The 56,184-nt window shown below is 45.7% G+C and overlaps 2 protein-coding genes, 2 long non-coding RNA genes and 2 other non-coding genes across 9 annotated transcripts; 1 reads left to right on the top strand and 5 right to left on the bottom strand.

Moving 5' to 3' along the window:
• Positions 1-500: 500 nt before the first annotated feature.
• On the top strand, positions 501-11,324 carry KLHL35 (kelch like family member 35). 3 transcript variants are annotated; one of them, XM_032356675.1, is made up of 8 exons: positions 501-741; positions 3,279-4,163; positions 5,320-5,504; positions 7,128-7,246; positions 7,852-8,040; positions 9,415-9,603; positions 9,778-9,826; positions 10,570-10,690. In XM_032356675.1, the coding sequence occupies exons 1-8, from the start codon at positions 734-736 to the stop codon at positions 10,593-10,595; spliced, it is 1,650 nt and encodes a 549-aa protein (XP_032212566.1). In that variant the 5' UTR covers positions 501-733; the 3' UTR covers positions 10,596-10,690. The 3 variants fall into 3 exon arrangements, with proteins under 3 accessions (XP_032212566.1, XP_032212567.1, XP_032212565.1); XM_032356676.1 differs by having other exon boundaries at positions 9,778-10,663; XM_032356674.1 differs by lacking the exon at positions 9,778-9,826 and having other exon boundaries at positions 504-741; positions 10,570-11,324.
• Positions 11,325-21,221: 9,897 nt separating this feature from the next.
• On the bottom strand, positions 21,222-31,948 carry LOC116599112. Its single transcript, XR_004289248.1, has 3 exons — positions 31,897-31,948; positions 28,523-28,524; positions 21,222-21,244 (listed from the first exon to the last, which is right to left on the bottom strand). It is a non-coding gene; the product is annotated as an uncharacterized LOC116599112 (long non-coding RNA).
• RPS3 (ribosomal protein S3) lies at positions 21,824-27,338 on the bottom strand. Its single transcript, XM_032358794.1, has 7 exons — positions 27,236-27,338; positions 25,917-26,047; positions 25,365-25,458; positions 24,876-24,970; positions 23,010-23,197; positions 22,359-22,555; positions 21,824-21,898 (listed from the first exon to the last, which is right to left on the bottom strand). Exons 1-6 carry the CDS (start codon positions 27,263-27,265, stop codon positions 22,362-22,364), a joined length of 732 nt encoding a protein of 243 aa, XP_032214685.1. The 5' UTR covers positions 27,266-27,338; the 3' UTR covers positions 21,824-21,898; positions 22,359-22,361.
• LOC116600452 lies at positions 22,657-22,801 on the bottom strand. Its single transcript, XR_004289655.1, has one exon. It is a non-coding gene; the product is annotated as a small nucleolar RNA SNORD15 (small nucleolar RNA).
• On the bottom strand, positions 26,202-26,349 carry LOC116600453. Its single transcript, XR_004289656.1, has one exon. It is a non-coding gene; the product is annotated as a small nucleolar RNA SNORD15 (small nucleolar RNA).
• A 964-nt stretch (positions 31,949-32,912) lies between the features above and the next one.
• Positions 32,913-46,248, bottom strand: LOC116599111. 2 transcript variants are annotated; one of them, XR_004289246.1, is made up of 3 exons: positions 45,917-46,248; positions 34,740-34,795; positions 32,913-33,433 (listed from the first exon to the last, which is right to left on the bottom strand). It is a non-coding gene; the product is annotated as an uncharacterized LOC116599111 (long non-coding RNA). The 2 variants fall into 2 exon arrangements; XR_004289247.1 differs by lacking the exon at positions 45,917-46,248 and adding an exon at positions 36,648-36,714.
• Between the last annotated feature and the right edge of the window lie 9,936 nt (positions 46,249-56,184).

The raw sequence follows: 56,184 nt of genomic DNA on the forward strand, positions 1-56,184 counted from the left end.
CTGAAAACCACCTCAACTCATACCATGCCACGGACATAGGACACGCACGGGCCACAAGACACAGCCCCCTTTCCTGCACAGACACACAGGATCACACAGACACAAAGATGGACACACCGGACAGACAACCAGACACATGAAGTCCTACTATGACAATGTCTGCTGTCAAACAGGAACACAGGCAGAGTCTCACAGAGGCAGGAGGGAATCTGAGACCCCTAAGCTACCCAGCCATGGTGTGAGTCACACCTGCAACCACAAAGTCACACCCGCCACGTCCCTGTGTGCTCCCACACTCACATACAGGGGCCCTGGAACACCGCCACCCTCACAGAAACACTCCGACTGCTTAGGGCAGGCCCCACACACACCTTCACATCCATGCTTTTATTCAGGGACAGGGCCAGGGCCAGATCACCTCCAAACAGGTACAAGAATCCCCGAGATGCATGCACAGTCAATGCCATGCTTACTTTCCTCCTCCTTCCTTCCCTCCCTCCCTCCCTCCTGGGGCTGGCCCAAGAATGGAACAAAAGCCCAGCGTCCCCTCCTCCCCCTCCTCTTCTCCCTCCTCCCCCCTGGCGTCCAGCCCCTTTGTCCTCCTGCAGCTGAGCTGGAGCAGGAGTCCAGGCAGAGCGGCAAGGACACCAGAGCCCAGACTGCCAGGGTGCAGCAGCGGGACGTACAGGAGTGGTCAGGAGGAGCAGCAGCTGCAGAGCACCTGGGTGAGGCCATGGCCAGGTAAGTGCCAGGTACATCCGGGGACTTGGCCTCTGAACAGGCAGGGCTGTGCGGTGTCTACAAGGCTGAGTATGTGTGTGTTTGTGTGCGTGTGACTGGGTGTGGGTGTGAACAAGTAACAAGGGGGCATGCCAACTTCTAGGGGCAGAACCTCTTAGTTTGCATCAGGACTCTTGGCTGGAGGTACCTAGATTCTTAGCTAGGACGGGAGAATGTGCAGTGGAGCCCGGGCTGGGAATCCCTACTATCCACATTGCAACTGGGTCCTCCAGCCCCCAGACTGGGAATCCCCAGGATTGGAAACTGTCCGAGGTCCCAGTGTGACCACAGTGCCTGGCACAGTAGATAGCAGTAGAAAGAATGAAAAAGTACTGGTGCACTTCCCAGACGACTCCCTGTCCCCCCGCAGCCAGCCCCTTGTGCTTCAGGAAGAGGGCCCTCTTCACCCCCAAAGAAACCTACCCTCCTGGATCTCAGCTCAGGGGCTGGCTGCTTTCTTGGCAAGCAGCCAGCACAGAATGGACTGGGGGAAGCATGCTCTAGGTGACCTCTCTCACCTCCCTCAGCTGGTCCTGGGCTGCTGCTTAGGAGATGCCCTCACCCTAGCAAGTATGGCTGAGTACCTAGGCATGCAGAGTCTGGTGCCAGGTGGGTTCAGGGCCCAGCCCCTCTACTTGGGCATAGTTAGCTTCCCGGGACCCTGCCCACCAGGGAGCTCATTTCTATAGTCCTGACATGGGGATACACCACCCAGGATGACTGGGGCATGAGCAGTGAAAGCCAGATCTGACCTCCAGGGCAAAGCAGTCTCAGAGGCGGCAGAACACTTGGGATCAGGAGATGGAGGGAAAGGCAAGAGGTAGAGGGCCAAGCTCTGCTCCCCTAGAGTAAGTTGCCACATAAAGAAGTGAGCTCCCTGCCCAGGGAGGTGTGCAAGCAGAGACTGCGTATTCATAATTATCAAATAATAACCAGCCCAGTACCGTGTCCCAGTCTGTAGAGTGCTTTCACAAACACCCCTCCTTTGATCTTCAGAGCAACCTCTGAAGGGCCAGTTTCCTGTGTGCTTCTTTCCTTAGGACAAACTTAACAAAGGACGGGGGCATCTAAAGGTTGTGAGGATCAAACGAAATTATGTACATAAAAGCCAGCACACCTGATGTGCTCCCTTCCTCTTGTGTTAGCTGAGTCTGTGCTATGTACCTAGCACTTTTCTTATTCCACTTCATAAGCAAGTGTTGCAACAATGCTGTGAGGTGGGCGTCACGATCCCATTTCAGATGAGAAAACTGATGGAGAGTGACTTGCCCAGTGAGTCAGTGACAGAGGCAGGTATAGAACCCGGATTAGTCCTTAGAGCCAGCTCCTTCTATCCCCCTGGCCCAGTGCTTCCTTGAGAACACAGAGAGAACTCACTAGAGAGAGGGCTAACTTCGCTCTCAGACTGGGTTCTAGTCTCCCGCCCTCCTTCCCTCTGGGCCTTAGCAAAGATTGTTCTCTAAATGGAGACGTCCTCCCTGCACTCACTTCCCTTCTCTAGGCTTATTCTCCCTATGCTTCTCAGTCTGAAGATTCCTCCTCAGGGGTACCTTCCCTGACCCCTCCAACAGGGACTAGTGCCCCTTCTATCGGCTCCCACAGTACCCCATGAGACCCACACCAAGCTGTGAGATCCAGGAGAGCAGGGTCTATGCCTGTCCTGCTCATTACCTGGCACAGAAAAGGCTCTAAATATATGTCAGATATTCACTCTGCTTAAACAGTTATTAACTGAGCACTCGCTGTAGGAGAAGCTGATATTAAATAGCACTTAAGTGGCTTGGTCGTCATATATATATATATATATATATATATATATATATATATATATAATTTTTTTAAAAATCAGGGTTTGGTCAGTGCGGAACACCTAAGGGGATCAGGAGACAGAACAGGGTGACAAGGAGGAGCACAGTTATTCCTCCCCACACCACACTAGGTCTCTGTGGGGTAGCCTGAATCCCTTCTGCAGCTCCTGTCAGGGGACCCTTCCTATACAGGTATTTTGTGCAGGTTCCTGTAAGCTCCCAGTCCTCCCGTTCCGGACCTTAGAGAGCTAAAGTGTCCCTGCTGTTGGTGGCCACGGGCACTGCTTTACCCCTTGTGGGAGGTCCTAAACACTGTCTACATGTTTGTAAATCGTTCCCTTATTAGACTACCCTCAAATTATCCCATTTGAGAGCTTGCCATCTGTCTCCTGCTGATAGTGACGACAATTTAACGAGTCTGAAGAAAAGAAGGAGTAATATGGCTGAAGTGTGTGAGGAAGAAGGTGATATAGCTTAGGCAGGGACTAGATCACTGCAGCCATTAGGACTCAGATCAAGGGATGGAAGGAAGAGCAGATGCGTAAATGAAAGCACGTGCATCACATTCACACGTGCCGGCTTGGGTAAACCAGGGAACAAACGACGGAACCAACGGATGAAGGGCCTCCTGCTCTCTCTCCCAACCCACCAGGCGGATTTCCGACGCTGTTTGTGTTCTTTACCTGGCAGGATGCTGGAGGGCCCATTGCTGGAGGAGTCGGAGCCCGGCTCCCTGGCGCCGTGCGCGGGGTCCTGCCACGCACAGCGCGTTCTACAGACTCTCAACGCGTACCGGCGGAGCGGCACCCTCACAGACGTGGTGCTGCGCGCCGGTGGCCGCGATTTCCCGTGCCACCGCGCGGCGCTCAGCGCGGGCAGCGCCTACTTTCGCAGCCTGTTCGCAGCCGGGCAACCGGAGCGCGGGCAACCGGAGCGCGGCCTGCCCGTGGTGCCCCTGGCGCCAGTAGCCTCGGAGGCCGGGCCGGACGCGGCGGCGGCGCTGGCAGTGGTGCTCGACTACGTGTATGGCGCGGGTGTGCGGCTGCGCGCTGAGGACGAGGCGGCGGCTGTGCTGGCGCTGGCCGAGCGGCTGGGCGTGGCGGGCCTGCGCGAGGCCTGCGCCAGCTTCCTGGAGGGCCGTCTGCGCGTCACCAATAGTCTGGCGCTACGTCGCGTGGCCGCCGCCTTCTCGCTTGCCTCGCTGGCCGAGCGCTGTGGCCGCGTGCTGCGCCAGGCTTTTGTCGAAGTGGCGCGCCACGCCGACTTCTTGGAGCTGGCGCCTGACGAAGTGGCGGCGCTGCTGGCCGACCCGGCCCTGGGCGTGGCGCGGGAGGAGGCAGTGTTCGAGGCGGCCATGCGCTGGGTGCGCCACGACGCGCCGGCCCGCCGTGGGCAGCTGCGGCGCCTGCTGGAGCACGTGCGTCTGCCCCTGCTGGCGCCCGCCTACTTCCTGGAGAAGGTGGAGGCGGACGAGCTGCTGCAGGCCAGCCGCGAGTGCCGCCCGCTGCTGCTCGAGGCCCGCACCTGCTTCATCCTGGGCCACGACGCCGGGACGCTGCGGGCCCGGCCGCGGAGGTACGGCTCCTTGCCCCCTTGCCTTCCACCCGCCCTCATCCCCAATTCTGCAACCATTCATCCTTGTGGCATCCTTTAATTCAATCACTTAATCGTGCTTCTGGAATGGGCTTTGCTCATTCATTCAGTACAAATTTCATGGGCTTGGTATTAGGAATTCTGCTCTTGGAGAATTCACAGCCCAGTGAGGGAGAGGCAGGGATCTCACACCTTGCACACATCTCTCCTTTTTCCCATACATCCATAATTCTGAGCGCTGCTCCTGTGCAGATCTTGTGCTGGGTGTCCCGTAATCGGAAATACCCTTTATCCTAAAAATAGGGCCTGGTAAAAAATGAAAGAGACTTACTCTCCCACCCCTGGAATGCCAGGCCAGACTTTGGTTGAAGTAGTCCAAGACAAGCTGTCATCTTCCAGGGGATAGAAGACAGGATGCCTCTGTCTTAACACACTGTCTCCAACACTTAAGCTCAGGGCCTGCTACAAAGAAGGTGCTCAATATTTGTCAAAGGAATAAGATAGGAAGCTGGTGGCTTGGTTTGGAAATTATGGTGGAGTCAGAAGCCTGAGAGGTTGGTTAGTGGGAGGGAAGAATGTTTTACTGAAGGGGTGTGTATGCTAGTCCAATGGAATTAGTGATTAGGGAATGGGTTTAGGAAATGGTTATAGTAGGAGGGAGGCAGCAGAATTAGCAGCCTGGGATGAAGGGCAGAAAAGGGTAAAGAGAATGGGTTAGTGGCAGCCAACCTGGGCTTGAATTCCAGCTCTCTCACTTATTGGCTCCATGATTCATGACAAGCCAAAGTCTATGAGCATCAGTTTCCCATTCTGCAAAAGGAGGAAAACCCCTGCCTAATAAAACTATCGTAAGGATTAAACGAGGTGACTTCTCTAGGTAAGGACTCTGTAATGATCCTTTCCCTGTAATTTAGATGTCGGTAGATTGGGGTTAAGGATTGGTGACATGTCTTCCCATCGATACTAGGGAAGGAGGTTGGAAGTGGCAGAGTCCAGCATGGGACAGGCGGGCAGGGAGTGCAAAAGGGCATAAGAGCACGGAAGAGCAGCAGGATGGTACAGTGTGGTCAAAGAGAAGATGAGAGAGGGCCAAAACTTGGGTGTGGGTCAATGGGCATTGGGCTTATCCCCACGCCAGATTCATGGACCTAGCTGAAGTGATCGTGGTCATCGGCGGTTGCGACCGCAAGGGGCTCCTGAAGCTGCCCTTCACCGACGCCTACCATCCAGAGAGCCGGCGCTGGACCCCACTGCCCAGCCTCCCAGGCTACACACGCTCAGAGTTCGCTGCCTGTGCTCTCCGCAATGACGTCTATGTTTCCGGTGAGGGCAGGGCCGCAGCGGGTTCCCCGCAGGGTTGGCTGTTTGCCTCATTCACGCCACTCCCTTTTTCTCCAACTGCGAGGTGGGGGTGGGATTTTCCCTGATAACCTACAGCTATTGGCTGAGCTGGTAAGTAGTCCTGCAGGGCCAGTCATTGGTAGGACCCCGACTGTCAGCAATGTCCACTTTGATTCGTATTACTATTAATTACTTCTCTTTCTCTAGCCAACTATGTACAGAACATTATGCTACACAGCTTACATAAGTTACTCAATTTTTGCTACAACCCCATTTTACAGGGAGGTTAAGAATTTTCCCATTATCTCAAAAATGGTTAAAGGGAAGAACACGGATTGGTTTGATACCAGTGGATTGTGCCCTCCCTGAGGGTCAGGCCCTAGAGAGAGAATAAAACAGGCCCTGCCCCCCTGGAGATGGGTAGACAGAGACTTCACTTTACCACCAGACTTCTCAGCTGGACCTTGAAAATCTGGAGGAAACAGCATAGGCAAAGGCATGAAGACAGGAATGTGAAGAAAGGAACCCCAGGTGCTCAGGTCTCCAAAGTGCAGGCTGAATGCGTCTGGGAGAGGAGGAGAGGTTTTGTAGATGAGGCAGGAAAGGGAGTCAAGTGGGATCAGGGAGGCTTTGACTCCCGGCCCAGGTAGACTGCGCTTGTTGTAGGGAGCTATCAGTGTCTGGGAAGGATAAGGAGCAGCAGAATGAGCCAGGGACTCAGGGACCATCCAGGCCACACTTATTACTGGACAGCTTATCTAGGGCTGCAGATGGCCTACATGGTGAACACCATGTAGGGCCTCTGCTGGGTGCTGGTGGGAATACACAGAGGCAAGGGCTAAAAACAGAGCTGGGGCTTGAGTCATGGGCTCAGGCTGAGGGATGCAGTCAGGGTTGTCCTGGAAAGGCTGCTTCTGAGAGGTGAGTCGCTGGTCAGTAACTCCAGGAGGAATAGGGAAGAGTCCACAGTCTGCATTCCAAGGCCTAATCCCACAGGGCATACCAGTGCTCAACTTGGGAGACTAGAAGTTCTGGTTCTGGTTATTGGAAGGACTAGAGTGAAAGGCTATGGGGCCTTCACAGGGCCTTCCTGGTCTCTAAGCCACATCTGAGTTTCCTGTCTGTAAACTGGGTACAATAATCTTAACACCTGAAGGGGTGAGAACAGACATGAAATCATGAAGGTAAGGGCAGAAATGAGGCAGGGTTACTGAATCAATCACTCTCTACCTTTTCTCATCCAGTGCAGGTGGCTCTGCTTTCTCTCTGCCCCCAGGCCATTGCTGATGCTTGTTTTGGGCACACTGTTTACTTTTCTCTCCAGCTGAATTCTAAGTGGCCCCCTCTTTGCTTCCCAGAGTACAGAGCCTGGCATACCACCATAAGGCACCCAGTAAAGATCATCTCCTTCTCCCTAAATCTCTCAGGCCTTTCCCTTTAAAACTTCCCACCCCTGTTCTAATTCACACCTTCCCACCATTTGTTCAAAGTACATTGTCTACCCTTAACTCTTCCTTTGGATCTGGAGGCCCTTGTTTCTAGGTCTTTAGAGGTCCTGTTGACCCCAAGAGGGTCTGGAATCAACAGCTGCTTCTCTTTCCCCAGGAGGCCACATCAACAGCCGTGATGTGTGGATGTTTAGCACCCCTCTGCACACCTGGATCAAGGTGGCCTCGCTGGTCAAGGGCAGGTGGAGGCACAAGATGGCAGTCATGCAGGGGCAGGTAGGGACACAGCAGCTACTGCCCTGTGGCTCAAGGCACAGATCAATGGACTTCCTGGGGCAAGATCCTATAAGACAGTCTCTCTGAAAGATGGGATCTCAAGCACCAAAAAGAAAAGATACTTGACCGAAGTTACATGATAATGCTACTAATAATACTAATTATGCTAACAGCACAGCCTAGTAGTCAGGGGTCAAAGTGTGGGCTGTGGGACCAGACTAGGTGTGAATTTTGACCAGCCACTTAAAAAAAAAAATCTTTGTAAGCTACATCTTGAATTCAGAAAATAAAAATGCTTCTTAGGATCACTTAAGTAAGGTGATACACTCTCAATAAATTATTAGCTATTATTAAACATCAGCTTGGTGTCGGATATTTGACAGGTCTAATACCCATCCCGGAGGTGGATATCATTACTCCCAGTTAATAGAAGAAGCCCGCTAAGGGAGGCTGCCCAGGCGCTGGCAGTGCTGAGATGTACCTCCTGTGGGTCCGGTGATAGTTTCTCCGTGCGTATCGGAGGCAGCGGGCTGAGACACAGAGAAGGCCTAGAGCCTTCAGGGAGGCATCTTCAGCATCCTACCCTTGCTTGTCCTCATCTGCAGCTGTTCGTGGTAGGCGGCTTCGATGGTCTGCGGCGCCTGCGCAGTGTAGAACGCTACGACCCCTTCTCCAACAGCTGGGCGGCTGCGGCGCCGCTCCCCGAGGCCGTGAGCTCGGCGGCAGTGGTGTCCTGCGAGGGCAGGATCTACGTGATCGGGGGTGCTGGCCAGGACGGTGTCAGCACCAACAAGGTGGGCATGGACAGGGTGCTGGAAGCCTGCTGTGTGCTGGGCACAGTGTTGGCACTTTCATGTCCTTGTCTGTTTTCTCCCAACAGCCCTGAGGAGTTGACACCCTGGGTTTCAGCAAGGAAGTGAGTTCAGAGACATGACCCCAAGGTCACACAGTGGGTCCAGACCCGAATATTTGAGCTGGTGCCATATGGGTTTCATAGATTTTAAAAATTAAGTTAGGGCAAGGGTGGGATCAATTGAAATGTTTTTCCTTCATTAAAAAACATTCAAAAAGCCCCCCACACTATTTAAAACTTAGAAAGCACAGAGAAATAGAAAAAAAATCACCCATGATCCCACCACCAAAGGATAACTACTATTAATATTTTGGTGCACTGCCTTTCAGGCTTCTTCTAAATCTACTTCTGTGTTTGTTTTAGTTGTGTGTTCTTACTGTTAGTAAATTTTGCATTCTTCTTTTTATTCTCATTTAAAAGTAAGCATTTTCCACATGCTTAGAAACTCTTCACAGCCATTATTTCAATGTGTAATAGACTATGGAGTGGAAGAACCATAGTCTAGCAACCAAATTTTCTGTTCTTGGATATTTAGGCTTTCTGCTAATGAAAATTAATCTTCATAGCAGCTTCCTCCCTCCCCTGATGGCCTCACAAGTCTGTGGTCCTGGGATTTGAATCTTTCCCTAAATAGGATCCCTCATCCCTCCTTATCCCACACCCCTCCCACTGCCCCCCGACACACACACCCCTTCCTGGGGCTGGCTGGGGGAACTGCCCTTTGCTGCAGCACTGATAGGCCATTACAGGTGTTTCCGAGAAAACAGGTGAGGAAACAGAATAAAGGTGAACATGCAGGTAGTAGAAGCCCTCAGAAACTCTGGAAGGTGTGAACAGTGGTGGGCCTGGGAAGCCTGTGGACAGCTATAGGAATGGGGACTGCAAGACATCCCAGCTGGAATCTTGTCATGAGCTCAGAGCACCAGGGGGAGAGAAGAGGGCTGACAGTGTACGCAATAAGAAATGCATCTCTCTAGGCTGGGCCTGCTCTCTGAGGACCTTCTATAGCACTAGTGCAGATGGTACTCCCACCTCCTGGGATGCAGACCTTTTCTGGACTCCGAAAGATGAAGAGGCTTTGGACAAAAGCAGTCCAGGGCGGGGGCCAGAATGTAGAACCAGACTGAGCACACTTCAGGGCAGGGATGGTGGGCCTCCTCTGCCCTCCCCTCCACCCCCATATGCTAGCTCAGATCTGGTAGACAGAAGCAAACATGCTGAATGAGTCCCCCTGCTGGGGAGGTGGGAGGATTGCACAGCAGGGCAGGTGTGGGGGAGGTGGTGAGGGTTCACTACAGCCTCTCCTGCCCCTCAGGTGCAGTGCTTTGACCCCAAGGAGGACCGATGGAGCTTGCGATCTCCAGCACCTTTCTCACAGCGGTGTCTCGAGGCTGTCTCCCTTGACGGCACCATCTATGTGGTGGGGGGCCTCATGAGCAAAATCTTCACCTATGACCCTGGCACAGATGTCTGGGGAGAGGCAGCTGTCCTCCCCAGCCCTGTGGTAAGTAGAGGCTCCCAGGCACAGCCTTAATATTGGTTCCATTCAGGAGAGCAAAGTCCTGGGTCTAAGAATGTGGAACTCAGAGGTTGTGAGTCTGTCTGACTCCATGCTAGGCATTTAGACATAGTTTCTTAGCTTTGTCCTCATTAGGATGATCAGCCTTGTGTTCCACAGATGAAGAGACCAGCCTTGGAGAGACTGAGGCCTTGCCCAAGGCTGCCAGGTAAGCCATGCTAAGGTAGAGCATGGAACCCCAGTTCCAAGTGCTTTAGCCTTGGATGAGGGTCTTGGTCTAAATGACCCTGTAGTCTCTTGTCCTGAAGGCCACCAGCTGGGAGCCTGTTGCAGGGAGGTCAAGGTAGAGAAGAGACTTGGTAAGTTCCCCTGCCCTAGTTATATCAGAGCAGGGAGGTCCCGGCCCTGGAGGCTCTGGCCCCTGCATTCCTGGCCTCCCCTATCTCTTGTACCCTTCCCCGAAACTCCAAAGAAACTATATAGGGGTGTGGTTGGATTGGTGTTCCCTGCCAGTTCTGACCTTCAGTGATTCTAAGAGCTTGAGATTTCTGGTTTCTCTGAGTCTGAGATCTCAGGGCAGTAGTGGTGGCAGTGATGGTGATGGCTGTCACTGCTCCTGGAGTGCTTACTGTCTTCCTGGCACTATGTAAAATGCTTCACATGCTTAATACCATTAACTGTCATGGCAACCTTATGAAGAAGGTACGATTATTCTTCTTTGCAGGGGAGGAAACTGAGGCCCAGAGAGCTTAAGTGACTTGTCTAATGCCATTTAGTAAGGGTTATGCCAGAGATTGAACTCAGATCCACCTAGTTCCTGCCTTTCTGCCATGCAGACTGCCTGCTCGTATTCTGTGGGTCAAGGTTTTATTGTCTGGCCTGGCCTGTTAGGGATAGAGAGAACCCCACACTGGACCCCATAGCTGATTACCTTTCTGTTTGTCTATCCAGGAGAGCTGTGGTGTGACTGTGTGTGACGGGAAGGTCCACATCCTTGGTGGGCGGGATGATCTCGGGGAGAGCACCGACAAGGTCTTCACCTTTGACCCCAGCAATGGGCAGGTAGAAGCCCAGCCATCTCTACAACGCTGTACCAGCTCCCATGGCTGTATCACCATCATTCAGAGCCTGGGCAGGTGACTCAGACTTGAAAAGCCTGAGCCAGGAAGCAGGCTCACCACTGCTCCCCTCATGGCACCTCCATGTAAATAACCCTTAATTTATCGCCCCCCTTTCTTGGAGAAATAAAACCTCCTTCAAAGGTTGGGCCTATGTTCCAGCTCAAGCCTGCTTTGTGTGGAAAAGTAATGCCCAGTATCTGCTCCCTACTTTGACTCTTTACAAATCACCTTCATATGTTACCTCATTTACCTTCAAAATGGCAGTGTGGACATGTTTTTAAAATTATGAAATATTTCATGCATAGAAAGTACATATATATTTTTGTACAGTTTAAGAATTACAATAAAATAAATATCTGTGTTTCTACCATCCAGTTTAAGAAATAGATTATTACAGTCCACAATAGCCAAACTATGGAAAGAGCCTAGATGTCCATCAACAGACGAATGAATAAAGAAGATGTGGTATATATATATATGCAGGGTCTATACAATGTACATACAATGTAGTATTATGCAGCCATCAAAAAATTGAAATCTTGGGGCACCTGGGTGGCTCAGTGGGTTAAAGCCTCTACCTTCAGCTCAGGTCATGATCCCAGGGTACTGGGATTGAGCCCCGCATTGGGCGCTCTGCAAAGCAGGGAGTCTGCTTCCCTTCCTCTCTCTCTGCCTGCCTCTCTGCTTACTTGTGATCTCTGTCTGTCAAATAAATCAATAAAATCTTAAAAAAGAATTGAAATCTTGACATTTGCAACGATGTGGATTGAACTAGAGGGTGTTATGCTAAGCAAAATAAGTTGATCAGAGAAAGACAATTATCAGATGATCCCATTGATAAGAGGAATTTGAGAAACAAGACAGAGGATCATAAGGGTAAGGAGGGAGAAATGAAACAACGAAATCAGAGAGGGAGATAAACCGTAAGAGACTCTTAATCTCAGGAAACAAACATGAGGATTGCTAGAGAGGAGGAAGGTGGGGGGGATGGGGTGGCTGGTTGAAAGAAAGTTTACAAAAAAAAAAAAAAAAAGGTGCCTGGGTGGCTCAGTGGGTTAAGCCTCTGCCTTTGGCTCGGGTCATGGTCTCAGGGTCCTGGGATCGAGCCCTGCATTGGGCTCTCTGCTCAGCATGGAGCCTGCTTCCCCCTCTCTCTCTGCCTATTGCTCTGCCCACTTGTGATCTCTCTCTCTGTCAAATAAATAAATAAAATCTTTTTTAAAAAGAAAGAAAAAAAGAGATTGTTACAAATGCCTTTGTAGATACCTCCATTCCCAAACCCATTCCTTCCCACATTCCTCCCAGAGGTAATCACTATACTTAAATTAAGTTACTGGCATTTTTTTAAACTTTTAACGAGCTAGTTATTAAGATTTGTATTTTACAGAAAAGGAACTAACTGCCTTAAAAGATGAGGAGACTTGCCCAAGATCATATACTTAGTAACTGGCAGAGTCCATAACTCATAAGATTTCATGAAGCTTCAGAATCCATGAAGCACTTCTAGTCAGGATGTTTCTCTTTCTAAACCACCCTCTCCATCCTCTCCAATTCAAACACTAAGTGATAACTTAGATAAAATTAAAGGTCAAACAACTGAAAAGACAGAGGCTTGGGCTTATAAGTGAACAAACATGTCAAGAACCAGAAACAATGGAATTATAAAACCATGAGGAAGGGAGAAGCTTCAGCTCTGGGTTTCAGACTCTAGGACAAAGCTTTAAAAAAAGGGATTACAAGCCAGTCTCACTGCTAGAAGACAGGGCCAATGTAGGGCTCCTCACCTCCTCAAAGAAGGAGAAACAAAACAGAAAACTGTTGTGGGACACTGAGCAGCCCTGAGGCCAAGGCTCGCAGCAACTGCAGGCCTAGGGTAGTAGGAATCAGAGCCCCAGGCCTGAGAACCCAGCCATCCCAGCTCTGCACCTGGATGAGCCCCAACATTACCAGGGGTGCACCTCTCATGCCATCATAAGCACCTGGGTGACCTGAGGCTCCATGGGCAGCAACATAAAACTGCTAGAGGAGGAAGGATAAGCTCAGAGGAAAGAGGGGACAAAAGATGTGACATATTCTGTGAGGCAGAGACCCAGCCGGTTCAGGTCCTATGCCTGTGTTTCTGAGGCCCAGAGGAGCTGGCCGGGTCCCATCTGCAGCTCGCCATCATGTGCACTCAGACTGCCTTTTGAAGAGCTATCATCTGCTCCTTGCATCCCCTCCAGGACAGGGCCAGCCCCATGCCCCTCCCTGTCTTCCGAAGCCCCAGGGCCCTATCTGTGGGGTCTCTCCAGCTGGGGCTGGCCCATCACAGCCCAGGACAAAGGCCTGGGTCCCAGCTGAGCTGCTACCCTCTGATTATCTCAGATTAGGGAGCCTGTGACCATCTGGACACAGCTGATAATGGCAGAGGGGAGGGGAGAGGAGAGGAGGGGTGTGGTGGGGAGGCCCAGACCCTCAGAGTCTGCCTATCCCCACCGCAGAGATAACGCCCAAGACAAAGCAAAAAAGGTGCTGTATTGTTTGACCACCTGAACAAAAGCCTGAATGGAAAAGGCAGGGGCAAATTCAGGGTTAGATTTGAGAACATGGGCACCTCACCTGGACTGGGCACTTCCTGTATGCCAAGTAGACCACCCATTTCCCCAACAATGACCATTCATGCTATCCCATCCAAGTACCAATGCCCTTTCCTATTCTCTCTGCCTGGGCAGATCCAACACCCTCCACTCCAGAGCTGACTACTCTCTCCTTATGCCCTTCCTTATCTGTCTGCCCCTTCTCCCACCAGACATACGGCCAGGCCTTTATATATGACATCTCTAGTCTTCCCTGACATACCCATAGAATGCTTCTTGAGGCAGGAAAGGTGTCAGCTTGATTTTTCTATCCCCCAATGCCCAGAACAGGAGCCCACCTCACCCCCACCTCAGTATGCTATACCAGTTTCCTGGATTTCTATTTTATAGAAGGTAAGGTAGATACTATTGCCCCGCTCACCAATGAGGAAACAGAGACTCAGAGCTGTGAAGTGATTTGCCTACTAATGTCACTGGTCTGGTGAGTGGTGGCAGAGCCAGGATTCCACCCTGGGTCCAGCCACCTCCAAAGCCTGCTCTCTCCATGTGGCCTCACCAAGGCTCTGCTGATCTGAGAAAGCTAATCTGAGAAAACAGTCTTGAGGGTGGCACATGAGTTATTTAGAAATGGAAAATATGGCAATCCTCCCTCATCTGTGGGGGATACATCCCAAGAACCCCAGCATATGCCTGAAATCACAGACGGTAGCAAACCCTGCACACACAGTTTTTCCTATATATACATACATACATAGGATAAAGTTTAATTTATAAATTAGGCACAGTAATAATAGATTAAAATAATTATAAAAATTATAACATACTATAATAAAAGTTATGTGAATGTGGGCTCCCTCAAAATACCTTTTTGTACTATACTTACCCTTCTTGCAATGATGTGAGTTGATAAAATGCCTACAGGATGAGATGAAATGAGGTGAATGACACAGACATCATGATGTAGCATTAGGCTGCTACTGATCTGAACCAAGTCACAAGGAGGATCGTCTGCTTGCAGAATGAGGTTGATCTCAGGTAACTGAAATTGCAGAAAGTGAAGCCACGAGTAAAGGGGTCGGGGGACTACTGTACATCATCTCCACCCTGGGAAATCCCAGCCTCATGTGATTTGGTCCCTGGATGAGGGGGAAACATCGTTCATCTCCCTCGTGAGTGAGGCTCACAGAACACAATACAAAGATACACACCCATGTGTCCTAATTTCCTAGGACGGTGGGTTTGACCAAGACCATATCTGGAGGGCCTCCCTGGCTTCTAGCCCACTGTTCCTCCCCACAACTGGGCTGCCTGCTGAACGAGAAGGACGTCACTACACAACAGGAAACCAGACCACAAGTTCTGAGTATACGACTCCTTAGCTACAGGGGTTTGCTATACTCTCCCCAGCTGAGAACACCCTTAACTCTTTGTATGCCATCAGAAGCCACTGGACCCAAATTTAGGTTTTTTTTTTTAAGATTTTATTTATTTATTTGACAGACAGAGATCACAAGTAGGCAGAGAAGCAGGCAGAGGGAGAGGAGGAAGCAGGCTCCCTGCCGAGCAGAGAACCCGATGCGGGGCTCGATCCCAGGACCCTGGGATCATGACCTGACCCGAAGGCAGAGGCTTTAACCCACTGAGCCACCCAGGCGCCCCCCAAATTTAGTTTTTGAGTTTCATCTTTAAGAAGTTCTATTTGTAAGGATTGATGTTTTATGACTGTTATTCTTAGCAGGCTTCTAAAAAACAATGAGAAATTTATTTACCTTCCAAAGACATAAAACTCTTATGGATTCATTAGATTCTTTTATAAATCTAAAATACATTATGAGATCATGATGAATTTATTTTTCCTATATCTTGAAAAGCTTTGCTATTTCATCATCCTACAAATTATTTCATGTTACTCATCAGTGATTACCAAACAAGATCATGATGATAAAATGGAAGGATGGTATTGCCATCACATCGTCCTTCAGTTTCCATACCAAACTTCCCTTAAGTACTACAGATCATCTTCCAAGAAGGTACAAGAAGTCCAGAGATGTTGGCTAAGAATTCAGGGTTTTTCATTTCCACCCATAATGACAAAAGAGAAGCAGAGGATCTTTCACACTTAATCAGAAAATGAATGAAATCAGAAAATGAAAATCAGAAAATGAATGCAGAGACACATGGTAGTACTCTAGTCTCTGAGAATGGGGAAATTGCTCATATAAACAAAATCTTTCCTACGTGAATTTTTTTTAAGATTTTATTTATTTATTTGACAGATGGAGATCACAAGTAGGCAGAGAAGCAGACAGAGAGAGAGAAGGAAGCAGGCTCCCTGCGGAGCAGAGAGCCCAATGCAGGGCTCCATCCCAGGACCCTGAGATCATGACCTGAGCCAAAGGCAGAGGCTTAACCCACTGAGCCACCCAGGCGCCCCCCACATAGTATCTTTTGACAAAGACCTGTACCATTCAGTACAGTATAGTATTCAGTATTCATCTTTTAGGATGCCTATGCCCCCAAATTTACTTGATATAGTTTGTTACATGCTGAGGCAGTTGTGTACTAAGGTGACTGTAGGGAAACAGATACTGTAGATATTTTTAAAAATTCATTAGATTGGTCAAATTGATCCTTATACACCGAAAATTAAAAATGTTTTAAAATTATGGAGCAAAGAAAATGACTGTCCCCTCTTCAATATTATGAGCCATCAAAAATTTTTGAAGTATTCCATGTTGACAATACAAGTGCAAAACTAAACAAAACCAAAAACCCAGAAGCAGTAAGCTAGAGCCTACTAGAGATATATTTGGAATCTGGGATCAGTAGTTATAAGATGCATACATGCCAGCTTCACACATGTTGGCTGATGAGCATTTAACAGCATTCAAGGAATGGTGTGCTTTGGGGGCATATATGTCTTCCAGGCAAGGAAAATATGAAAATGCTTGCTGTTTTAATTCATATATATATGAATTATATACACAAGTATTTATTTTCATGACTATATGAATCACAGTTCTATTGAAATATAACTAATATCCCATAAAACCCACCCATTTGGAGGGGATAATTCAATGTTTTTTAATATATTCAGAATGGTGCTGTTATTTCTTGCTGAAATTTTAGTATTTTTTAAGATTTTATGTATTTATTTGACACAGAGAAAGTGCCACAAGCAGGGGGAGCAGGAGAGGGAGAAGCAGGCTCACTGCCGAGCAGGTAGCCTGATGTGGGCCTCGATCCCAGGACGCTGGGATCATGACCTGAGTTGAAGGCAGTCGCTTAACAGACTGAGCCTCCCAGGTGTCCCCAAATTTTAGTAATTTTAAATACTTGTTTGAATACTTGTAAAAATTTATAAAATGGTTTTCCACTTTCCCTTTATTCTTCCTTATGTAAATTATCTGTAAAATGACTTAAAAGGTAGGGTGTCTTGGGACACCTGGGTGGCTGTCGTTAAGCGTCTACCTTTGGCTCAGGTCACGATCCCAGGGTCCTAGGATCATGGCCCACATCAGGCTACCTGCTCGGCAGGAAGCCTGCTTCTCCGTCTCCTACTCCCCCTGTTTGTGTTCCCTCTCTTGCTGTGTCTGTCAAATAAATAAATAAAATCTTAAAAAAAAAAAAAAAAAAAGGTAGGGTGTCTATTAGACTCAAATGGTAAATAGCAATGGCTATTTTTCCTGTTGTCCTAAGGGAAAACCATTGAGCAAAGACCCATTACCTCTGGTCTCTGATCCCTGAAGGGAAAGAGGCCCTCTTGCTGGGTCTGTGCTCTCCCTCTCCTCCCCCTAAAAAGCAAAAACATTCTTAATTAAAGGCCAGGGGAGCCCTATCCTCTCTCGGCAGTTTGGGATTCAAAAGGTCCAGCTCCTCTGGCTCACCTCACAAAGGACCAGCAGGAGCAGGCCAATCATGAGGGCAGTCCCTGGCCAGGGGGATGGGACTGGGCCAGGGGGATGAACCCATAGCAGCAGCACTCCCCAATCAGTGGACAAAGCCCCAGCTGTACTTGTATGGCTGCACTGCTAGTACAACACAGGAATGAGCAGCAAAGGCGTGGTCTCATTTGAATTTTAGAGCTGGGGCACCTGGGTGGCTCAGTGGGTTAAGCCTCCGCCTTCAGCTCAGGTCATGATCTCAGGGTCCTGGGATCGAGCCCCACATGGGGCTCTCTGCTGGGTGGGGAGCCTGCTCCTCCTCTCTGCCTGCCTCTCTGCCTACTTGTGATCTGTCAAATACACAAATAAAAGCTTAAAAAAAAAATCATGTAGTTTTGATCAATAACAATAGGGAAATGGATTGTTTCATAGATAAAATAACATCAAAATCTCATGTTCCTGAAGAAGAAGAAAAAAATAGCAAGAAAAACTGTCTTTAGAGGTTGAAAATGTTGACCTTCAAAGATACCTTGAATGCCTTCCTGCCCTGGTGTTGGCAAGCCCTAACATGAAGCAGCTATATCTATACATAGCCAACACTGGAGCTCACAAACATTCACTAGGTGGAATATGGCATGGTAAAAGGCCAAATTCACCACCTATGTATGTGGCAGTGAGACCTGACCAGCAATGCCCACTTAACCCCAGAAATAGAAAGCACAGTTTCTATGGTCAGAGCCCTTACAATTAGGATGGGTAGAACCCAATACCATGAAGTTAAGCTATTCATTCCCAAGAGAATATGCTTAAGTACTCAACGGTAACAACATCCCACATTTACTGAGGACCTCTAATGGGTCAGGCACTATGCTATGAAATCAGAGGCAGATGAGCAAAGGCTCAGAGATGTTAACTCTCTGATGTCTCCATGCTCATACTGCTAAGTTGTGAACCTGGTTTTGAGCCCAGAGTCTGGCTGGAAAGCCAGGGCTCTTAACTGTCTCCAGAGATAACACACTCGATGATAAACACTACAGACAGGTATTGACGGTTAGGTCTTTTTCCAACAGCCCTGTGAGATACTGAGGACTGGAAAGATTCACCCTCACTAGATCAGTGCTGCTGTCACATTTGAACCCAGGCCTGAATGCAAAGCCTTGCTTCTCCCCACCACCTCTGAAGTCTCCTTTTCAAAGCACTCTGCAGAGAAAAGCATCCTCCATCCTACCAAGCTTGAACATTCCCATAGTCTTTGGCTAATTTCCCAGCTAGAGGGTTGGCTGACTTGGAGGTGAGGAGCAGATCCCACATGATCACCCTGCTGTGGACTCCAGGAGGAAGATTCTGTCTAGAGGCAGACCCCCATGTCCAAGACACCCTCCGCCCATTGTCCTCTGATGCCGCCTGTTTCTGTACTTCTCCTGGTTCTCCATCTTAACAGTGCTAGCCATTGGTTCTGGACCCTTGCTTGCCCCGTGGGCCTATTTCCAAGTTCTCTCATTCCAGCAGCTATTCTCTCTTTGCCTGATGGACAAGTTAATCTACCAGTTTCTGCTTGAAGCCCCTGTCCTGGTGCCAGGAATCCTAATGACTAAACTTAACTCTTAAGAGCTTGACAGCAAACTTTTGGTGACAAGTCCATGAAAGGATGTCATTTGCTTCCATGTTGCCATCAGCCAGATTCCCACCAGGGGGGTTCTGTGCAATGTGCAAGTCTGGGCCCACCTCTACTATGGAAACCAAAGGAGCTATCCTTCTCCCCACCTCAGGCAGCTGGGTAGTACACAGGGCTAGCCAGTCAGATATTCACACCTGGAAATTTTGAACTTTAAAAGGATAGGAGGCAGTGGAAAAACTCACTTAAGCCCAAGGGCGGGTGGTAACATCCTTTAAGGTAACCTGCATTTCTTCATGGGCTGTAGTCAGTGCTTACCTAAGTTATGCACTTATTTCACATGGTTTCTTGAAATGGTTTAAAAAAAATACCTCAAAGCCTCTCCTTTCTTTACCTGAGTAATGGCTATCCAGGGGTGTTCATGCTGAAAACTCGAACTTTACATGTGCACACTAACTGGCATAGTATTCTGCAGGTCCATGCAATTCAGTTAGTTTTACTTTCCTTCCCCAAGCTCGTACTTTGGTGCCTCCGTCCTGCTACAGCACCCCCTGGTGGGGACATTAACAGCACTTCTGAATCCCAACAGACGAACTTCCAGTTTTTAAGTTGATTGAGTTATGAATTTAAACAATCATATAACCTGATACACAAACACCTGTGCTAGTACCAGAAATTGAGGTCTTACATGACAAGAACTGCCTTCACCGATTTCCAACACCCAGTATTCTGGATGCTTATACTAGCTGAACTACTTTCCCAACAGAAAATCCCCTCACAACTGAACTACAGAAGTCCAGAAATAAGAATTAAGCAGCCTAGTTCAAACACTTTTCCAGTAAAATTGCAAAATGCCATTCATTTTACCCAGAAGGGATATATAAAACCTTATAGCTGCCTATATTACATTAGGTTTGGGGTGGGTAGAGAATCATTTACTCAAGGCACTCGAATCTCACTTTATGCATGTGTAGTACTGAGGAACCAACACCAGCTTCTCTACTCAAAACCACTTCACCCTCAGCCCTTCCAAGAAAACCTTCATTAGCCTGAAAAACTGTCACCTCAAGGTGAAGGGAAGCATGGGGAAATAAGAACATTTACATTTTTGTATACTTGGCTCTACTTCCTAATACAGTAACTATAATACACACAGTCCACACTCCCTAAACCACTGTAAATGGTTAACACATCAGCTATGCCAGAGGCTAGAGACTTCTAAAGGGAAGTGTCTCTAATGGTAGGTATGTGGTTTCAGTTCCATTACCATTGACAAAAAGTTAAGAGGTTACGGTCCAGACAGTATAAACATCAAAGGTTCTTACAGGAGTGGGGGCAGAGATAAATCTGTCATTGTGCTCCTAATGGAACTTAATCCCTATATAGTCATGTAGGATTTTCATGCCGCTTTGTTCCACACTAGTTTCACCTGAGGAAACCAGGAGGACCCAATTTCTTTCTTTCTTTTTTTTTTAAGATTTTATTTGACAGAGATACAGCAAGAGGGAATACAAGCAGGGGGAATGAGAGGAGAAGTAGGCTTCCTGCTGAGCAGGGACCCCGATGCTTCAGGCCGAAGACAGAGGCTTAACAACTGAGCCACCCAGGCAATCCAATTCCTTATAGCTATCAATATAAAACACTTCAAATATGACAAACTATACACAATGTAAATGTTCTTTACACTTTCCTGGAGTATAATGGCTAAGAGGACAGAAGAGCTATACACTGCTTAGGAAAATCTACTTATTTCAGGCTCTTCAGAAGCAAAAGCAAATCCCCTTTACACTTCAAAGATGCTCAGGTTGAAATGGAGAATTATGTAAAATCTTCCTATAGTATAGAATGACCTAAAATATAATGGACACTGTATTTATTTTCTATGTGCAGTTAAGATTTCCTTATGGGCACCTGGGTGGCTCAGTTAAGTGCCTGCCTTCAGCTCAGGTCGTAATGCTAGGGTGGGGGGGGAGAGTCCCACCTTGGGCTCCTTGCTTGGCATGGAGCCTGCTTCTCCTTCTGCCTGTTGCTCCCCGTCCATGCTCTGACAAATGAATCTTAAAATTTCCTTATGCATCAGGAAAAGAAAACCATCTTTAAAAAAAAAAAAAAAAAAAGATTTTATTTATTTATTTGACAGAGATCACAAATAGAGAGGCAGGAGGAAGCAGGCTCTCTGCTGAGCAGAGAGCCCAATGTGGGGCTTGATCCCAGGACCCTGGGATCATGACCTGAGCCGAAGGCAGAGGCTTCAACCCACTGAGCCACCCAGGTCCCCAAAAGAAAACCATCTTAAATATATCCCTGGGGAACCTGGGTGGCTCAGTCAGTTAACCATCGGCCTTCAGCTCAGGTCCTAATCCCAGGATCCTGGGATGGAATCACACTCCCTGCTCAGCAGGAAGCCTGCTTTTCCCTCTCCCACTCCCCCTGCTTGTGTCCCCCACTTCTGTCAAATAAATAAATAAATAAAATCAATCTTGAAAAATACACACACATATATATCCCTCTTGGGGCACCTGGGTGGCTCAGCGGGTTAAAGCCTCTGCCTTCAGCTCAGGTCATGATCCCAGGGTCCTGGGACAAGGCTCTCTGTTCAGCAGGGACCCTGCTGCCCCCACTCTGTCTGCCTACTTGTGATCTGTCAAATAAATGGATAAAATCTTAAAAAAAAAAAAATGTGAATTTATATATATATATATTCACATTTAATATATATATATATTAACACACACCCCTCTTCTAAACCTATAATGCCAAACTGAAGGTCAACTCATCGGTGCTGTCCTCTTAGCAATCAGCCTTCACTTTCACCAGATTTATAGGATATTACTCTGGTTAGCTCTGTTTGGGTTCTCCTGTTGCAGCTCCTGCCTCACAAGCACAGCTGAAACCAAGAATTGCAGGGAAAGTGAGCCAGAGAGCCCTGAAAAATCAATCAAGTAATGTTCCCTTGGGGCAAAAAAATTCTCAGACCAAAAAGAGGACATACAGTCTATTCACGCCATGTATCTTTCTCAAAGATTTTATTAAAGGTCTTTGCGGACTGAAATCCAGTCTCCAGATCCAGCTGCCGGAGAGACCCTGAAACCAAATAAAGCACAACAGTAAAAACAGAATTTTCACCTGAATACTGGGTTCTTCCATGTCCCACTTAGGATGTGCATGAAGAATATACACACACAGAACACCCAGACACAAACAAAAGGTACTAGGCTTAGAAGAGGCTTGGTGTTACTGTTTCAACTGCTTAAGAGGCTGCTGAAGAACAGGTAACTAACAAGAGTGCTTGATTTTAAGCAAATAAGAGGAAACATCTTGTTTCAAACTCAGTGATAAACACAGGAACTTCTTAGGAGACCAGGGTATACCCCTCCCCTACAGAATCCGTGGTTAAATGGGACCCCCACTCCAGCCTGCATTGTGAAGCGTCAAGAAAGTACAGTCCGAGTTTATGTATTAGTGCTTAGCGCAGTATGGGACACACTAGTAGCAGGAAGACAAGAGGGTCCTACTCCACACCAAAAGGCCCCTAGAGACACACCTGTTATGCTGTGGGTACTGGCTGTGGCATTGCAGGAGGCTCTGGCTTCCCACCTTTCTGTTCCGAGATGGGGGTGGTGGGCAGTATCTCATCTTTGGGTTCCACAATGCTCACATGATCCGGCAGGGGCTTCTTAGGGCCAATCTTACCACTTGGGTCCCAAGGAAGCATGATCTTCACTTTGATGCCCAGCACGCCTAGAAGATGCCATAATTAGTATCTAGCTGTGGTTGCCCCAGTCCCACAGTAAGGGCAGAAAGAAGACAGGAGTAGGTTCTTCAAGCACCCGAGTCTGGTCCCTTCTCAGACAAATGCCTCTAATCAATCAATGAACAGGACACTTTTGCAAAAGGAACACATGCACAGCACCACAGAACGTGGCACTGACAAGGACCAAGAGCAGGATGTGACCTTTCTGACTCGTCATCGTGTCATCACTGAAGGGTACACAGGTGGCTGAGACAAGAGCAAACCAACTCTCAGATCTGACCTATCTCAGCAATACAGTTCTTACACAGCTCATCAATAAACCCAAGTGGAGTATAAACATGCTCCACTTCTCCAAAATGAATTTCCCAGCACTGAAGTATGCACAAAAAACCACAACCATATGCTGAAGGCTCTTTGCCTGCAGCACTCCCAGCTGCTCACCCTGTCTGAGCAGCACATGGCGCACAGCCGTGTCAACGTAGTAGTTAACAGGGTCCCCACTGTGAATCATCAGGCCATCCACAAACTTCATGGATTTAGCCCTCTGTCCTCGGAGTTTCCCAGATACCACGACCTCACAGCCTTTGGCCCCACTCTCCATGATGAACCGCAGCACACCATAGCAGGCCCTTTGGGAGAACAAGACAGATATCCACACGTTATCACAGAAGACAAGACTGTTCGATCCTACCCCACACCACCATGTTAAAAAGAGCATGAACACGAGACTCACTAGTATGCACTATTTTCCATGTTCCTTTAATACGGAATGAATTTGACCAGAGCCTGTCAATTCTCTTTCAGTCCTATCGCACATCTTAAGCGGATTCCTTAGGGAATATAAGCCAATTCCTTCTAACCAAGTGTTTCCCAGCCTTGGATCCACATTAGAGTCACCTCAACAAGATTAAAATAAAACAGAAACACCTATGAAGTCGAGTCCTCACAGCAGGCCAATAAACAGGCAACTGTAGACTCAAGAATTGACTCTTTTTGGGGCGCCTGGGTGGCTCAGTGGGTTGAAGCCTCTGCCTTCGGCTCAGGTCAGGATCTCAGGGTCCTGGGATCAAGCCCCACATCGGGCTGTCTGCTCAGCGGGGAGCCTGCTTCCTCCTCTCTCTCTCTGCCTGCTTCTCTGCCTACTTGTGATCTCTCTCTCTGTCAAATAAATACATAAAATCTTAAAAAAAAAAAAATTGACTTAAGCAGGCCCCACACTTAGCACAGAACTGGACATGGGTCTCAACCTCATGACCCTTATATCATAACCTAAACCAAACCCAAAAGTCGGACACTTAACCGATCGAGTCACCTATGTGTCCCTAAACTGGCAATTAAATGCTGGGGGTGGTAAAACTCAAGCATAGGTTGTCCACTCCTTCTTTGCAAGCACATTTCACAATCAGGATGGCAATCAATAAGAACCCAGAAGTACTCGAGCCACTGAGTGGCCCCTTTATGGTTTATAATATATTCCTCAACCTCTGGAATTCACATTCATTAGGAACTCTACTACAGTAGGCTCCTAGCTCTCTTGACTGAGCACTGGAAAAAGGTATTTCTAAGGCCTATAGAATTGACAATGCACACATAAATAAAAACCTTAAAAAAGGCGCCTGGGTAGCTCAGTAAGCTCAGATCATGGTCCCAGGGTTTTGCATTCGAGCCCTGCTGAGCGGCGAGCCTGCTTCTCCCTCTCCCGGCCACTCTGCCTACTTGTGCTGTCAAATAAATAAATAAAATCTTAAAATAAACTTCAGTGCGTACAAAAACCACCTGGATCAAGTGGTTGGGCCGCACCTCCACTTTCCATTTTAGTGGGTAGAGACTGCGAATTTTTATTTCTAACAAGTCCTCTGATGATGGCAGTGATGCTGGCTCAGGAACCAAGCTTTTGAGGACCATGGTCTAAGTGGTGTAGTAGGCATTCAAGGCAGACAGGCAGTCTTTCTTGTATGTCCCTACCTATAGCCTTTCCTGCTACCCACCTCCCCACCAGGTCAACCTTCCTAAAACATAGCTCTCATGTCCTTCCCCTGCTGAAAAACCTCCCAGGGCTCTGCAGGAAGTGCCAACTAAATTTCATACACTAAGACAAAGCATTCCAATTCCTTCACAACAGTGAAATTCCACAAAGAACTCCTACGGAGATCTCATCAGTAGGCCCAGCTCCAGACCCCACCTAGCTACCTCATGCCCTTTCTAGTCCTGGAGTTTTGTTCTATTCCCAAAGCACCAAGGCAGTACTCCCTTTACAGCACTGACCCCTCTTTAAAACATAATCATTAGAAGTTTCAGGCCACTCACCTCCGCACAGCAAGGCCTCCTAGGAGTTTGTAACGCAGAGACTCTGCCTGGGCAATAGCACACAAACCTCTTGTAGCCACCTTTTCAGCATAAAGCTGTAAGAAAGAAACAAAGCATACCCTTAAACCTGTTAATTTTCCCCACAGCTTCCAATAAAAAAAACTTCATTCATCATAAAAGCATGTACTACTGTGGCATCCCTCAAGTACTAGAACACTTCCACCACCCACATGTAGCCTACACTTTGTGACACAGTCCGAATCTTTCCATATTGTCCTTCCACCCCTAGCTCCTTCTACAGCAACACCAACTGATGAGGCAGCCAATGCACCATATGTACCATTACTATTCCCAAGTTGAAAGCAAAAAATCCCTTCACCACCAGAAATGAGCAGAAAAGGACTATCAAAGGAAGCCCACTGCTTATTAAGAGAACTTGAACAAAATGCCAATCCACAGTAATCTCTGGCACAAGGCACAATCATTCACCTCTACACTGCCCTCGGGGAAACCAAACCTCTTCTGAACCACAGCAGTTAATTCTCGGATCCGCCGGCCCTTCTCACCAAGAACATTCTGTGTCCTGAAAACAAAACAAAACAAAACAAAACAAAAAAAAAAAACCAAACAGACAATTTATAGCTCTTACAAAATTCCAAACATGGCTTTAAATTTTTACATATATGTAGTAAAGTACCATTTACCTAACATACGAACTATAAATTTTGGATGACAAGAACTAGAGTTCGATTTAAAATAGTTAAGAAAATTTACATTTGTGGGCAGCCTGGTGACTCAGGTCATGATCCCAGGGCCCTGGGATAGAGCCCAGCATCAGGCTCCCTGCTCCATGGGGCATCTGCTTCTCCTTCAGTCCCCTCACCCCGACTTGTGCTCTCTCTAATAAACAAATAAAAATCTTAAAAAAGAAAACTTACATTTGCTAAGGCCAGTGCACTGACTGTCCCTGTAAGTTTACAGAATACACCATCCTAATATATACAGCAATTACAGATGATAGCCAAGAAAATGAGTTTTCACCTGGTGGCCAAGATAATGATTTCTGTCCTGGTTGGTGTCACTCGGACCTCAACCCCGGAGTAGCCATCTTCAGCCAGCTCCCGAGTGAGGAACTCGTTCAGTTCAGCTTTGAAGATGCCATCAGCAACAAACTAACCGAAAGGGAAAATTCACAATTAGAACTTGGACGCAGGGTCATTTTCCTGCCCAGTCCTTCTGCCAATGCAACTCTCATCAACATTCAACACCTTGAAAAAACCACCCATCATCACCCTATTACCCTTGTTCCAACACTCATGTAGCAACCCTTCTCAGACAAATGCCTCTAGGTCGTCCTCTGGAAGTTACTTTAACCCAAGGGCCCTTAAAACCGCCACAGAACGCAGCAAGGAGTAGGGGCCACCTGGCAAAGATAATACCTCCAGTCAGACTCGTCATCCTCTCTTCATTGAAGGGTTTTTTAAGACTTGCTGTATGTACCTACACATGCTGAACAAAAAGCGGTCCTCAAATGGCACATCCACAACTCCTTCATTCATTAAGGCAGAGATGCTGCCCTTTTAACTAACGAAAATAGACTTAAGTAAGCAGTCGCAATTGTAGACACAACTTGGACCACCTGAAGACTGCCAGCCAGGTTATCCTGCCATAAAGTGCGCGTGTCTTACAAAGCCCGCAAGTCCTAATTTGAGTAAAGGTGTGAATTTACACGTTATCACGTCCACACAAAATGACAAGTTAGGTGCCTATTTCTAATGCATATGGATTTTACACCGTCCTCGCCCAAGGAAAAGCGAAAAGTGGAAATTCGATGAACTGCTTGTTCCAGGTCTCCTCCCTCCATTAGCCCATCAGTTTCCTTGGGGTACAGATGGAGCAAGAAACCGTCTGCAGCCTTCCCAAGCGAGTTCCCTGGGGTCAGAAGGCCGCACCCCGACTTGAAGCAAGCATGAGTACGCTGCCACCTCCCGTTCCCAAACTCACAGTGAGACCTGAGGGGAAACGGCTCAACCTCTCAAAGGACCACATGTTTACTGAAGCTATTTGCTGACCAAGAAATGCTCACAAGCGCTTCATCCCGGGCAGGAGGGACACCCGGTGTTCATCTCTGCTATTCGCCCAGAAGCGGCAGCGATCAATCACTCCCTTTCGCCGCCAAACTGAGGTCGCCAGGCTCGGGCCCCGCGTTCAATCCACCGCCATCCGCGGCCCGCGGGAATGCCACGCGGCCGAGGCCGCTTCTCGAAGCAGGGCATGGAGCTGCGAGCCTCGCGACGGCGTTTCCACAAACCCCGACCCGCGCGGCGCCAGTTCCCCGGACCAGGGCCCCAGGGTCTCACCTTCCTCTTCTTCGAAATCTGCACCGCCATCTTGCCGCCGCGCGCCCCGGAAAGAAAAGGAAGTAGCTCGTTTGCGGAAGTAGGTATAAAGAGCGCGAGCGACGAGTAAGAACGGCGCGACGTCGACGCCTGTACGTGCTCCTGGGAATTGTAGTTTTTAGAAAGGCATTAAAGGAAAAAAGGAGGGTAATGGAGACACCTATAGGCAGAAACAGGAAAGGGAGACGCTCAATCGGAACTTCAGAACTGCAAGAGAGCCTAGAAATTCCAAGTATAAGCTCACACAGTAACAGCATGGAACTCTGGTCCCTACCCTCTGCACTCAATGAAATTCGTTTAGGTCCAGCCCTTCTAATCTGTATCCATTTCCTCTGTTCCAAATGATGGCAACACTAATATCTAATATTGATTAAATATTCTAGGGACTGTTCTATGCCTTTATATTATGAACTCATTTATCTCTACCTTTCATAAAGTAAAATATGTAACGGAAGTCACAAAATAGTGGTTCATGGATTCACAATTATTTTTCCATTAAAAAATTATTTTTAGGGGCGCCTGGGTGGCTCAGTTGGTTAAAGCCTCTGCCTGAGGCTCAGGGTCATGGTCTCAGCCTCTTGGGATTGAGCCCGGCGGGCTCTCTGCTCAGCAGGGAGCCTGCTTCCTCCTCTCTCTTGCCTGCCTCTCTGCCTACTTGTGATCTCTGTCTGTCAAATAAATAAATAAAATCTTTTTTAAAAAATTATTTTTCCTAAGTCAATTGGAGAAAGACAACTATGATATGATCTCCCTGATATGAGGAAGTAGAGATGCAACGTGGGGAGTTTGGCGGGTAGGAAAATAATAAATGAAACAAGATGGGATCGAGTATGAGACAAACCATAAGAGACTCTTAATCTCACAAAACAAACTGAGGGTTGCTGGGGTGTGGGGGTCGGGAGAGGGTGGTGGGGTTAAGGACATTGGGGAGGATATGTGCTATGGTGAGTGCTGTGAAGTGTGTAAACCTGGCGATTCACAGACCTGTACCCCTGGGGCTAATAATACATTATATGTTTATAACAAAATTTTAAATTTTTTAAAAATTATTTTTCCTTACATTTTGAAAAATTCAAGCATACAGAAAAGTTGAAAGAATTGTATATATGCATCACCAAGGTGCTCCAATTAACATTTTTGCCATAATTGCCTTATCATGTATCTATCCGTCTGTCTATTCACCCAAGGGTGAATCTTTTGATGCATTTCAAAGTAAGGGGCAGACATCAGCACACTTCACTCTGAAACATCTCAACAACAGTTTTATTGAGAAATAATTGCCATACATCACCGTATAAGTTTAATGCATACAGAATGATGGTTTGATTTACAAATATTGTGAAATGATGACCACAATAGTTTCAGCTAACACCTATCATGTCATGTAGATACAATAAAAAAGAAAAGAAGAAAAGAAAAGAAAAAAAAAGCTTTTCTGAACAGTTTTATTTTAAATTTGAATAGTTGGCCTACATTTAAAAATCAGGATTTTTTGTTATAAAACTATTTTAAGCTTCTCTTAAAAATGTAGAAAGACCTATCAAAATACCAAGCTCATGTTTCCTCATGGCAGCATTCTCCTTCCCTGTTAGATAGCAAAGGGCTTTCCAGTGTGCCAGAGTCCCTGGTGGTTTCACTCATTTATTGTCTGGCCCTAAAAGCTATTTGAGCTTTTCCCCAACAGTAAAAAGACTCTGATGCAAAGATCTGTCCTATAATCATGGAATTACCAGAGTTCTGGGGGGAGCAGAACAGAGGGACCAGGGAAGATGAAAAGACATGGATGGACTGGGATGCCTGAGTGGTTCAGTCACTTGAGCGTCTGCCTTTGGCTTGGGTCATGATCCCACTCAGGCTCTCTGCTCAGCGGGAAGCATGCTTCTTCTTCTCCCTCTGCCCCTCTGCCTGCTTGTGCTTGTTCTCTCTCTCTCTCAAATAAGTAAATAAAATCTTAATTAAAATAAAAAGAAGTGGGTGGACCAAAGAGAGAGTAGGCTATGGACCTATGTATTTTGGTGATGGACTGAAGTTGAGGCAGAATTGAGAAGGATACTCCAGTTTCTTTCTTCTTCTTTTTTTTTAATTAATTAATTTATTTATTTGACAGAGAGAGAGAGAAAAAACAAACAGGGGGAGCAGCAGAGGGAGAGTAAGAGGAGGCTCTCCACTGAGCAGAGAGCCTGATGCAGGGCTTGACCTGAACCAAAGGCAGATGCTTAACCAACTGAGCCACCCAGGTGCCCCAATACCCCAGTTTCTGACTCCAGCGGTGGGCACTTGGTAACAGCCCTCACTGAGATGAGGAACCCAGGATTTGGTTTTTCTTCCATGTATTCTCTCCCTATGCTCTTCACTCCATTCCTCATCCAGCTCCGTGCTCCATTAATTCAGTGGTGCCAGGCTGATCAAGTATTTGCCCTAGTGAATCTGACTTCTCTATGCCCTCATTAGGGATGTGGGTGCTGTGGGAGAGCAGCAGCCTTGTATGCTGGGGTCAGCATATTTCCTCATTCGGGTATGCCCCTCATTCTCCCACAGTTCCTGTTCTGATCTTTGCCAAATCAGAATCTCTTCCTCACTCTCAACAATGAACTTGCCTACTAAGCTTTTGCCACCGGGTATATTTGTGTAATCTACCTGGGCATAGAACCAGGCAAGAACTGCCTCTCACCCATCCTATAATTCTGTGTGTTCTTGGCCACCCCTTCCTGCTTAGGAAAGAGACTCTTCTTGCCCAAGGTCAACCTCCCCCGTGCATTTTGGTTCAAGTTCAGTTCTCTTCTTTGGAGACCTTGCTCTTGCAGTCATACCTTCTCTTTCCTGTGATACTGTTCTTTGTTCCTGTCATACCTTCTCTTTCCTGTGATACTGTTCCTTCCCAGTGCTGGATATGTCACTTCCTCTTTGTTGCTCCCATAACCATAACACCTCATCTCACTGGGTTGGAATGGCCTGCTTGTGTCCCCCACTAGACCACCAAGACCAAACTTGTCTCTGTTCATTATATCTAGAGCCTAGGATATGGCCTGGCTCAAACTCAGCGTCAGTAAAAGTTTGATGAGTAAATAAATCAACACATGGATTCTGGTTTTAGATCATTTCCTAGTAGCATCATTCATATGAATTTGCTTGCAAATGCCGTTTCTAAACCAAGCTCTGGAGACTCCAAGGTGAGCATCAGACCATGGCAGGTAAATCCTGCTGGAGGCTCCGTGGCTGCCCATCCGCTGTCCTTCCCCAGTGACCCTAGGAGGCTGCCCACCTGGGTATTGCCTTCTGGTTCTAGAAGGAAGCACACAAAGGAAGCCTTTGTCTTTATCCTGATGCCTTAAATTTTATCTAAGACTGCTGAAAGAAGATACTGTATTACTCAAAATGACACCATAAAAATAATAGTGGTCACAATACATTGAACTCTAATCCAAGTAAGGACTGTAAGAGTGACTTCATCTCTCCCTTGGTATCTGCAGTGTAGACAAGGCTTACTGTGTTGAGCCCAGGGTGCCACAGAAGTGGCCTCAGAAGCGGGAAGAGGGAGCCGTGTGTGTGTGTGTGTGTGTGTGTGTGTGTGAAAGCAGACTCTTAATCTACTTAATCAGGCCATGCCTGGGCTCTGTGAGTGCCACACGGGTGCTGCCCTGAAATTCCTGAAAACGTAAGGTGAGATTTGCCCTGGTTGCATGGTTTTGAAGACAGTTTAGTCACTTGAAGACCAGAACACTGAAATCTCACAGAAAGCTTTGAACTTACCTGGCTCCCACTGGAGGAGTCGAGCAAGAAAAAAGTGCAAGCGGGAGTACCTGGGTGGCTCAGCTGGTTGGGCGGCCAACTCTTGGTTTTGGCTGTGGTTGAGGGATCCAGCACGCCCTCCGGCTCCAGGCTGGGAGGCAGTGGCTGGAGAATCTCTCTCTGCCCCGCCTGCTCACACCCATGCGCACTCTCCTCTCCCAAATGAATAAACAAAATCTTTTAAAAAACAAATAAATAAAAGTGTGTGTGTGTGTGTGTGTGTGTGTGTGTGTGTGTGTGTGGAGGGGTGCCTATCCCCTGCTCCATGAGCACATCCTCCAAATGAGATGGACTGAGGGAATCTCCACCCTCGCAGATGGTCTCACCCCTCAGGGGGCAAACAGCTAGGTGGGCTCCGTGTTCAAAGATTCATGTTTTTTTCTACCCGACCCCCAAATAAGCTTATAACTCCATCTAGTGTTTGCCCAAAGAACTGGCGATCCGTGCAGGCCTGGAGGAAAAGCTGAATTCACCCAGAGAAGGTACACCCACCTCCACTAGGGCACTTCCTGAGAGATCATGTAGGGGGAAGGGGGCTGGGACAGTGACCATATTTAGTTATCACTCCCTTTAGATTCTAAGGCCCCACAATAGGACGTGATGATGCTGTCACATTCTCAGTGAAATTCAACAGTGACTCACTCTGGGCCTGGAATTGAGTCTCTGGATATGAACAGAAGAACACTGTAGAAAAAAATCTCAACTGGGTGGTTCAGTTGTTAAGCGTCTGCCTTCAGCTCAGGTCATGATCTCAGGGATCAAGCCCCATATGGGGCTCCTTGCTCCGCGGGAAGCCTGCTTTCCCTCTCCTGTCCGCCCGCCCCCCCGCCAACTTGTATTCCTACTCTCACTGTCTTCCTCTGTCAAATAAATAAATAAAATCTAAAAAAGTTTTGTTTAATCTCAAAAAAATTCTTTTGCTGCTTTGGTATCACTACTAAATCTGATACCCCCCCTTACAATACCAATCAGATCTGGTGTATGACAGAAGGTTGTAAGAAAACCTCACACTGAGTCGGGGGGAAGGGGTATGAATTGAACTTCTTTGGAGAGGGCAGCTTGATGGTACCTGCTGTCACTTAAGATGTGGATTTCCCAGCAAATACACTCCTTTTTATCTCCTCCAGAAAAACACCTACACCAATGTACAAGAATGAAAGGGCAGGAATGCTCATGATAGCTGTATTACTAATAATGAAAAAACACATTAGAAACAGCCAAAGGCCATTCAACAGAGAAATAAATGGCCATGGGATATCATGCAATCATTGAAGAGAATGAGGTGATTCAACATATGCACGTGAAAAGAGCACTGAGAAATACTGCTGTGTCAGAAAACCAAGTTGCAGAACAATATGGACTGTGTGATATTTTTGCACAATAAAATAAGACATACATGCATGTAAAAACATAGAAGAATCTATAGCCAAGGGCTAGATAAGCCTACTTCTGGGAATGGAACAGTATTGAGGGAGGGTTAAGGGGCAACTTACTTGATTGCTTCCCTTATAATAAAAATTTATTCACTACTTGTGAACTTAAAAACAAATTGAAAAGAAAAAGAAATGCAAGGGATCACTTGTGAAACAATGTGAATGTCCCAGCCTCCAGCACCAAATGCCATAACCCTTCCTTCTGAAAGCTGAAGAAAAAGAAAAGTTTATTTTCTTAGATTATAAATCCATACTGTCCCATACAGTAGCCACTGACCTCACAGGGCTACCGAGCACTGGACTTGTGACTGGTCAGAGTGGAAAGTGTTGGAAGGATACAATAAACACCAGATTTCAAAGTATTAAAAAAAAAAAAGAATATTTCCTTAATCAGTTTTATATTGATTACATGTTGAGACAATAACATTTTATGTATATTGAGTTAAAACAGGCTATTAAAATAAGTTCACCTGTTTCTTTTGGTGTTTTTTTTCATGTGGCTGTTAGAAAAACTAGAATCGCATATGTGGCTTCCATTTGTGGTTCTTACATTTCCTCTGGACAGTGCTGCTGGAGTCCTTTTGACTGCAGAGATCCATGGTGCCTGACTTCTTGTTTCCTTGGGACTGGGCGCAGAGATCAGCAGAGCATGGTAATCAGTAACTGCTCATGGACTTAATGAACCGAAGATAGCTCACGTGGAGTGTTACATACTGGTCTTGTTTCTCTGTTTGTCTGGGGGCCTTGGGAAACTCAGAGTTAAATTTCATCATGCTCGGTTGAGATCCTAGGACCCCATTCTGTCCCAGATCCACTCCAGACGGGTGGAAGAGACCCATCCAGAGGAATTCAGGATTGTTGCTGCTGTCCTCAGGCCAGGAAAGTCAGACCATCACAACCCATCTTCCACATTCACACGTCCTTCCTCTTCTATGGCCTGTGGGGTCCAGGGAATGAATAGGGGTGAACTCAGTGAGCTCAGTGAGAGCAATCATTTTATTTTGTTCACGTTTTTCTGAACAAACTGCCTGTGTGGTCAGTAGAGCCACAGGGGAGGTTGGGGTATGGAGTTAAACCCCTGTCTTTGGGGTCAGTCAAAACACTTTTCACATGGAATGACACTTTGGAGAAATTCCAGGTTTCCTAATCCAGCAAAACTTTCCCAAGCATCTTTTCAGTATAGCATAATGTTTAAGGTCATGGATTGGAGCCAGACAGCCTGGGTACACATCCCTGGTATGGTTATTTTCTAGCTCCATGACCTCCAGCTAGTTAGCTCTGCATAAATTTCCTCATCTGTAAAATGAATGAAAAATAGGGGTGCCTGGGTGGCTCAGTCATTAAGCATCTGCCTTTAGCTCAGGTCATGATCCCAGGGTCCTGAGGTTGAACCCCATGTTGGGGTCCCTGCTTGGCGGGAAGCCTGCTCCTCCTCTCCCACTCCCCTTGTTTGTGTTCCTGCTGTAGCTCTCTCTCTGCCAAATAAATAAATAAAAATCTTTTAAAAAATGAATGAAAATAGTAGTAAACCTACCTCATGGGACAGTGAGATTAAATGAATTAATAGAGGCAAAATGCTTAGCACAGAATAAAGCACCTAAAACATAGTAAGTGCTCAATTAGCTTTAGCTAGTATATGGATCTGCAGCTTTTGCCAAGTCCTGGGGAAACTGATGAATCTAACTGAACCCCTGCTCAAATCTGTAGGTGAGGTGGGGATTACAGATAATAAGCATCATACCAGATCATGGGGACCATAGAGTACTGAGGGGGCAGAGTGTTTGAAAGGATGTCACAGAGACCCAGTCCTTGCACTAAGGCTCACAAGACACTCAGGTGTTTGCTGGACCAAGAGACACCTCAGGCAGAATGAATGGGCTGAAGCTTCTGGGGGCAGAAGAAGGACCTCCCCCATGCTGAAAATAGTTTTCTGATTCAAAAACTAAAATACATTAGTAAAAAACTTGGAAAAGAATCAAGAATATAAAAACAGTGCTCTAGTTAAGCAGTATAAACATATTGGGGCACATTTCCTCAGATCTTTCCTTAGGCGGTGGGATAGATTGTGATGGACAGATGAGCATTTGCAATGTCACACACATGGTGTCCTCATGAAGCACAGGTGCCAAGAAGGATGCTTGTGCCACACCAGGAGGGAATGTAAGCTGGATCGGAGGTGAGGGGGCACCGGGGAAATAATGAAGCAAGCCCCATCGGTTTCATTTTCCAGTTCTGCCACTTACTAGCTTTGTGATCTCAGGCAAACCTGCTTAACCTTCCTGAAGCTCAGATTCTTCATCTGGAAAGAGGAGAAACAATCACTGCCCTCATAGGATTTCTGTGATCCCATTAAATGGTAGCTTAAAACACTCAATATAGTTGCCAGCACATGGAAACTGTCTGTTACGTGGGGCAGAGTAGCATTGCTTTTAGCACAGATAACTTGGCATTTAGGTTTGCCTCCATCTTCCATGTTTTTGGGTAAGGGGAGTTCTCTCGCTGAATGCTTCCCAACACTAACAGGTGGGCTCACTCGGCTGATCTTTGTGGAAGACCAGAACACACTAGCATCTTTCTTTCCTTTTTTTAGAGACTTGTTTATTTGAGAGAGAAATAGAGAGAGAGAGAAAGAGAGTCTGTGCTTGCGCAAGTTGGGGAAGAGAGGGAGGGGGCAGAGGGAAAGAATCTCAAAAGGGCTCCACGCTATGAAGAGAGCCAGATGCCGGCTTGATCCCAAGACTCTGAGATCATCACCTGAACTGAAACCGAGAGTTGGGAGCTCAACAAACCGGGCCACCCAGGCGCCCCCACACTGGTACTTTTCTTTCTCACACAATTTGACTACTGGTAAAAGGACCATACTACTGTAATGTATAGGGTGGAGAAAAAAGTCCCTTAAATGGAAGATGTGGAAATAATTGGGCCAAAGACAAGACTGCTGAAGCATTAAATTAAAAAAACAAAACAAAAGAAAACAAAAACTGCTGAAGCAGAAAGATATAGCCATGGGACAGAAAAAAGCCACGAGAGCCTCAACCCATCAGGCTTCCTCTGATGGCCTGGGACCAGTGTCAGGTCTGGAGAGGTGGGGCCCAAGAACAGCTGTAACAGGGACCAGGAAGGACGTGGCGGGCAGGTAAGGAACGCGGGCTAGACCCTTCCTGAGAGGGTTTACCAAATCCAGTTCAAGAAGGGGAAACACGAAGTATCCAGAGACCCTCTCTAGTCTGACTTCAGAAAGTGGAAATTCCACCATTCCCAAATTGGCTCTCCCAAAGCTTTGCTTACTTTGCCCTCTGGCGGCTACAGTCTGTAACTACAGCACTTTGGTAGACCTCTTTTCCACAAAGGAGTGGGGCCGGTTGCTCTTCCCAGCGGGTACTCCTTACCCTTCAACTGATACGCTAACCAAATGGGCATCTTTGGTAGTCAAATTCCAGGGGCTGAGAATGTACGAAAGCACACAGCTTTAGATGGGCGTGCTCCCCAAACAAGAGGCAGGAGGCTGGCTCCCCCAGATTTGACTAGTGAAACCCACACATCAAAATTTACTGTGACTCCATTTGGAGTGAGGGGAGGATAGGAATGAGACGGTAACAAGTCAGTCCTACCAACAGCCCCGTTTCCTGCCCACAGCAAGGCTGTGCGAACAGGTGGCTAGTTAGCTTGGAGACAAAGGAGGAAGGCAGGAGCCAAGAGCCGGCTTGTAGCCATCAAGGCTCAGGGGCAGGAGCCAGGCCTAGGGTATGACACGGCTGGCTGTGAGCAGAGAGGGCTCCTTCTATGAGATGCCTACTCTGGGCTTTTGTAGAGAGAAGCCATTAGAACCTTCTGATCTAGTTCTCCAGACCCTGATCTGACAGGCTCGGGAGCCCTGGAGTTCTGGCAGCAAGTCACCTCCACTTAGCCTTATACTTTCCCAGAAAGACATGGATGACAATGTCATCCCAGGAAGACATTGGTCTTCCAGAATGTTGCAGACCTCCACACAGTCATGGAGCATGGGGGAGGAGTCTCAGCAATAGGATTCATCTCCATTGCTAGGGGCCAGCCCGGGAAAGGGGAGGAGGCTCGGGGTGGGGATGTCAATTAGTCCAGCTGCTTTGGAAAGTTCAGTACCCTCGAAGAACCTGGATTGTACATCCACAAACCTCAGCCCTTCCACTCCTGAGTGTGCAACCTAGACCCGGTCTTCAAAATTGTGTGCTCCCATCCTCCCTACAAGAATTTAAAGGATGCGGTTTTCCTTTGTACATTTCGAGTTGCGTAGAACTTTAACATAGGTAGAAGTTTTCACCAGAAGTTTAAATAAACTCACAGAGACTATAATTTCCAGCACTCTCATAATGTCAACACCTTAAAATATAGCAGTTAGTCATTCTTTTGAATGTATCCATAGGAAGATAAATGCTACAGTGATTTGATACCCACAATTATCCACTTTAAAAATACACAAACACAGGGTGCCTGGGTAGCTCACTTGTTAGGTGCCTGCCTTCGGCTCGGGCTGTGATCCCGGGGTCCTGGGATTGAGCCCTGCGTTGGGCTCTCTGCTGGGTGGGAAGCCTGCTTCTCCCTCTCCCACTCCCCCGCTTGTGTTCCCTCTCTCACTGTGTCTCTCTCTGTCAAACAAATAAATAAAAAATCTTTAAAACAAAATACACAAACACACTTTTCTCAAACAGCTGCACCTTTTATATTATTTCAGTCTCTCCTTAAACTTACGTTTTTATTGTGCATAACCCCGAGAATGCCTTCATGCACCCTGACAAATCCAGAGCTCCCTTGGATTGGATCCATGACCCTTCCCACTAACACTCCTTGCCCTCGTTGGCCAAGCTGACTTAGGTTTGATTTAGGTGGTTTTCCAGGAAGACCCCATACCAGCTGGGTGTTTTCCTAGCTTAGGGATCTGCTGAAATCCTTCCTTCCCATGACCCCTTGTTTACTCATCAAAAAGGGCCTGCAAAAAAAAAAAAAAAAGAAGAAGAAGAAGAAGAAGAGAAAAAAAAGAAGGGTCTGAACCAAAGTCCTAGCCTGCAGGGTACAAGCTTCTAGCCACAACACTTGTAAAAGATTTCCGCTTATGTAAACAGCAAGCAATTTTATATACTAATAGCTGAATATGTTCAGCTTATAATGTACCAAGCACTATGCTAAGTACTTCATATACATTATACATTTTTGCCCCATAATTCCCATGATGCAGTTTAACCTGCTTACTATAATATTAACCCATTTTACCAACCAAGGTCTTCTAAGACCAGACTGGAAATATACCCCCCTCAAGAAAATTACGTATTAACATCCAGGAATTTAAAGGGTTACACAATATCGATAATTTTCCCTCATCCAGAAGCCACAGTTGGAGAAGAACTTACCTGAGATATCTTAATTGTATTGAGACCCGTTGAGAAGATAGTAACTGGGGAACAGGACATTTCTTAAATTCTTTATGTAAAGTGACTTTGAATTAAAATCAAGACTAAAATCAAAACAGGATAGTACGTGAATGCGATAAATGGTTTTGGGACCACAAAGTATTTCAAGATACCAAGTCCAATCCCACCTCCAACGATGAAAGGTCATTGAAGAGCAGGACAGCTTGGAAGAGCAGCCAGTAGAGGGCGGCAGAGCACAGCGGACCCAGACAGGTCAAGGGCGGCCTCAGCCTCTGACTGCGTGTCAGATTAACGAGCGCGGTGGTGTGCGCCTCTGCCTGCCCAGTCCTCACCAGACACCGCCACAACTTCTCGTGAAAGGCAAGAGAGGCAGGTGCCTGGAGGAATGCTATGCACCAGCCCTGTCCAGCAGAAATGTAATGTGAGCGCAGACAGAATTTCAAGTTTGAAATTCTGGTAGCCAGTTAAAAGAAGGGGGGAGAAAGGAACAGTTGATGTTAATTTTAATATTTTTAATTTACCCCACCTATCCAAAAATGTTATCACTTCAACATGTAATTCATATGAAAATTATCTAGATGTTTTGCTTTTTTCATTAAGCCTTTGAAATCCAACATGTATTTTCTATTTGCAGCACTTGTCAATTTCAAAAAGCCGCATTTCAAGGCTTCAATAGCCCCTTGTGACTATAGACATTTAATTTACATCATTGAAGTACCTCTTGCTGGATAAGGGCCTTAGGAGGATTCCAGTAGTCCCAGAGAGGACAGTCCAAGGACCTTACCTGGCTCTGCCCACAGCTTTGACCTAGAGCCCCTGCCCCATCCCCCTCCCTCCCCTCACACACCTGCCACAAATATTTTCCCTAGGGCACAGTGGTCTCTCTCTCCTCACCTGTCAGGGGCATTCTTGCTCCTTCCTAAAATGTAAGTTAATGTGTCATGCCCCAGGTTAGGAACCCTCCATGGCTCCCGGTCCCCTCTGGTCTGACATCAGAGCTGTTCAGGCTTGGGGAGGTGTGAGGGTTTCGATAGATTTCATTTCAAAAGAGCGCTGTGATTGAGAGGACAACAACTTGATTCTCGATCCAGTTGCCCATTGAGAGAGGCAGATGCTCAGAGAGAACAGGCTCTGGTCTCCTGGAGCCTGGCGCACATATCAGATGGGATGGCCTTGGGCAAATGGCTTAAAGTTCTGTCAGGGTTTCCTCACCTGTCAAAGGGGGATAATAAGAATACTTCCCCGCTAGGCTAGCTGTGAGGATTCCACGAGAGACTTCTAACAGTGCTTGGCACATAGTAAGAGCTAAATCAGTGTTAACTTCGAGAAAACTCCGTTGGCATGACAGCATTTCAACACTTTTAAACAATTATTTTTTGGCAAAATATTTAAACTTCTGGGAACTCTCTCAGCTGCTGTGCGGCCAGATGGGCCTGGCAATGCTCTGATCAAACCCTTACATGTGGTCCCTGCAAACCGGGACATTATGACGTTACCTCCCGTCCCCTTGGGCTAAATGGATCCCATCAATGCCAGTGGGACCCAAATTAAATTTGTAAACAACACAAAGGCAAAGATTACCAATTAAAATACCTTTAAACACAATTTAGTTCTTTACTAATACATGGCTAATGCTTTCAAATGCCTGCAAAGTTTAGGGTGTTTTTCTTCTTTCCTTTTTTTTTTAAAGATTTTGTTTATTTATTTGACAGATAGAGATCAGAAGTATGCAGAGAGACAGAGAGGAGGAAGCAGGGTCCCTGCTGAGCAGAGAACCCAATGTGGGGCTCGATCCCAGGACCTTGAGATCATGACCTGAGCCAAAGGTAGAGGCTTAACCTACTGAGCCACCCAGGCACCCCCCCTTTCTTTTTTTTTTTTTTTAACATTCTTTAAGGCATTGAATTTTCACAACAAGTATGAATCAGAGTTTATATTTTGCATATGAAAAGAGAGGTCACAGAGCTAGGAAGTGACAGAAGATTCAAATCCAGATGGTCTGGCCCCAGAGTCTGAGTTTAGGCCATCCTTTTTACTTTTCATCAGCAAATTTATTCCTTCTGCACCCCCACCCCCCATGACCTGTCCTGTGTTCCTGGATCTATGTTCCCAGTCGCAGGGTGGTTCAGGCCTCCCGCTGGACACCTGTCACGTGACATCACTGTGAGCCATGTTAGAAAGTAGTTCCTCATTCCAGGGTCCAGGCCTGGGGGAGGGAGCCGGACAGGCCAAGGTTTGATTTCTGGCTCTGCTCCTTACATCATGGGTGCCTTAAACAAAAGGCTTACTTCACTGTTCCTGCTAGGTCTCTAGTGCTTTTAGCACTAGGTGTCAAGTTCCTGACATGCAGTAGATGTTTTATAAATCATGGTTTCTGATCATCAGAGACAACGATTATGCTACATTTTTTCTGTGAATTAAAAAATAAGTTTCTTTACAATCAAGAAATGACATAATCAGCAAACTGATACAGCACACAATTTGGTTACAAACATAAATGCTTTAATCTTGCCCTGTGACCTTACTATTCCATTTCTGGCAAATTATCTACAAATATATTCCTCTAAGTGAAAAACTGCCTATGCACAAGAACATGCATTGTAGCAGAAGACTGGATTCCCCCAAAGTGTCCAACACTAGGAAACTGTTTCAAGATTTTGTTTATTTGAGAGAGAAAGAGAATAAGCACAAGCAGCGGGGGTGGGGGTGCGCAGGTAGAGGCAGAGGGAGAAGCAGACTCCCTGCCGAGCACAGAGCCCAACACGGGGACTGGATCCCAGAACTCCAGGTTGAGGACCCAAGCCCAAAGTAGACGCTTAACCGGCTGAGCCACCCAGGCGCCCCCAGCACTAGGGGATTGTTTAAATGAGTTGTAATCTATCCATCAGATGGGCTACTATGAAATCATGAACAAGAATGAAATGGCTCTATGTGTAGGGGAATGAATCACTTTCCAGATTAAAAAAGGAAAGAGCCAAGTGCAGAACAGTATGGAAAAATGTTATGTTTTGTGCAGAAACTAGAGAAGAAGATTATATATGTGAGCAATTACACTTGCACTGAATATCTCTGGAAGGAAATCCCAGACACTGCTTCTGGATGTGGTCTCTGGACAGGAGACTGCAAAGCAGGGCTTCAGACATGGAAAGGAGGTTGGCTTTTCACGGACCACCCTTTCTGAATGTCGTAAGATGTGCATGCATATTGATTAAATTTTTCATTAATTTAAACATAAAGAGGAACACCTGAAGATATCCAGTTTCAGTAGTAACATTTTTTTCAAGGTGATAAACAAATGGCCAATGGACACATGAAAAGATGCTCAGCATCGTGCATCATCAGAGGAATGCAAATCGAAACCACAACGAGACAAAAGCATCACCTCACACCTGTTAGAATGGCTATTATCAAAAAGACAAGAAATACATGCTGGCAAGGATGTGGAGAAAAGGGAACCACTGCTGGAAATAGATCCAAAGGAAGTGAAGTCACTGTCTCAAGGAGATATCCTTAGCCCATGTTTATTGCAACTTTATTTACAATAGCCAAGCCATGGAACCAACCCAAGTGGTGGCTGATGAATGAATGGATAAGGAAATGTATATACATTTCAACCAAGGGAAGGAAATGCTACCATTTGCAACACGGATCGAACTTGCAGGCATTATACTAAGTGAAGGAGGTCAGAGGGAAAAAATATTGTGTGATCTTAGATCTTTTTTTTTTTCTGAAGATTATATTTTTTGCGGCGCCTGGGTGGCTCAGTCAGTTAAGCATCCTGGGATCCCAGGGTCCTGAGATTGAGCCCTGCATTGGGTTTCCTGCTCAGTGGGAAGTCTGCTTCTCCCTCTGTCTCTCCCCCTGCTTGTGCTCTCTCTGTCCAATAAATCAATAAAATCTTTTTAAAAAATAAAGATATTATATTTAAGTCATCTCTACACCCAACGTGGGGCTCGAACTCACAACCCCTAGATCTAGAGTCACAAGCTCTACTAAATGAGCCAGCCAGGTGCCCCTAGTGTGTGATCTTATATGTAGGATCTTTAAAAAAAGGAAAAAGAAGCTCAGGGGTGGAGGAAGTGGGTGAAGGTGGCCAAACCCTCAGTTATAAGATGATCATGTTCACCGCGGTGACTGTAGCTTACGATACTGTGTGGCACACTTGCAAATTGCTCAGCACAGATCTTAGAAGTTCTCATCACACATATCCACACTCACAGGGTAGATAGCTATGTGAGTGATGGATTGTTAACTAATTTTAGAGTGGTGATCATTTCCCAACATATGTGTGTATCAAATCATTACACTGTACACCTTAAATTTACACAGTGTTATATGGTGATTTTATCTCGATAAAACTGAAAAAAATAGTTGTAATAAGGGAAGTGCAAAGTAAAACAATGAGATTATACTTTTCACCCATCAGATTGGCCAGCACTTACTTTCTTTCTTTCTTTTTCTAAGATTTTATTTATTTATTTGTCAGAGACAGAGAGTGAGTAAAACCAGGGGGAGTGGCAGGTAGGAGAAGCAGGCTCCCCGCTCATCAGGGAGCCCGACATGGAACTCCATCCCAGCACCCTGGAGATCATGACCTGAGACTACGGCAGACGCTTAGACTGAGTCACCCAGGCGCCCCTGGCCAGGATTTTCAAGTCTGGGGTCAAGTGCTGGCTCACACCGACTCTGTCCGATCCTGTTGGTGGCAGAGTAAAAGGACACAGCTACCTCTAAAACAATCTGGCAGCACCTAGTAGGATGCATTTTTCAATGCCAGTTCAAGGCCAGAGTCAGAATCAGGTCCCTCCTGATTCTAAGGCTCCGCCTTAGCCCTGCAGGAACAGTTGTCCCCAGAGGCCTTGGGCCCAGACCGGAGGCGCTGGTCCGAGGACACTGGCCTTGCTGTACTCTTCCCCGTGTCTTCTAATACAAGGAGAAGGTTCTCATGCATTATTTAAGGAATGAAAAGTTTAAAAACTGTTAAGTATTTTACAAACATGATTCTCTAGAGACGTGTGGGAAAGGAAAAAGAGAAAAGGAGAGAGGAAGAAATATTTCTATGGCCTGAGGTAACCACCTTGACATTTTACATTTTCCCTTCATTGAATTTTTTGGTGCCTAGATCCGCCTGCGCAGTGCTGAGAGAGAACACGACTTCATATCCTGTTTTTCCCATTAACTTTGTAACTTGGCATTGGTTGTGAGACAGGACCATGAGTCTCTCTCCACGTCTTTTAATGGTCTGGGGATGTGGGGGCAAGGCGGGTGGTTAGGGGTGGAGGTGGGGCGGGAGTTCTGTGTGCCCTGGGTATGCCTAGGGAGAGGTGCACTTTGGTCTGGATAATTCTTGGTTGTGGGGAACTCTCCTATGCACTGGAGGGTGTTTGACAGCTCCCTGACCTCTGCCCACCAAAGACCAGTAGTACCACCCCTCCAGCTGAGACAACCAAAAATGTCTTCTGACTTTGCCAAATGTCACCTAGGGATATGGCTGCCAGATTTAGCTAACAGAAATAAAGGATTGCCCCACGGAAGCTGGATTTCAGATAAGCAAGAAATAACTTTCTATTATAAGTATATAAGAAAGACACACAGTGTAGGGGACATAGCTACATGGAAAAACTACTTGTTTATCTAGAACTCACACTAAACTGGTGGCACGCATTTGATCAGGCGCCCTGGGGGTGGGGAGGGAGGGATCACCCTCTGCTGAGAGCCCTTGCCTCAGCGCACCAGACAAAACAGGGTCTCCCCCACTGCCCTGGGTTTGAAGAGGTGGGGGTCTGGGGGGTGGCCATTGAGCCTGGGAGAGGGGAGCAGATTCAGAACCCAGAAACAGTGGAGGAGACTGTCCGGTCATTTATTAAAGTTTACTTATGGAGAGCTCACTGTGTGCAAGGTGCTAGGGAGGCAGCGGGAAACAGGAGGAGCTTGTCCTTGCTCAGGTGGGCACAAATGGAAGGTGCAGGCAGGGAGGACGGTTGGTGCTGTCTGGGAGAGGAAGGGCATCCAAAGGACCAGCTCGAACTTGTCTGGGGGGCAGACGGGTGATCAGTGGGTGGTAAGCCCAACTCTGGATGTAGGTAGAATTCAAGGTGCCTGAGACATCTGGGGTCCAGGGAGTGAGAGGACTGTGGATCTGGGCTCCAGAGAGAAATGTACTCAGAAGCCCTGGGGAAGGAGTTGGTAGGAGAGAGAGTTGGTAGGAGAGAGAGAAGAGGGTGGGGACAGAGCCTGGGAACCTCGGTAAGCAGGGGCAGTGAGGGGAACTTTGAAGAAACAGTCAGAGGCCTAGATAGGGCTTGAGTCTGGAGGGCCAGCACAGAAGAGAGGTCCCAGGAGGAAGCGGTGGGCAGCCCGTAGCACTGTGGAGAGGGCAGGTGGGCTGGAGGTTGCAGTGGGGGCACCAAGGACACAAGCCAGCACAGTTCTGGGCCTCCATTTCAGGATGAATATTCACAGGCAGAGAAGATTCGGGGAAGGGCCAGGTGTCATTCGGGGAAATGTTTGAATGAACTGGGGAGGCCAGCATGAAAAGGGAGCCTCCCAGGGTCATGGGTGACCCACAGCTGCAGCCACTCAGACTCAGAGTGCCTGGGGTGGCAACACTGGCACCCACTCTGCCCCCTGCTCACTCTACTCCAACCCAGCTGGCCTCCTTACTGCTCTTCAGATATGCCAAATGGGCTCTCACCCCAGGGCCTTTGTACCTGCTCTTCCCTCTGTCTGGAACACTTCCCTAATACATCCTCATCTCCTTCAGGTTTTTTTTTTTTTTAAGATTTTATTTATTTATTTGACAGAAATCACAAGTAGGTGGAGAGGCAGGCAGAGAGAGAGAGAGAGCAGGTTACTCAAATGTTATCTTCCTTGTTAGACCTTCCCTGACAATCAATTTAAAATAGGAGCATCCCTCCCTGCATTACCCTTCCCTTCTATATTTTTATTTTTTATATTTTTATTTGTAATCCCCTTCCCTACTTTATTTTTCCCCATCACACGTTTATTACCATCTAATAAAACGTATATTAAAATTTAAAAGTTATTTTGTTTTGGTTTGAATGGATAATATGTTCCCACAGTTTAAGATTCAAAGTTGTGTCCAGCACCACCAGTCCTGCAATGGATAACCTCATGCCTACATTTTACTGTGCGGCAGAACTCTAGGCTACAGTCCCAGAAGGGGGGTTATTGGGTCAAGGGGTAAATGCATTTCTAATTTTATCTTACTTATTTTTTTTTCCTGCTCTTCCAACTAGAATGCAAAGCCCAGTATCCCCAGTACTTTAAACAAGTTCTGATGCATAATAGGTGCTCAGTTAGTACATATTGAATGGACTATTCAATATGTATGATAAGGAACCCATTCCTGGAAGCTTGAAGGTATGCTCCTGATGACCCACATGAACGTCTGCGCCCTTCCCAACTTCTGGGCTATGAATCCTTAGAGATCCTTGAATACAGTACATGGTCTGCATGGGTCCCACACACCCTTCAGAAATGAAGAGCTTTTTCCTCAGCAGATTTCTAAGGCTGCTTGTTTACTCCCTCTGTTTCCCCTACTTTATCCAGGAAGGCATTTAAAAAATATTTCTACAAAGCAACCTGCATAATTTCCCCTGTAAATTCCCTTCCCTGACTACAGTTTTCTCTTTTCTAATAATTAAAAAAATCACTGAATACTGGAAGAATGATCAGGTGGCAGAGAAAGTGGGCTCATTTTCAGAAATGGAATTCACCCATAGAATGTTTCTGTTGTGCCTGACCTTGCACTGGCAATGAGAATGGACAAGGAGAACATGATGAAAATCTTGCCTGCCAGCTGGGCTTCATCATTCACAGGCAGATTATGTTCAGGAAGTTTCCTTGAGGGTGGGGGCTCAGTGTCTGGGTTATTCAAAATAGACACACGCGCACACACACACACACACACACACACACACTAGCTGGTTAATGTTTAAGCCCCCCCCCCCAAGAGTGAAGAAATTGACTTGAATAATTCTCCAATTTTTCCTCACCTGTTGAAAAGACCATTTTTTGTTGGTGGTGCTGTAGGTCGGTTGGTTGACTGTTGGTTGGTTCGTTGGCTGTTGGTTTCATGTTTCTGGGAGTGTCTGTTATTTGTCTGTGTCAACTGTTTAACTTCAGGAAACTTGGCCATTCTGACTCCAGGAAATCCCCTTTGGACCCCTCAGGGAACACCCAAGTTCCATTAGGACTTTTCCTTTCGGCTCCCAAGTGTTTTAGGATTGGGGAAGGAGAAGAAGTGGGTAAAATATGGAGCCAGACTGACCTGGGTCCAAAGCTAGCCCAACCTATTGGTAACTGAGAAGTCTTGGGCAACTGAGATCCAAACTCCCTCCATCTTGTGTTCCAGCCCCACCTATCCCTCCTGCCCTTCCTAGAATCAACAACCTGATAAAGGGGAGGGAAGGGGTAAAGTCCAGCATGCAGGCTGGGTTGGGCTGGAGGTGTAAGGTTGCAGGATGGCAATCCTCCAGGTCAAGGGAGCAACTTATGACAAAAACTGGGACCTCTGGGTTCATTCCCAGGGGCGTCTTCTGTGGTTACAGCTCCAAAAACCTTTTGGCCCCTAACCTAGACTTTCTGGATTTTCTGAGGAGTCCATATATTAATTAGAGCATTGTTTGGTCTCTTTAATTTCCTCTGGCACTCAAGTATCCATAGCATGTTTAATTCGGGGAGCTTTTAATATTAACTTCGGTAAACAGAAAAGTCCAGAAGACTGCTAGACAGTAGACACCTGTCTCACTGTTTATGCTGGAATGAGGAATCCCAAATTTCTACATGGACTGGGTCACCAAGAAAAGGTCCTTTAAAACCTAAAGATAAAGCACCTGGAAATTCTTCTGCCTCTAAAGAAACTGAAGATTTGAGAGAGCTTGAGGCAGCATGAACTTGAAGTTAACCCCATGGTTATTTCAGGAGATGATATTGATTAAGACAAAGGATTTGGCCTTAAAGGAAGAACAAAAGAACCCCTGCAGATTTTAGATGGTGATGGATCAGTAGAGAAGGAAATGTCATTTCAGTCCCTTAACTGGTGCTATCCAAAGCGGAGTAACCCATGGGAGGCACAGAAGACACAGCAGCTAAATACAATACACAGACCTTGTTCGGATCCTCATTCAGACAAATCAACTATAAAATACAAAACTGACTAGATTTTGAGATTGAGCAGACCTTAATAACCACTGAAGCTGAGTGATGGGTACATGCAACTGAATTTGCTATTCCTTCTACCTCTGCATGTGTTTGAATTTTTTTCATAATATAAGTGAAAGAAAATAAGGCTCCCAAAAAGAGTATTTCAAATGTTAAGACCAAATACTTCTCTTGCCTTACTTATCAATCATTAGAATCATGCCACATTTTTGTTTACTTCATATTGAATCACAATTTTCTGGTACAGTTTTGTGTTTTTCCTGGAGTTTCTTGGCATCTTTCCCATTTCTTCCTGATAGAAGAAACATGCTCCTTCTTTATCGTATGACTAAGAGCTTCTAACTTCTTAATTGTACAATCTATTAACTGGAAGTCAATTTATTCTTGAAGACAGTTTTAAGACACTGTTATCAGAGCCCACGTTTTCCTGTTCTAATTTAAATGAAATACTTCTAGGCAAACAGTTATTACCCTGGAGGTTCTTTTAAATGTGTATTAGGGGTTAATTCTACTGTTTCATGGCTATTAGGTCGTGTTAGTCTGAAGCAGAGCCTGAGGCAAGGATTCTGGGATAAGACCACTCCTCCAGTGGATCACCACCACCAGAATAAAGCAGGGGAATTCCGGAAGCTAAGCAAGAAAGTTTTAGAGGGGTTCCATGAAGACTCTGGAGTGGGGGGAGAGGAAGGAGGAGAGGGCAGCTGCATTTTATGCAGCAACTCACAGCAACCAAGCAGTGGGTGCATCAGACAGCTGAAGGAGATTCGAGAGCGTAACCCACAACTCCATGGGTTCTGCAGCTTGTTAAATGACACAGATCGCTGAGCCCACCTCCAAAGTTTCTGATTCAATAGGTCAGGATAGGGCATGAAAATTTGCATTTCTAACACCTTGGGAGGTGCAGCTCCTGGAACTAAGAGAAGGAGAACACTACATCATGTCTTCCTTTTTCTGTTTTCCAGGAGCACAAACTCAGGTTACTTTTTCCAGCAAGATTGCATGGGAAGTAAGACTTCTTTATTCTCACAAGTCTATTTGGACCCTATGCTTGTTTTTTAGTTTGGGTGGTTCAAAAACATTTGCCCTGATTTTGTAGGCCATTGTTTCCTAACTTCTAGCTCCCGAAAAGCCTGATGCTAATTTGATCTTTACACCTTTATAGATCATCTGTTTATTTGTTTTCAATTTCTAGGAAAAGTTAGGTTTTCTGAGACCTCAGGAGACCTTAGGCATGGTTTTTTGGTTTGTTTTTTATTCTGCTCTGCCTTCAGTGTGTACTTTTAATCTAAAGACTTGTTCTTTCTCTGGGGAAATTGTCTTCTATTATTTCTAACTATTTTCCTGCCTCTATTTTCCCTTTTCTCTCTGGAAATTTCATTACACAAACATTAGGTCTCTTGAATCAATCCTTTGTGATTCAATTTCCCCCCACTCTGTAAAAAATTTTTTTTCTCTATAATCCTGGAGAATTCCATGACTTTTGCTTCTAGATTTATTTTATTTATTTATTTTTTTAAAGATTTTATTTATTTATTTGACAGAGAGACAGATTACAAGTAGGCAGAGAGGCAGGCAGAGAGAGAGAGAAGCAGTTTCCCTGCTGAGCCCAGAGCCCAATGCGGGACTCGATCCCAGGACTCTGGGATCATGACCTGAGCCGAAGGCAGAGGCTTTAACCCACTGAGCCACCCAGGCGTCCTATTTATTTTTTAAAGCAGGCTCCATGCCCAACATGAAGCTCAACATGGGTGTTGAACTCACAATCCTGAGATCAAGGCCTCAGCTAACATCAAGAGTCATCTGACTGAACCACCCAGGTTCCCCCTGCTTCTAGATTTTTTTTTTCAGTAAGTCTTTTATTTTGGAATAATTTTAGATTTATGGAGAAGCTGACAGGATAATAAAGGGGGTTTCCATATGCCCTTCACCCAATTTCCTCTAATGTTAGCATCTTACATTCCCACGGCACATCAAAACTAAGAGATGAACAGTCATACGTTACTATTACTGAAAGTCCAGATTTTTTATTCAAATCTCAACAGTTTTCCACTAACATCTTTCTTCCCTTTCAGGGCCCAAACCAGTATAGCGCACTGTGTTTAGTCCTGTCTCCTGAGTCTCCCCGGGACAGTTTCTCAGTCTTTCCTAGTTTTTCGCCTTTTTTCTTTTCTTTTTTTAATCACTTTGACAGTTTTGAAGAGTATTACATATTTTGTAGAACACCCCTAAAGTGGGACTTTTCCCCAGGACTAGAGCGGGGTGGGTTGCTTGGGGGAGAATACCACAAAGGGGAAGGGCCTCTTCTGTCGCGTGATATCAGCTGGTGACGGTCACCTTGATCACTTGATTAAAGCACTGTTTGTGTGTCAGATTAGCCTGCTGTATAGTTACCATTTTTTCCCCCTTTCCATAGTCTATTCTTTGGAGGTGAGTCACTCGGTTACAGCCACATTCAAGGGAGAAGAGACAATTAAGCTCCATCTGGAGCATAGAGTAGCTGCATATGTTCCTTGGAACAATTCTGTAAGAAAGATTTATCCTTTCCCCACAATTATTTATTTATTCAGTCCTGTAGGTCAGTCTGGACTCGTGTATATTTGTTTTGTACTTTAGGCAGCTTTGGCCACTGACGGCCCTTTCAGGTTGGCATCTGTGTCCTGCTGACCCGCCCTCTCCCGGTTTATTTAAGGCCTTCCTTACTTTCTGGCACTAGCTTTTTCTCTTTTCTTTTTTTTTTTTTTTTTTAAATTTTCTACATCTATTTGACAGAGATACAGTGAGAGAAGGAACACAAGCAGGGGGGGTGGGAGAGGGAGAAGCAGGCTTCCCACTGAGCAGGAAGCCCTACATGACCCCACAAGGGGCTCGACTCCAGGACCCTGGAATCAGGACCTGAACTGAAGGCAGATGCTTAAGGCTTAATGACTGAGCCACCCAGGCACCCCAAGGCACTAGCTTCTAGACTTTTAAATTATATTTTTTTTACCTTGGCAATCAGATTTTTCATTTCCCGGAACTCCTCCCTGGTTTTTTAAGACACGTATTTCTTGTTTTATGAATCCATGATGATCTTTAATTAGAATCTATTTCTAATCATAAGGTTGTAGATGCTGTTTACTGGGTTTAAATGATCAGAATTACTCTCTAGATAAAGCATGAAAGATTCAATTACGGTTACAGGACATATATAACTCTAACTCTTGGCAATGTAAAAGTAATGGTCTGTCAGAATCAGAATGGGGTGGGGGACAGGCAAAACGGTGCAGGGAGGCAAAGTCCCCATTTTACATAGTAGAAAGTATGAGATGTAGTTAACATGGACAGAACCAGAAATAAAGATTGTCAATGACCATGGAGCTTGAGGAAACACTCAGTAGAAGGATGAACTAATACTACAACCAGGGCAATGTCGGGGGGATCTGAAGATGAGCAGGAGAGTAAGGGGTCAGGTTTCTTCATTTTTTTCCTGAAGGGACTCACTAGCTCTTAATTAGTTCATAAATCAAGACATGAAGGTATCGGCCTATGAATCAGATTTGTGGTGAAAGTCACCACGTTTAAAAGCAGAAAAGGTTGCTGGTTTCCTTGGGGACACAGGGCAGGGCGAGGTAGGGTGGGGAAAAACCGAGTTTTTCTTTAGTAGCATTCTATATTGAAAAACTTAAAAAGCGTACTACGTTTGGGGGCCTGGGGTAGCTGAGTCGGTTAAGCGTTTGCCTTTGGCTCAGGTTGTGACCCCGGGGTCCTGGGATCAAGTCCCACGTCAGGCTTCTTGCTCTTCTCCCAGGCTCCTCCTCTCCCTCACATCACATCTCTGTCACTATCTGTCTCTCTCTTTAAAAAAGAAAAATGTATTACTTTTATTAAAATAATTTAAATGTATGTAAATGGTAGTGCAGAAACAGGCTGGTGCTTGGTGGACCACGTTGGGTGGGCAGGGATATGACAAGGTTGGATGAAGTGCTGTGTGTGTGGGATTGTGGCTGCAGGAAAGAGCCCGCCTGGGGTAGGGGTGTTCTGCAAGGCAGGGCTCCTTTGCTCCTTCAGTATGTTCCTTCATTCAGCAATTTATCCGGCGCTCACTGAGTTCCAGACCCTGCTTTGGGACTGAGGATAGGAGGCATCTTGGCTCTTGACATTTGACCAAACCTGACAAAGCTGCTCACCCTGGAGGAGGGGCTCCCCACCATGGCCAGGGGATAGTCCCTTCGTACTTTCCTTTCCAGGGTGAAGGTCACTGTGGGGAGGATTCCCAGGAGGTGCGGTGACCAACCTTTCAGGTTTGCCTACCAACATCCCAGTTTTCAAATGGGAAGTGCTTTGTGTCAGGAGACTCCTCTGTCTTGGGCAAACCTGGGCACTGGGTTGCCCTTTCCAAAGGGACAGCTCTAGCCCTGACTCTCACTCTTCCTCCGTCTTTGTTCTGGAGGAGACCAGGGAAGCCCGTGGCTTGTGGGCTTGTGGGTGTCACCACTAGAGCCACTAGCATGATCTGCTTTCTGAATTTTAGAGGGTCTGCAGTGAGAGAGGGTGAAACATGGATCAGAAAGCTGGTAATGTCGATTTCTGGATGGTGAAGATGAAGGTGAAGGGAAGAGAGGACACTGAAGAAGAGAACTAGGAGACATGGGGTGAGGTAGGTTAAAGTGGGGTGTTTGCTCCACCTTCAGAAATTACATCTGACGGGGACATAGTTCGACCTTAGGAGAAGGCTGAGTGGTAATGCCCACTCCACTCCTTAAAATGCACTTATTTAATCAATATTTACTGAGCACCTACTATGTACCATGCTGTGATCATTAAGTTGCATTATACTCATTCATTAATTCAGGCCTGTTTTAGACTCCAGAGATGCAGCAAGGAACCAGACAGATTCAGATACAGGTATAGAGTTCACAGGCCAGAAGGGAATGTTAACAACTGATCTGTGAGCTTATTTCCCTCCTGTTAATCTATCTTTTAAACTAGTACCACTCTGGATTCATGATTGCAGCTTGACATTAAGATCTGAAATCATGTAGTGTGTGTCCTCCAACTTTGTCTTTTCCTTCCCCTCCCCCAGGCTGATTTCATTATTTTCATATACATATCTACTAAAAAAAATTGAAAAGATTATTGGGGTTGTATTGACTGATTTGGGAGAATAATAGACTAATATTGAGTCTCCCAAAACTATGAACTTAGTATATTTCCTCATTTATTTAGCTCTCCTTTGCTTTCTCTCAGCAATGTTTTATAATTTTTAGTGTAAGGGATAAGGTATTGCTTGTCTTTTGTTAAATTTATTCCTAAGTGAGGTGCCTGGGTAGCGCAGTCCCTTGAGCATCTGCCTTTGGCTCAGGTCCCTGCTCACCGGGGAGCCTGCTTCTCCCTCTCCCTCTGCCTGCTGCTCCCCCTGCTTGTACTCTCTTTCTCTCTGTGTCAAATAAATCAAAAAGTCTTTTAAAAAAATTATCCCTAAGTATTTTATGTTTTTTGATGCTCTTGTAATAGAATTTTTAATTTCATTTTCAGTTCTTTCCTGCTAGTATACAGAAACACAATGGATTTTATGTATTGACTTCATTTATTAATTCCAGCAGTTGCACATTTCTAAGCATTTTCTGTATTAACAATCATGTCATTTGCAGATATAGACAGCTGTACTTACTTCCCAGTCTTCGTCCCTTTTATTTCTTTGTATTCCTTATTGCAATGGCTAGGATCGCTGCTATCACATGCACTGGAAGTAGAGAGAACTATCTTTGCCTTATTCCTGATCTTAAGGGGAAAGTATTTAATGTTTCGAGTTTAAGTGTCATGTTAGTTATAGGTTTTTCATAGTTTCTCTTTATTAAGTTGAGGAAGTTCCCTTCTACAGCTAATTTACTGAGTGAGGGTTTGTATCATGAATGGATGTTGAACCTTGCCAAATGCTTTTTTCTGCATCTATCGAGATATTCATATGGCTTTTCTCCTTTAATCTATTAATGCAGGAAATTACATTGATTTTAAAATGTTAAGCCAGTCTTATGTCCTGAGATAAATCCACTTGGTCATGATATATTGTATTTTTCTTCTGCACCTGGATTCAATTTGGTAATACATTGGAATTTTTGTTTTTGGCACCTACCGTGTACTATGCTCTGATAATTAAGCTACATTGTACTCATGAATAGTGAGGTTTATGCAGAATATTTACCTACAGTTTTTCTTTTTCTTGCAATGTCTTTCAGGTTTTGGTATCAGGATTATTCAGGTGGTTACTACAAGTTGGCAAGTGTTCCTTCCTTTATTTTCTGAATCTGTCTGTGTAAGATTAGTATTACTTCTTCCTTAAATATTTTTTATAATTCACCACTGAAATCCTTTAGCCCCAGAGTTTTTTGGTGACAAATCTTTTGATAATAAAACCAGATTTGATTAGAATTCAGATTTTTCTTAATTAAAAAAATTGTTTTTTGAGAGAGAGAGCACAAGCACACAGTGGAGGGGAGGGGAGCAGAGATGGTGAGGGAGAGAATCTTAAGCAGGCTCCACGCCCAGAGAGCCCAACCTGGGCCTCAGGCCTGCAACTCTGAGATCATGACCTGTGCAAAAATCAAGAATTGGACACTTAACTGAATGAGCCACACAGGTGCCCCTAATCTCATTGATATATATTCTGATATTTATTATTTCCTTTCTTCCACTTGCTTTGGGTTTAATCTGTTCTTTGTTTTTTTGATTCCTAAGGTAGAAATTTAGGTGATTGATTCTAATCATTTCTTCCTTTATACTATAAGCATATAAAATAGACATTTCCCCAAAGCACTACTTCAACTGCTTCCCCTGAGTGTTTATATGCTGCATTTTCTTTACCATTCAGCTCCAAATAATTTCTAATTTTCCTGGTGATTTCTTCTTTGACCCATGTGCTATTTAGAAGTCTGTTACTTAATCTTTAAATGCATAAAGCCCCGTATCTTAATCTTATTAATTTTTAATTTAATTCTGTTGTGTTCAGAGAATATAGTCTGTAAGATACCAGTCTTTTGAAACTGAGTTTTGTTTTGTTTTGTTTTGGGAGGTCTTTTTGTGGCCCAGCATAAAGTCTACCTTGGTGACTAATTTATGTGCATTTGGAAAAAAAATGCGTATTCTGCAATTGTTGGCTGTATACTTCTACAAATGTCAGTTAGGTGAAGGTAGTTGACATTAATGTTAAAATCTTTTTGAATTTTACTTATGCTTCTCTAGATGTTCTTACTTACCGAGAGGGGAATATTAAGAATCACCAACACAGGAGAGTGCCTTGGTGGCTCAGTCGGTTAAGCATCTGCTTTAGGCTCAGGTCATGATCCCAGGGTCCTGGGATCGAGCCCCTCCCCTTATCAATATCCCTGCTCAGTCTGCTTCTCTCTCACCCCTTACCCCCTGCCTTTCCCCCTCCCCCACCCTCTGCCCCTGCTCCTGCTCTCACTTTCAAATAAATAAATAAAATTGTAAGAAGAAAAAAAAAGGGAATCACCAACACAATTGTAGGTTTATCTATTTTTCTTTTTAGTTCTGTGAATTTTTACTTTATGTATCTTGAAGTTCTTTTATTAAGTGTGTACCCATTTATGATTATGTCTTCTTGATCAGTTGAGCCTTTATTGTTATGAAATATCCCTCTTTAATCTCAGATAATAATCTTATCTTGAAGTCTCTTTTCTTTGGCATGGATATAGCTAAATTAGCTTTCTTATGTTCACAGCTTTCTTATGCTTCCGTGGTATATCTGTCCCCACCCCTTTATATTCTATCCATCTGTGTCTTTATATTTAAAGTTTAGCTCTCGAAGGCAGTGTATAGTTAGATCTTACCTTCTTTATTCTTTTCTTTGATTCCATTTCTATTTAATGTAATTTTCTTTCTATGGTAGGATTAGGTTTACCATTTTGCCATTTGTTTTCTTCTTTCGTCCCATCTCTTTTTTGGTCCTCTTGTTTCTCCCTTCCTGTCTTCTTTTGGATTAGTCAAATACTTCTAATACTTCATCTTTATTTACTTTTTAAGTTTTAAGTGGTTGCTCTAGGGATTATAAATAGGCATCCTTAACTCATCATAGTCTACTCAGAATAGAATATATGAACCTTGCAACAATATAATTCCATTTATCTCCATCCTCCATGTCCTGTGGTCCTAATATTGTCATATATTTTACTTCTATATGAATTAAAAACCCCGTAATAAAATGTTCTTATTTTGGTGTTTAACAGTCAGTTAAAAGTAAAGGGAAAAAGCACCCTTATCTGTCCATAGAGTTACCATTTCTGGTGTTCTTCATTCCTTTCAAAAGATTTACCTTTCCATCTGGTGTCATTTTCCTTCAGCCTAAAGAACTCTCTTTAGCAATTTTTACGCTGCCATGCTGCTGGTTTTGGACACGCTCTCCTGTCATCGATCTGAAAATGTCGTTATTTCACTTTAATTTCTTGAAGGATGTGTTTGCCAGATAGAGAATTTGGGTTGGCCATTTTCCCCCTCTTCCAGCACTTTAAAGATGTTACTCCATTGTCTCCCAGCCTCTGTTGTTTCTGATGAGAAGTCAACCCTCATTTGTAGCTGCTTCACTGTGTATAATCGTGTTTGTAACGTGTCTTTTCTCCTCTGGCCACTTCCAAGATTTTCTCTTTATCTCTGGTTTTCTGCAGTTTGATTATGATGTACTTAGATGTTAGTCCGCTGTATTGATCTTACTTGGATTTTGCCAAGCTCCTTGGATCTACAAGCTGATTTTTTTCATCAAATTTGTGAGATTCCCAGTTATTATTTATTCAGATGGTTTTTCTGTCCCATTCTCACTTCCTTTAAAAAATTATCAGTCTTGGGCGCCTGGGTGGCTCAGTGGGTTAAGCCGCTGCCTTCGGCTCAGGTCATGATCTCAGGGTCCTGGGATCGAGTCCCGCATCGGGTTCTCTGCTCTGCGGGGAGCCTGCTTCCTCCTCTCTCTCTCTCTGCCTGCCTCTCTGCCTACTTGTGATCTCTCTGTGTCAAATGAATAAATAAAATATTTAAAAAAAAATTATCAGTCTTTAAGTTTGTTTAGAACAATTTTAGGTTCCCAGAAAAACTGAGAAGGTACCGATTTTCCATA

This window comes from Mustela erminea, chromosome 9 (assembly GCF_009829155.1).
Source record: "Mustela erminea isolate mMusErm1 chromosome 9, mMusErm1.Pri, whole genome shotgun sequence".
Taxonomy (NCBI): Eukaryota; Metazoa; Chordata; class Mammalia; order Carnivora; family Mustelidae; genus Mustela; species Mustela erminea.

Excerpts from the sequence above, each read along its gene's own strand:
- RPS3 (XM_032358794.1), bottom strand. The coding sequence starts at position 27,265 with ATGGCGGTGCAGATTTCGAAGAAGAGGAAG. Across the intron at positions 26,048-27,235 it reads AGATTTCGAAGAAGAGGAAG|TTTGTTGCTGATGGCATCTT; the intron begins GTGAGACCCTGG and ends CCTTTCGGTTAG. Across the intron at positions 25,459-25,916 it reads ATCATTATCTTGGCCACCAG|GACACAGAATGTTCTTGGTG; the intron begins GTGAAAACTCAT and ends TTTTGTTTTCAG.
- KLHL35 (XM_032356674.1), top strand. Across the intron at positions 5,505-7,127 it reads CAATGACGTCTATGTTTCCG|GAGGCCACATCAACAGCCGT; the intron begins GTGAGGGCAGGG and ends CTCTTTCCCCAG. Across the intron at positions 9,604-10,569 it reads CTGTCCTCCCCAGCCCTGTG|GAGAGCTGTGGTGTGACTGT; the intron begins GTAAGTAGAGGC and ends TTGTCTATCCAG.